This window comes from Triticum urartu, chromosome 5A (genome assembly GCF_056163025.1).
Source record: "Triticum urartu cultivar PI428250 chromosome 5A, HENAU_Tu73, whole genome shotgun sequence".
Lineage (NCBI taxonomy): Eukaryota > Viridiplantae > Streptophyta > Magnoliopsida > Poales > Poaceae > Triticum > Triticum urartu.
The window spans coordinates 460,437,944-460,510,032 of record NC_141877.1 but is presented as its reverse complement, the minus strand read 5'-3'; the positions used below and the strand labels follow the sequence as shown (position 1 = coordinate 460,510,032).

The 72,089-nt window shown below is 45.5% G+C and overlaps 1 protein-coding gene across 2 annotated transcripts; it reads right to left on the bottom strand.

Annotated features, from left to right (window-relative positions):
* Positions 1 to 43,516: 43,516 nt before the first annotated feature.
* LOC125556242 (uncharacterized) lies at positions 43,517 to 46,535 on the bottom strand. Of its 2 annotated transcripts, none has more exons than XM_087526442.1 (2): positions 45,685 to 46,535; positions 43,517 to 44,280 (listed from the first exon to the last, which is right to left on the bottom strand). In XM_087526442.1, exons 1-2 carry the CDS (start codon positions 46,457 to 46,459, stop codon positions 44,006 to 44,008), a joined length of 1,050 nt encoding a protein of 349 aa, XP_087382568.1. In that variant the 5' UTR covers positions 46,460 to 46,535; the 3' UTR covers positions 43,517 to 44,005. The 2 variants fall into 2 exon arrangements, with proteins under 2 accessions (XP_087382568.1, XP_048574971.2); XM_048719014.2 differs by having other exon boundaries at positions 44,236 to 44,616; positions 45,685 to 46,534.
* Positions 46,536 to 72,089: the final 25,554 nt, after the last annotated feature.

Here is a 72,089-nt window from a genome sequence, read left to right as displayed (position 1 = left end):
CGACCACCCCTAGCTACGCTACGGGTACGGGCAGGTGCGCCTCGACCTCCTCTTGCCATCCCTCCCTCTCATTTTGGCCAAAGAGCCCTCGTCGCCGGCGAGAGCTCCAACGAAGCCGCGGCCGTCTCTGTTTCTCTCTCCTTCTTCCCCCACCTGACTAGCGGGGCCCGCTAGTCAGTCTCTCTGTACACACGCGAAGCGGTACGAGCAGTGGCGCCCCTGAGCTTTTACGCCTTCGACGTCACCCTCAATCTTTTTCTTTTTATTCAAATTCATTTGAATTTACAGAACACTTCAAACATTTATAACTTTTTAACCCTAAGTCCAAATGAATTGATTCTTTTTGCATTGTGTTCTTTGAAAGAAAATCTAACAGCGCACCAAAGATGAGATTTTTCTGAGCTGTTTAGAATTTCTGGTGAATTTCAGAAGTGTTCTTGATATTTTCCTTGTGTGTTTAAAATTATTTTCAGAAGGTGAGGCTTGTCTTGAGGATCACCAGGAGGCTTGTGAACCTCACCTACACTAAGGCAAGCCACAGCAACATTTTTATGATGCCATTTCAATATTTGTGATTTTCTTACTTGGATGAAATAATTAATCCATGCATTTAAATAATTATTGAGTTATTTGTATTCTGTTAAATGTTGAATAGTTGTTATGCTTGATTTACAGAATAGTTGAAACTAGTTTAGTGGATAAAGCAAGTTAAGATTTATTTGAGGTGATATTAGAAATAATTTTGTTATGCATGATAGTTATCTTAACTATATTTTTTCCTTCCTAAAATTGATAAGAATTTGTTAGAAAATATTCTGTTAAATCATATTACTTGTTTTATAGAAAGTTTGAACTTAATTTAGTGATAAAGAAAGTAAGAATTGTTGATAGTGAAATCTTTTGTTATGCATATGAAAAATTTATCGGAATTGCTTTCTTGCGTAAGAAATCAATGAAACTTGTTGCAAAATATTTTGATTAAGTTGTGAGTCATCTGTAGAGTAACGTGAGTTGTTGACGGTTATGCTTGGTGCATATATGGCATCGGTTATTTTTATGATACATGTGTTATTTTGCATTTCATGGCATGCTATGACACCGGTCATTGTTAGTTTAAAGTTGAAACTGAAAATAACTCAACTTGAATACACTGTTGACTGGGTCATGGTGCCGCTGAATCGAGTCTTTCCAGTGCAACCACATTTGCCTTTATGGGGGCCTTGATTCGGTCCATTGACACGGCCTCTGGTCGGTGCCTCCATCTAGGGAAGGTTATGTCGTGTTTGCCCTGGCCCGGCAAGCAGACTTAACCTTGTGTGCTCATTGATAAGATTATGGTACCGATTTCCCCTAGTGGGAGTCTCCCCGAGTGGGAGTTTCCCCGAGTGGGAGTTTGACCACGACGGTGGTCAGGGTGTCTTTGGTAGACACGGGGCCACCCAGGACCAGCCCGTTGTGGATTTGGGTCGGAGTGGCCGGGAGAGTGCTGTGGCAATGGAGGGGTTTCGTCGGAATGCCATTGGTCCACCCGAATGGGAGTGCGAGGCCATGGGTTCCGTGGTGTGGGTCCAGTGTGCTACCTCTGCAGAGTGTATAATCTATCGATAGCCGCGTCCACGGTTAAGGACACCTCGTAGTAGGTCCCACCATGAGTCAACGAATGATAAAAATTGCACACTAAGCTGTAAACTTTGCATTGTCAAGGATGGCAGAAAGGCCATCACGGAATTTGGGACCAGATATTGGTCGTGGTTGTGATCGCCGTAAGGATCATGAGTCATTTTTTAAAGACCACATTGGTGGTGTGTTTTACCACGTTGGTGGTGTATCTTACCACATTGGTGGTGTGTTTTACCACATTGGTGGTGTTTGTGATCAAAGGATGATCACGGTTGGTAAGTTGTCCTGAGGGACGTTCGAGCATGATCACAGCATGTTGACATATAGTGTTGCATCATTAATAATTGGCTAAATATCATGATATTGTTTGTCATTATGATTATGCTTGTTGTGAGCTTGCAAGTACATTCAATGTATTGACCTGACGTGTCATGCTAGATTTCAGGAAAGTCTCATTGGAAAGGAGCGTTGTTCGAGTCTAGATCGTATCCACATCGGTGTCCCCGTGATATGGAGCTTCCGCTACGACGTTATTCTGCTACCACGTAGTTGTTCGGATCGAGGCCCCTTTATGTTCACTAAATAGTGTACATATTGTTCAGCCGCACCGAGTGTGCCGCTTGGCCTCGACCGCTGTTGTAATCTGAACTCTGTTCCGCTAGTATAAAAAAAGTGGTTGTTTTCTGTACCAATTTGTTGTGTGTTGCCAGAAGACATGGTCTCTGGGTTGACAATGCAGGGTAAACCGGTCGCTCTGAGCAGGGGTGCCATAGCCAACTCAACAAGTACCATCGGAGACACTTGTAAAGCACCTTTATAATCACCCAGTTACATTGTGATGTTTGGTATCACACAAAGTGTTCCTCCGGTATTCGGGAGTTGCATAATCTCATAGTCAGAGGAACATGTATAAGTCATGAAGAAAGCAGTAGCAACAAACTAAACGATCATCATGCTAAGCTAACGGAATGGGTCAATTCAATCACATCATTCTCTAATGATGTGATCCCATTAATCAAATGACAACTCATGTCTATGGCTAGGAAACTTAACCATCTTTGATTCAACGAGCTAGTCAAGTAGAGGCATACTAGCGACACTTTGTTTGTCTATGTATTCACACATGTACTAAGTTTCCGGTTAATACAATTCGAGCATGAATAATAAACATTTATCATGATATAAGGAAATAAATAATAACTTTATTATTGCCTCTAGGGCATATTTCCTTTAGTCTCCCACTTGCACTAGAGTCAATAATCTAGTTCACATCTTTATGTGATTAGTTCACATCTCCATGTGACTAATATCCAAAGGGTTTACTAGAGTCAATAATCTAGTTCACATTGCTATGTGATTAACATCCAAAGAGTGATCATGTTTTGCTTGTGAGAGAAGTTTGGCCTACGGGTCTGCAACATTTAGATCCATATGCATTTCGCAAATTTCTATGTCTAGAATGCTCTGCACGGAGCTACTCTAGCTAATTTCTCCAACTTTCAATATGTATCCAGATTGAGACTTAGAGTCATCTAGATCGATGTAAAAAGCTTGCATCGACGTAACTCTTCATGATGAACTCTTTTATCACCTCCATAACCGAGAAATATTTCCTTAGTCCTTTAAGGATAATTTTGACCGAAGTCCAATGATCTACTCCTAGATCACTATTGTACTTCCTTGCCAGAAAGATGCTAACGTATACATAGGACTGGTAAACAGCATAGCATACTTTATAGAACCTATGACTGAGGCATAGGGAATGACTTTTCATTCTCTTTCTATTTTCTGCTGTGGTCGGGTTTTGAGTCTTTACTCAACTTCACACCTTGCAACACAGGCAAGAACTCCTTCTTTGACTGTTCCATTTTGAAGTACTTCAAAATCTTGTCAAGGTATGTACTCATTAAAAAAACTATATCAAGCATCTTGATCTATCTCTATAGATCTTGATGCTCAATGTGTAAGCAACTTCATCGAGGTCTTTCTTTGAAAAACTCTTTTCGAACACTCCTTTATGTTTTCCAGAAAATTCTACATTATTTCCGATCAACAATATGTCATTCACATATACTTATCAGAAATGTTATAGTGCTCCCACTCACTTTCTTGTAAATGCAGGCTTCACTGCAAGTCTGTATAAAACCATATGCTTTGATCACTTTATCAAAGCATATATTCCAACTCCGAGATGCTTGCACCAGTCCATAGATGGATCGCTGGAGCTTGCTCACTTTGTTAGCACCTTTAGGATCGACAAAACCTTCTGGTTGCATCATATACAACTCTTCTTTTAAGAAATCCATGAAGGAATATAGTTTTGACATCCATTTGCCAGATTTCATAAAATGCGGCAACTGCTAACATGATTCGGACAGACTTTTAAGCATCGAGACGAGTGAGAAAATCTCATTGTACTCAACACCTTGAACTTGTCGAAAACATTTTTGCGACAATTCAAGCTTTGTAGATAGTAACACTACTATCAGCATCGCTCTTCCTCTTGAAAATCCATTTATTCTTAATGACTCACCGATCATCGGGCAAGTCAATCAAAGTCTATACTTTGTTCTCATACATGGATCCCAACTCAGATTTCAAGGCCACAAGCCATTTCCCAGAATCTGGGCTCATCATCGCTTCCTCATAGTTCATAGGTTCGTCATGGTCAAGTAACATGACCTCCAGAACAGGATTACCGTACCACTCTGGTGCGGATCTTACTCTGGTTGACCTACAAGGTTCAGTAGTAACTTGATCTAAAGTTTCATGATCATCATCATTGGCTTCCTAACTAATTGGTGTAGGTGTCACAGGAACCGGTTTCTGTGATGGACTACTTTCCAATAAGGGAGCAGGTACAGTTACATCATCAAGTTCTACTTGCCTCCCACTCACTTCTTTCGAGAGAAACTCCCTCTCTAGAAAGGATCAATTCTTAGCAACAAATGTCTTGCCTTCGGATCTATGATAGAAGTTGTACCCAACAGTCTCCTTTGGGTATCCTCTGAAGACACATTTCTCCGATTTGGGTTCGAGCTTATCAGGTTGAAGCTTTTTCACATAAGCATCACAGCCCCAAACTTTAAGAAACGGCAACTTTGCTTTCTTGCCAAACCACAGTTCATATGGCGTCGTCTCAACTGATTTAGATGGTGCCCTATTTAACGTGAATGCAGCTGTCTCTAATGCATAACCCCAAAACGATAGTGGTAAATCGGTAAGAGACATCATAGATTGCACCATATCTAATAACGTACCATTACGATGTTCGGACACACCATTACGCTGTGTGTTCCAGGTGGCGTGAGTTGTGAAACTATTCTGCATTGTTTCAAATGAAGACTCGCAACTCAAATATTCTCCTCTACGATCAGATCATAGAAATTTTATTTTCTTGTTACGATGATTTTCCACTTCACTCTGAAATTAATTGAACTTTTCAAATGTTTCAGATTTATGTTTCATCAAGAAGATATACCCATATCTTTACTCAAATCATCTGTGAAGGTCGGAAAATAATGATACCTGCCATGAGCCTCAACACTCATCGGACTGCATACATCAGTATGTATTATTTCCAACAAGTCTGTTGCTCGCTCCATTGTTCCGGAGAACGGAGTCTTAGTCATCTTGCCCATGAGGCATGGTTCGCAAGTATCAACTGATTTATAATCAAGTGATTCCAAAAGCCCATCAGCATGGATTTTCTTCATGCGCTTTACACCAATATGACCTAAACGGCAGTGCCACAAATAACTTGCACTATCATTATTAACTTTGCATCTTTGGCTTCAATATTATGATTATGTGTATCACTACGATCGAGATTCAATAAACCATTCACCTTGGGTGTATGACCATTGAAGGTTTTATTCATGTAAACAAAACAACAATTATTCTCTGACTTTAAATGAATAACTGTATTTCAATAAACATGATAAAATCATATTGATGCTTAACGCAAACACCAACTAACATTTATTTAGGTTCAACACTAATCCCGAAAGTATAGGGAGTGTGCGATGATGATCATATCAATCTTGGAACAACTTCCAACACACATTGTCACTTCACCCTTAACTAGTCTCTGTTCATTCTGCAACTCCTGTTTTCGAGTTACTAATCTCAGCAACTGAACTAGTATCAAATACTGAGGGGTTGCTATAAACACTAGTAAAGTACACATCAATAACATGTATATGAGATATGTTGGGGAACGTAGTAATTTCAAAATTTTCCTACGCACACGCAAGATCATGGTGATGCATAGAAACGAGAGGGGAGAGTGTTGTCTACATACCCTCGTAGACCGGAAGCGGAAGCGTTAGCACAACGCGGTTGATGTAGTCGTACGTCTTCACGGCCCGATCGATCAAGCACCGAAACTACGGCACCTCCGAGTTCTAGCACACGTTCAGCTCGATGACGATCCCCGGACTCTGATCCAGCAGAAAGTCGGGGAAGAGTTCCGTCAGCACGATGGCGTGGTGACGATCTTGATGTTCTACTGTCGCAGGGCTTCGCCTAAGCACCGCCATAATATTATCGAGGATTATGGTGGAAGGGGGCACCGCACACGGCTAAGAGATCAATGATCAATTGTTGTGTCTTTGGGGTGCCCCCCTGCACCTGTATATAAAGGAGCAAGGGATGAGGAGGCCAGCCCTAGGAGGGGGCGCGCCAAGTGTGGAGTCCTACTAGGACTCCCTAGTCCTAGTAGGATTCCACCTCCCATATGGAATAGGAAAAGAGGAAGGGAAAAGGAGAAGGAAGGAAGGGGGCACCCCCCTTCCCTAGTCCAATTCAGACCAGACCAAGGGGAGGGGTGCGGCCACCCTTGAGGCCCTTTTCCTTCTTTCCCGTATGGCCCAATAAGGCCCAATACGTACTCCCGCAACTCTCCGGTACTCCGAAAAATACCCGAATCACTCAGAACCTTTCTGATGTCCGAATATAGTCGTCCAATATATCGATCTTTACGTCTCGACCATTTCGAGACTCCTCGTCATGTCCCCGATCTCATCCAGGACTCTGAACTCCTTCGGTACATCAAAACTCATGAAAGCATAATATAACTATCATCGAAACCTTAAGCGTGCGGACCCTACGGGTTTGAGAACAATGTAGACATGACCGAGACACGTCTCCGGTCAATAACCAATAGCGGAACCTAGATGCTCATATTGGCTCCCACATATTCTACGAAGATCTTTATCGGTCAGACCGCATAACAACATACGTTGTTCCCTTTGTCATCGGTATGCTACTTGCCCGAGATTCGATCGTCGGTATCTCAATACCTAGTTCAATCTCGTTACCGGCAAGTCTCTTTACTCGTTTCATAATACATCATCCTGCAACTAACTCATTAGTTGCAATGCTTGCAAGGCTTAAGTGATGTCCATTACCGAGAGGGCCCAGAGATACCTCCCCGACAATCGGAATGACAAATCCTAATATCGAAATGCGCCAACCCAACAAGTACCTTCGAAGACACCTGTAGAGCACCTTTATAATCACCCAGTTACATTGTGACGTTTGGTGGCACACAAAGTGTTCCTCCGATAAACGGGAGTTGCATAATCTCATAGTCATAGGAACATGTATAAGTCATGAAGAAAGCAATAGCAACAAACTAAACGATCAAGTGCTATGCTAACGGAATGGGTCAAGTCAATCACATCATTCTCCTAATGATGTGATCCCATTAATCAAATGGTAACTCATGTCTATGGTTAGGAAACATAACCATCTTTGATCAATGAGCTAGCCAAGTAGAGGCATACTAGTGACACTCTGTTTGTCTATGTATTCACACATGTATTATGTTTCCGGTTAATACAATTCTAGCATGAATAATAAACATTTATCACGATATAAGGAAATAAATAATAGCTTTATTATTGCCTCTAGGGCATATTTCCTTCAGTCTCCCACTTGCAGTAGAGTCAATAATCTAGTTCACATCGCCATGTGATTTAACATCAATAGTTCACATCACCATGTGATTAACACCCATAGTTCACATCCACATGTGACAAACACCCAAAGGGTTTACTAGAGTCAATAATCTAGTTCACATCGCTATGTGATTAATACCCAAAGAGTACTGAGGTGTGATCATGTTTGGCTTGTGAGAGAAGTTTAGTCAACGGGTCTGCCACATTCAGATCCGTAAGTATTTTGCAAATTTCTATGTCAACAATGCTCTACATGGAGCTATTCTAGCTAATTGGTCCCACTTTCAATATGTATCCAGATTGAGACTTAGAGTCATCTGGATCAGTGTCAAAACTTGCATCGACGTAACCCTTTACGACGAACCTTTTGTCACCTCCATAATCGAGAAACATATCCTTATTCCACTAAGGATAATTTTGACCAATGTCCAGTGATCTACTCCTAGATCATTATTGTACTCCCTTGCCAAACTCAGGGCAGGGTATACAATATGTCTGGTACACAGCATGGCATACTTTATAGAACCTATGGCTAAGGCATAGGGAATGACTTTCATTCTCTCTCTATCTTCTGTCGTGGTCGGGTTTTCAGTCTTACTCAACTTCACACCTTGTAACACAGGCAAGAACTTCTTCTTTGACTGTTCCATTTTGAACTACTTCAAAATCTTGTCAAGGTATGTAGTCATTGAAAAACTTATCAAGCATCTTGATCTATCTCTATAGATCTTGATGCTCAATATGTAAGCAGCTTCACCGAGGTCTTTCTTTGAAAAACTCCTTAAAAATATTCCTTTATGCTTTGCAGAATAATTCTGCATTATCTCCGATCAACAATATGTCTTTCACATATACTTATCAGAAATGCTGTAGTGCTCCCACTCACTTTCTTGTAAATACAGGCTTCACCGCAAGTCTGTATAAAACTATATGGTTTGATCAACTTATCAAAGCGTATATTCCAACTTCGAGATGCTTGCACTAGTCCATAGATGGAACGCTGGAGCTTGCATATTTTGTTAGTACCTTTAGGATTGACAAAACCTTCCGGTTGCATCATATACAACTCTTCTTTAATAAATCCATTAAGGAATGTAGTTTTGTTTATCCATTTGCAAGATTTCATAAAATGCGGCAATTGCTAACATGATTCGGACAGACTTAAGCATAGATACGAGTGAGAAACTCTCATCGTAGCCAACAACTTGAACTTGTCGAAAACCTTTTTGCGACAATTCTAGCTTTGTAGATAGTAACACTACTATCAGCGTCCGTCTTCCTCTTGAAGATCCATTTAATCTCAATGGCTCGCCGATCATTGGGCAAGTCAATCAAAGTCCATACTTTGTTCTTATATATAGGATCCCATCTCAGATTTCATGGCCTTAAACCATTTTGCAGAATCTGGGCTCATCATCGCTTCCTCATAGTTCGTAGGTTCGTCATGGTCAATTAACATGACCTCCAGAACAGGATTACCGTACCACACTGGTGTGGATCTCACTCTGGTTGATCTACGAAGTTCTGTAGTAACTTGATCTGAAGTTTCATGATCATCATCATTAACTTCCTCTCTTGTTGGTGTAGACATCACTGGAACTGATTTCTGTGATGAACTATTTTCCAATTCGGGAGAAGGTACAGTTACCTTATCAAGTTCTGCTTTCCTCCCACTCACTTCTTTCGAGAGAAACTCCTTTTCTAGAAAGGATCCATTCAAAGCAACAAATATATTGCCTTCGGATCTGTGATAGAAGGTGTACCCAACATTTTCTTTTGGGTATCCTATGAAGACGCACTTCTCCGATTTGGGTTAGAGCTTATCAGGTTGAAACTTTTTCACATAAGCATTGCAACCTCAAACTTTAAGAAACGATAGCTTAGGTTTCTTGCCAAACCACAGTTCATACGGTGTCGTCTCAACGGATTTAGATGCTGCCCTTTTTAACGTGAATGTAGCTGTTTCTAATGCATAACCTCAAAACGACAGTGGTAGATCGGTAAGAGACATCATAGATCGCACTATATCTAATAAAGTACGGTTATGACGTTCGGACACACCATTACACTATGGTGTTCCAGGTGGCGTGAGTAGTGAAACTATTTCACATTGTTTTAACTGAAGGCCAAACTCGTAGCTCAAATATTTTACTTCTACGATCATATCGTAGAAAATTTTATTTTTGTTACGATGATTCTCCACATCACTCTGAATAGATATACTCATATCTGCTCAAATCATCTGTGAAGATCAGAAAATAATGATACCTGCCACAAGCTTCAATATTCATCGGACCACATACATCAGTATGTATGATTTCCAACAAATCTGTTGCTCGCTCCATTGTTCCGAAGAATGGAGTCTTGGTCATCTTGCCCATGAGGCATGGTTCGCAAGCATCAACTGATTCATAATCAAGTGATTCCAAAAACCCTCAGCATGGATTTTCTTCATGCGCTTTACACCAATATGACCTAAACGGCAGTGCCACAAATAAGTTGCACTATGATTATTAACTTTGCATCTTTTGGCTTCAATATTATGAATATGTGTATCACTACGATCGAGATTCAATAAACCATTCACCTTGGGTGTATGACCATTGAAGGTTTTATTCATGTAAACAAAACAACAATTATTCTCTAACTTACATGAATAACCGTATTGCAATAAACATGATCCAATCATATTTATGCTCAACGCAAACACCAAATAACACTTATTTAGGTTCAACACTAATCCCGAAAGTATAGGGAGTGTGCGATGATGATCATATCAATCTTGGAACCACTTCCAACACACATCGTCACTTCACCCTTAACTAGTCTATGTTCATTCTGCAACTCCTGTTTCGAGTTACTACTCTTAGCAACTGAACTAGTATCAAATACTGAGGGGTTGCTATAAACACTAGTAAAGTACACATCAATAACATGTATATCAAATATACCTATGTTCACTTTGCCATCCTTCTTATCCGCCAATTACTTGGGGTAGTTCCGCTTCCAGTGACCAGTCCCTTTGCAGTAGAAGCACTCAGTTTCAGGCTTAGGTCCATACTTGGGTTTTTCACTTGAGCAGCAACTTGCTTGCCGTTCTTCTTGAAGTTCCCCTTTCTTCCCTTTGTCCCTTTACTTGAAACTAGTGGTTTTGTTTACCATGAACACTTCATGCTTTTATTGATTTCTACCTTCGCTGATTTCAGCATCACGAAGAGCTTGGAATCGTTTCCGTTATCCCTTGCATATTATAGTTCATCACGAAGTTCTACTAACTTGGTGATGGTGACTAGAGAATTCTATCAATCACTATATTACCTGGAAGATTAACTCCCACTTGATTCAAGCGATTGTAGTACCCAGACAATCTGAGCACATGCTCACTGCTTGAGCTATTCTCCTCCATCTTTTAGCTATAGAACTTGTTGGAGACTTCATATCTCTCAACTCGGGCATTTGCTTGAAATATTAACTTCAACTCCTGGAACATCTTATATGGTCCATGACGTTCAAAACGTCTTTGAAGTCCTGATTCTAAGACGTTTAAGCATGGTGCACTAAACTATCAAGTAGTCATCATACTGAGCTAGCCAAATGTTCATAACATCTGCATCTTCTCCTGCAATAGGTTTGTCACCTAGCGGTGCATCAAAGACATAATTCTTCTGTGCAGCAATGAGGATAAACCTCAGATCACGAATCCAATCCGCATCATTGCTACTAACATCTTTCAACTTAGTTTTCTCTAGGAACATATCAAAAATAAACAAGGGAGCTAAACGCGAGCTATTGATCTACAACATAGATATGCTAATACTACCAGGACTAAGTTCATGATAAATTAAAGTTCAATTAATCATATTACTTAAGAACTCCCACTTATATAGACATCCCTCTAATCCTCTAAGTGATCACGTGATCCAAATCAACTAAACCATGTCCGATCATCACGTGAGATGGAGTAGTTTCAATGGTGAACATCACTATGTTGATCATATCTACTAAATGATTCACGCTCGACCTTTCGGTCTCCGTGTTCCGAGGCCATATCTGTTATGTGCTAGGCTCGTCAAGTTTAACCTGAGTATTCCGCGTGTGCAACTGTTTTGCACCCGTTGTATTTGAACGTACAGCCAATCACACCCGATCATCACGTGGTGTCTCAGCACAAAGAACTTTCGCAACGGTGCATACTCAGGGAGAACACTTATACTTTGATAATTTTAGTGAGGGATCATCTTATAATGCTACCATCAATCAAAGCAAGATAAGATGCATGTCAGTGGGAACGACACCTATGGGATCACAAGAATCCCTGCTGTGGTTAGCGGGGCGCGGGGTCGTGAGAAGAGCGGATCAAACAGATAGCACACGGTTCGTTTATCCAGGTTCGGGCCGCGTGGATGCGTAAAACCCTACTGCTTTGGTGGATTGTATATCTGTGTTCTTGAGCTAGCTATGGGGCGTGAGGAGCTCCAAAAAGCCGAATCCTTCCTCTGGTCGCCTCGGGCCTCCTTTTATAGAAAAAAGGGGTTGCCACAATGGCACACAGGAGGTGGAAAGGGTACAGTGATGCGAGGTTATCCCTCGCATTACATGACAAGGCGCATTTAATGCGTCTTGCCTAGGTGTCCTTGCTTTATCGGGGACGGGGGAGAAACATGTCTCGTCCGTGGCCGCTCCTTGTGTCGACACGCGCCCTGGCCAGCGACGCCTGTGATGCCATCTAGGTAGGCAGGCAGCTGAGGTGGCGCAGTGGTGGGTCTTCACGAAGATCTGCATGCCGCCACACAGGTGCCTACCCAGCTGGTTGGGTCGGCAGCTGCATGCGAACGGCCATGGAGGTTTAGTCGGCGTGGGCCTGGTGGTGGTCCTGTGGGTGTCCTTGGCAAGGGCCTTGCCAGGGCTCCGTCAAGGGTTTTGCCGAGGCGCCTGCTGTCATCCCCGGCAAGGCGCTTGCCGGGGGCCTTGGGGTCTTCCTCGGCTGGGATCCCGCCAAGGGTTGTCGTCTCCTTAGTGCGTATCTGGTCTTGAATGTCTTCACAAAGATCTACACGCCACCATGGGGATGTTTCCTGAATCCTTGCCCCATGGGGGCAGCGGACTCAAGGGTGATTTGCTCCATAGGTGTGGGGCGAGTTGCCGCGACAAGGGTCTTGCCGGGGTTGCTAAAACTATCTCCCGGCAAGGATTTTGCCGGGGGAGTCCGCTTCGTCCCCTTTGCCCTTCGTGGTCTTGGCCTTGGCGTTGTTCTAGTTCTCTTGAGCTTCGGTCTTACCCTGGCTCACCTCCCTTGCCTTGCTTGGTGTGGTGGTATCCGCGGCTCAGACTGCCTGTGCACAGTTATAGGGGTACAAAAAGTGTACCCCTCTTTTTGTAAACCGACAGGAGCCCCCGGGCTTGGGCCACACATAAGCGCAACGCGTTGTTGCGCTAGGCCCAAAAACGGTGCGCGGGCAGGCGGGGTGGTTTTTACCGCGGTAAGGTTCTTCGCGCGTTGCACTTCCCATGACTCTCGTGCGTGGCGCGGCGTGGGGAGGTGCGTGTGACGTGGGCAGCATGCGTGGGGTTGGTTCCAGCGGGCATGCGTCACACCACAGTTAATGTGAAAGGAGGCGGCCCGTGTTTTCCCCCATAAAAAAGGAATAACCGCGGGCGCGCTGCTCACTTTCTCCTCTTTCCTCGTGCCTTTTCCAATCTCAGAGCCGTCGTTTCCTCTCTTCCTTCCTTCCTAAGCTTTCGCCGTCGCCCGCCGTCGTTGCTTCGCCATCCCCTTTCCTCAGCCCTCTAAACTTCTTGGCCGCCATGGCGCCCAAATCCGTCAAGGGCAAGGGGGTGGCTAAGGGCGCTGGGACTGTGGAGCCGCCGGAGAGCGCGCTGTCGGGGGACCGGACGAAGTCCGCCTTTTTCTTCCCCTCGACGGTTGATGTTCATGAGCTCCGGGCCTCCTTCAGGCCCCTATGGGGAGCGAAGACAGGGGGAGAGAATTCGGTACACCCGGCGACGCGCGTCATTCCTGCTGCTTGCGCCGATCCTGCTCCAAATCGGTATCCCTTTTTCGTTGATTATCTTTCTTGCAGGTTATGCCCCCTTTCTCCGATTTCTTCTGCGACATTATGCACACCTTCGGCTTTCGCCTCTTCGATTTTACTCCGAATGCGGTGGCATGCATGACTTTCTTCGCGCATCTTTGCGAAGGCTTTGCCGGGGTGCAGCCCAACACGGCGCTCTTCCTCCATTATTTCTTCCCTCGGATCCAGCCGGGAGGTGCCGTCTCTGGTTGCGTCACCTGGATCCCAAGATCCAAGGGGGCGTACCCGGACGGTGCCGTGAAGGAGAGGTGGGAGGAATGGCGTGGCCGGTGGTGCTGGATTGAGGATGAAGACCCGCCGGAATTCTGCAAGGTCCGCCGAGTGCCGCCGGTCCGTGGCAGCGATTGGAGCGACGTCGACGCCGCCAACGGGAGGCTCACTGTTGCCACTACTAGGATTCTCCGGCTCACCCGGGCCAGACTCACCCTTGAGATGATCGGAGCGGACTTCATTCGCTGCCGGATCGCCCCGTTGCACAACAAGGGGAGGCCAGCTTGGCTCTTTACGAATCTGGCTGACATTATGCGACTCCGCCCCGGCCTCGATCACAACTTCACAGTGATGGCACATGCCCACTTCTGCCATCGGCTTTTCCAGCTTGATGTGGGTCGCGATGGCGAGGTCGAACGGACCGGCAAGGCCGCGAGGGCTGCCGCAAAGGTTGGCAAGGCCCTCAAGGGGCCGTTTTTCAAGCTTCCGACGGGGGTGGTCCCGTTGTGCAACAATTCACGTCGGTCCAAGATCATCGCCATGATGCCGGACTGTAATGCGCACGGCCCTGTCCCGAGCTGGAAGGAGCCGAAGGACGCAGATGTGCAGCAATTCTTTGACATCCTGATTAAGGTACATGTCAATGCTGACGTCGAGCGGTGGCTTGTCATGGACACCACCCAGGCAGAGCTGGACTACATCGCCACTAGGGCGAGTGAGGCGCAGCTCGCCATGGAGGCCGGCAGTGCCGGGGGCGTGGAGGACAAGGCCGCAACGGCTGCGGAGGAAGAGCAGCTCACCCGGTGGGCGGCGGCCACCGAGGAGGTCAGCAGCGTCGACACTGGAGCTCCGCTTTTCGAAGACGCGGCCGACGAGTCGTCGGAGGAGGAGGACGTGGCGGCGGGCTCAACGCCAACCAGGGGAAGAGGGAGAGTCCTACGGCGGACTGGCTCCGGCGAGCCGGTCTGACCCGGCAGGGCTACGCGGCCTCAATTGACCCTGGAGGGGTCTGGGCATCACACGAGGGCCACGGCAGCCAAGAGGCTGACGAAGGCCGCTGAGAAGAAGAAGACAACAGCCCCTTCCTCATATGGGCGTGCACAAACCCCGTCGTCTTCGCCTCCTCCGGCAGATGTCGACTCGGATGTTGACGCGGAGGTCGCTTTTGATCTCGGGCCTCTCAGCCCGAAGAGGAAAAGGAAAGTGGTGGAGGAAGAGGAGATGGGTGACGAGTAAGTACTCCGTCCCTTACTGCCATTTCCATTCCCCTGAATTAAGTCACTTATCTTGATCCGTTTTTTGCTTTTGCAGGGATGCAGAGATGTTGGCCCAGAGGGTGAAGAGGGCCAAGGCCTTGGCGGGCAGCCAGCCCCCGGCCAGTGCTTTAAAGTCACCACTGGTGGTGCTGAGCAGCCCGGATAGCGGCCCCCAGCACAGCCCCCAGCGTAAGTTCGTCACCCTCCTCTTATCGACAGGTGGTAGGCGTTCAATGCTATGGTGTTGACCTTGTCGGGTTTGCAGGAGGGGAGCGGCAGCAGGAGGAGCCGCAGAGGGCTACCCCCAACACACCACCCCCATCGACTACACCGCCTCGAGGGGCGTCCCCGGCAAGGGCATCAAGCACGGAGCCCACACCCATGGAGGAAGAGGGGAACTTGGGCGCTGGTGACTCTGCACAGCGCCGAATGCTGGCGGGGAGGGGACTTCTGCTTCACAGCCTGGCACTGGTGAGTCGCCTGTCCTCCGTCTCTGTTTTTCCCTTATTCTTTTTCTTGACTTCAATGCTCCCATTACTACCCAGGCCCTCCTTCAATAGGTATGGAGGACGTGGATACTGTTGTTGGGAAAATTGCTGAGGAGGCCGCGGCGGAGGCCGACAGGATCGCCGCCGAGGAGGCCGCCAGGGATGCTGATGAGGTCACCGCTGATGAGGCCGCCAAGGATGCTGCCGAGGACACCGCTGCGGGGGCCACCAAGGCGACCAGCGAGGCTTCTGCCGAGGGCGCTAACGGTGGGCCTGCCGGGGAAGCCGGCAAGGCCACTGCCGAGGAAGAGGTGGTTGATGATCAGCCTCCCTCCTCCTCAACCTCGGGCCCCGGCAGATATCTGAAGGTGGGTGACAATCTTTTCGTCCATCTCCCAGGGGCGTCAAGTTCCCGAGCGCCCGCCGAAGGGGAAGTCTTTGACGGCGAGGTGCTTGCCGCCATCGGGCTCGAGGTTGTCGATGAGCCGGGCGTTGGCGGTGATGGTTCTCCAGAAGAGCAGCTTTTTCGCGTTATGGGGGCCAACTTCCAAAAACTCCAGGCGCTCTACCGTGTCCGTCTGGACAAGGTTAAGTCCAGGACGGCAACGGTGGACCAGGCGGAGGTGGATTTCAAGGCGCGCATTGCTGAGACGCAGACCTGGTTCCACCAGACTCGCGAGGAGCAGAGGGCCTTTCAGGAGGAATTGGCCAAGGGCAATGTCGAGCTCACCATGAAGATGGCTGACATCGAGAAGGCCCAGGAAAAGGCGGCGAACTTGGTTGCCACGGCCGAGGCCGTCCGGAACCAGCATCAAGCCGCACTGGATTCCCAGGAAGAGGACCTCACCGTGCGTGAGGCGAAGCTTGCCGCAGCGCTCCGTGGCAAGGATGAGGAGCTCGAGGCCCTTATCGCGCGGCGGACTCGCGAGCTGGAGCAGAGACACAAGGAGGCACTCGATGCCCAGGCTCTGGCCCATGCCGGCAAAGTAAGGGAGTTGGAGGTGGAGCGGGACGAGCTGAAGGAGCAGGCCCTCAAGCTGTCCAACGAGAAGAGCATGCTCAACAGCGCCTTGGCGGAGGCGCAAGGAGCGGTCATCAGCAGGACTGGGGAGCTCTCCGAAGCGCAAAACTCCGTCAGAGATCTCAAGCTGAAGCTGGAGGATCTCGAGAAGATGTTGTCGGAGAGCAGGGCTCGGGAGGAGACCTTGACCAGGAGTCTGGAGGAGGAGAAGTAGCTGTGGGCGAACGAGGCCGCCTCCCACCAGGAATATGTGGCGGGCGAGAACAGATGGATCAGCCGTCTGGAGGACGTCGCCGGCAGGGTCACCTCACAGTTGGCCACCATGGGGATGCCAAACGTGAGGTACGCCCTTGAGCGCAGTGGGACCGTCAACACCAAGCTGACCCAGTTCTTCGAGGGCGTCCTTGGAGTCTTGGCTTATCTTCACTCCAACCGAGCGGCCACGTTGGCCGGGGAAGCCCGGCGACTTTGCCGGGGGGTCATGACCAAGGTCCTCACCAAGATGGCGTACTGGAATCCCGACCTCGACTTCGATGCCGCGATGGATAGCTTGCCGGATGGTACTGACCTCACGGTGCTCAAGGAGCGCATCAAGCCCATCATCAGCAGCATCGACAAAATCAAGAGGGTGGAAGGCCAGCGCCGTGATTAGGCATCCCGTTCTTCACCGCCGCTGCAGGTTCACGACCAATACAAATTCATCTTTAGTTAGAACCGCGGCAATGATGTGATGTAATATAACTTTGCAGTACTTTTGGGATTATGCATGCTATTTTCCTGTTTGTTGCCTCTTTGTACGTCCACCCTACGCCAGCTGGGTAAGCTTGCCAACGTGGGAACCCAAGGCGGCGTCTTGGGGACGGGTCCCCATTGGCCTGCCGGGTGAGCCACCTTACCACCTTTGACGCAGCCGCTCGAATTGTCGAGTTTTACTCAAGTCAGAGTCGAGAGCCTTGCCAATTACGGAAGGCTACCCTACCGTTTTCAACGCAGCCATTTGAACTGTTGAGAGGACTCGAAACAGAACAAAGGCATTGCCGATCGGGGAAGGCCCCATTTGCGTGCAGGTTTCTTTTTGTACAAAGAACGACAGCTCCAAGGATAATAACTTTATATAATAGAATGGAAATATCCGGGGTCCAATGTAACTTAGCTTCTGTTTGTAGTCGCTCGAGCGCTGATCTTTCGGCCTCCTTCCCTCTCCAAGACCCACGAAGACGAAAGAGTGCTGGGCTGATTGCTAGAGCCGGTTCTCACAACTGCGCCCCCATACCTGGCGCGCCAAAGATGTCGGTGGGAACGACACCTATGGGATCACAAGAATCCCTACTGTGGTTAGCGGGGCGCGGGGTCGTGAGAAGAGCGGATCAAACAGATAGCACATGGTTCGTTTATCCAGGTTCGGGCCGCGAGGATGCGTAAAACCCTACTCCTGCTTTGGTGGATTGTATATCTGTGTTCTTGAGCTAGCTATGGGGCGTGAGGAGCTCCAAAAGGCCGAATCCTTCCTCTGGTCGCCTCGGGCCTCCTTTTATAGAAAAAAGGGGTTGCCACAGTGGCACACATGAGGTGGAAAGGGTACAGTGATGTGAGGTTATCCCTCGCATTACATGACAAGGCGCATTTAATGCGTCTTGCCTAGGTGTCCTTGCTTTATCGGGGACGGGGGAGAAACCTGTCTCGTCCGTCGCCGCTCCTTCTTGTGTCGACACGCGCCCTGGCCAGCGACGCCTGTGATGCCATGTAGGTAGGCAGGCAGCTGAGGTGGGGCAGTGGTGGGTCTTCATGAAGATCTGCATGCCGCCACGCAGGTGCCTGCCCAGCTGGTTGGGTCAGCAGCTACATGCGAACGGCGGTGGAGGTTTAGTCGGCGTGGGCCTGGTGGTGGTCCTGCGGGTGTCCTTGGCAAGGGCCTTTCCGGGGCCTCGGCAAGGGTTTTGCCGAGGCGCCTGCTATCATCCCCGGCAAGGCGCTTGCCGGGGGCCTTGTGGTCTTCCTCGGCTGGGATCCCGCCAAGGGTTGTCGTCTCCTTAGTGTGTATCTGATCTTGAATGTCTTCACAAAGATCTACACGCCACCACGGGGATGTTTCCCGAATCCTTGCCCCATGGGGGCAGTGGACTCAAGGGTGATTTGATCCGTAGGTGTGGGGCGAGTTGCCGTGGCAAGGGTCTTGCCGGGGTTGCTAAAACTGTCTCCTGGCACGGATTTTGCCGGGGGAGTCCGCTTAGTCCCCTTTGCCCTTCGTGGTCTTGGCCTTGGCGTTGTTCTAGTTCTCTTGAGCTTCGGTCTTACCCTGGCTCACCTCCCTTGCCTTGCTTGGTGTGGTGGTATCCGCGGCTCAGACTGCCCGTGCACAGTTATAGGGGTACAAAAAGTGTACCCCTCTTTTTGTACACCTACAATGCATAAAAGATAAACATCACATGCAATCAATATAAGTTATATGATATGGCTATCATCATCTTGTACTTGTGATCTCCATCTCCGAAGTACCGTCATGATCACCATCGTCACCGGCGTGACACCTTGATCTCCATCGTAGCATCATTGTCGTCTCGCCAATCTTATGCTTCCACGACTATCGCTACCGCTTAGTGATAAAGTAAAGCATTACAGCGCGATTGCATTGCATACAATAAAGCGACAACCATATGGCTCCTGCCAGTTGCCGATAACTCGGTTACAAAACATGATCATCTCATACAATAAAATTTAGCATCATGTCTTGACCATATCATATCACAACATGCCCTGCAAAAACAAGTTAGACGTCCTCTACTTTGTTGTTGCAAGTTTTACGTGGCTGCTACGGGCTTAGCACCAACCGTTCTTACCTACGCATCAAAACCACAACGATAGTTTGTCAAGTTGGTGTTGTTTTAACCTTCGCAAGGACCGGGCGTAGCCACACTTGGTTCAACTAAAGTTGGAGAAACTGACACCCGCCAGCCACCTGTGTGCAAAGCACGTCGGTAGAACCAGTCTCGCGTAAGCGTACGCGTAATGTCGGTCCGGGCCGCTTCATCCAACAATATCGCCGAACCAAAGTATGACATGCTGGTAAGCAGTATGACTTATATCGCCCACAACTCACTTGTGTTCTACTCGTGCATAACATCAACGCATAAAACCTAGGCTCGGATGCCACTGTTGGGGTAACATAGTAATTTCAAAATTTTCCTACGCACACGCAAGATCATGGTGATGCATAGAACGAGAGGGAAGAGTGTTTTCTACGTACCCTCGTAGACCGGAAGCGGAAGCGTTAGCACAACGCGGTTGATGTAGTCGTACGTCTTCACGGCCCGACCGATCAAGCACCGAAACTATGGCACCTCCGAGTTCTAGCACACGTTCAGCTCGATGACGATCCCCGGACTCCGATCCAGCAGAATGTCGGGGAAGAGTTCCCTCAGCACGACGGCGTGGTGACGATCTTGATGCTCTACTGTCGCAGGGCTTCGCCTAAGCACCGCTACAATATTATCGAGGATTATGGTGGAAGGGGGCACCGCACACGGCTAAGAGATCAATGATCAATTGTTGTGTCTTTGGGGTGCCCCCTGCACCCGTATATAAAGGAGCAAGGGAGGAGGAGGCCGGCCCTAGGAGGGGGCGCGCCAAGTGTGGAGTCCTACTAGGACTCCCTAGTCCTAGTAGGATTCCACCTCCCATATGGAATAGGAAAAGAGGAAGGGAAAAGAAGAAGGAAGGAAGGGGGAGCCCCCCTTCCCTAGTCCAATTCGGACCAGACCAAGGGGAGGGGTGCGGCCACCCTTGAAGACCTTTTCCTTCTTTCCCGTATGGCCCAATAAGGCCCAATACGTATTCCCGTAACTCTCCGATACTCCGAAAAATACCCGAATCACTCGGAACCTTTCCGATGTCCGAATATAGTCGTCCAATATATCGATCTTTACGTCTCGACCATTTCGAGACTCCTCGTCATGTCCCCGATCTCATCCGGGACTCTGAACTCTTACGGTACATCAAAACTCATAAAATCATAATATAACTATCATCAAAACCTTAAGCGTGCGAACCCTACGGGTTCGAGAACAATGTAGACATGACCGAGACACGTCTCCGGCCAATAACCAATAGCGGAACCTGGATGCTCATATTGGCTCCCACATATTCTACGAAGATCTTTATCGGTCAAACTGCATAGCAACTTACGTTGTTCCCTTTGTCATCGGTATGTTACTTGCCCGAGATTCGATCGTCGGTATCTCAATACCTAGCTCAATCTCGTTACCGGCAAGTCTCTTTACTCATTCTGTAATGCATCATCCCGCAAATAACTCATTAGTTGCATTGCTTGCAAGGCTTATAGTGATGTGCATTACCGAGAGGGCCCAGAGATACCTCTCCGACAATCGGAGTGACAAATCCTAATCTCGATCTATGCCAACTCAACAAGTACCATCGGAGACACCTGTAGAGCACCTTTATAATCACCCAGTTACGTTGTGACGTTTGGTGGCACACAAAGTGTTCCTCCGGTAAATGGGAGTTGCATAATCTCATAGTCATAGGAACATGTATAAGTCATGAAGAAAGCAATAGCAACAAACTAAATGATCAAGTGCTATGCTAACGGAATGGGTCAAGTCAATCACATCATTCTCCTAATGATGTGATCCCATTAATCAAATGACAACTCATGTCTATGGTTAGGAAACATAACCATGTTTGATCAACGAGCTAGTCAAGTAGAGGCATACTAGTGACACTCTGTTTTTCTATGTATTCACACATGTATTATGTTTCTGGTTAATATAATTCTAGCATGAATAATAAACATTTATCATGATATAAGGAAATAAATAATAGCTTTATTATTGCCTCTAGGGCATATTTCCTTCAAGATATACCTTTGTTCACTTTGCCATCCTTCTTATCCGCCAAATACTTGGGGCAGTTCTGCTTCCAGTGACCAGTCCCTATGCAGTAGAAGCACTTAGTCTCAGGCTTAGGTCTAGACTTGGGCTTCTTCACTTGAGCAGCAACTTGCTTGCCGTTCTTCTTGAAGTTCCCCTTCTTCCCTTGCCCTTTTCTTGAAGCTACTGGTCTTGTCAACCATCAACACTTGATGCTTTTTTTGATTTCTACCTTCGTCGAATTCAGCATCACGAAGAGCTTGGGAATCGTTTCCGTTATCCCTTGCATATTATAGTTCATCATGAAGTTCCGGTAACTTGGTGATAGTGACTAGAGAATTCTATCAATCACTATCTTATCTGGGAGATTAACTCCCACTTGATTCAAGTGATTGTAGTACTCAGACATTCTGAGCACATGCTCACTAGCTGAGCTATTCTCCTCCATCTTGTAGGCAAAGTGCTTGTCAAAGATCTCATACCTTTCGACATGGGCATGAGTCTGAAATTCTAATTTCAACTCTTGGAACATCTCATATGCTCCGTGGCGTTCAAAACATCTTTGAAGCCCCAATTCTAAGCCATAAAGCATGGTGCATTAAACTATCAAGTAGTCATCATATCGAGCTCGCCAAACGTTCAAAACGTCTGCATCTACTCCTGCAATCGGTCTGTCACCTAGCGATGCATCAAGGACATAATTCTTCTGTGCAGCAATGAAGATAATCCTCAGATCACGGATCCAATCCGCATCATTGCGACTAACATCTTTAAACTTAGTTTGTCTCTAGGAACATATCAAAATAAACGGGGAGCTATATCGCGAGCTATTGATCTACAACATAGTTATGCAAATACTATCAGGACTAAGTTCATGATAAATCAAAGTTCAATTAATCATATTTAAGAACTCCCACTTAGATAGACATCCCTCTAATCATCTAAATGATCATGTGATCCATATCAACTAAACCATGTCCGATCATCACGTGAGATGGAGTAGTTTTCAATGGTGAACATCACTATGTTGATCATATCTACTATATGATTCAGGCTCGACCTTTCAGTCTCAGTGTTCCGAGGCCATATCTGCATATGCTAGGCTCATCAAGTTTAACCCGAGTATTTCCGCGTGTGCAAAAACTAGCTCGCACCCATTGTATATGAACGTAGAGCTTATCACACCCGATCATCACGTGGTGTCTCGGCACAACGAACTTTGGCAACGGTGCATACTCAGGGAGAACACTTATACCTTGAAATTTAGTGAGAGATCATCTTATAATGCTACCGTCAATCAAGCAGAATAAGATGCATAAAGGATAAACATCACATGCAATCAATATAAGTGATATGATATGGCCATCATCATCTTGTGCCTATGATCTCCATCTCCAAAGCACCGTCATAATCACCATCGTCACCGGCTTGACACCTTGATCTCCATAGAAGCATCGTTGTTGTCACGCCAACTATTGCCTCCACGACTATCGCTACCACTTAGTGATAAAGTAAAGCAATTACATGGTGATTGAATTTCATAAAGTAAAGCGACAACCATATGGCTCCTGCCAGTTGTCGATAACTGTGTTACAGAACATGATCATCTCATACAATAAAATTTAGCATCATGTCTTGACCATATAACATCACAACATGCCCTGCAAAAACAAGTTAGACGCCCTCTACTTTGTTGTTGCAAGTTTTACGTGGCTGCTACGGGCTGAGCAAGAACCGTTCTTACCTACGCATCAAAACCACAACGATATTTCGTCAAGTTAGTGATGTTTTAACCTTCAACAAGGACCGGGAGTAGTCACACTCGGTTCGACTAAAGTTGGAGAAACTGACACCCGCCAGCCACTTGTGTGCGAAGTATGTTGGTAGAACCAGTCTCGCGTAAGCGTACGCGTAATGTCGGTCCGGGCCGCTTCATTCAACAATACCGCCGAACCAAAGTATGACATGCTGGTAAGCAGTATAACTTGTATCACCCACAACTCACTTGTGTTCTACTCGTGCATATAACATCTACGCATAAACCTGGCTCAGATTCCACTATTAGGGAACATAGTAATTTCAAAAAAATTCCTACGCACACGCAAGATCATGGTGATGCATAGCAACGAGAGGGAAGAGTATCGTCCACGTACCCTCGTAGACAGTAAGCAGAAGCGTTATGAGAACACGGTTGATGTAGTCGAACGTCTTCACGATCCAACCGATCCAAGTACCGAACGCACGGCACCTCCGAGTTCAGCACACGTTCAGCTCGATAACGTCCCACGAACTCCGATCCAGCAGAGCTTCACGGGAGATTTCCGTCAGCACGACGGTGTGATGACGGTGATGATGTTGCTACCGACGCAGGGCTTCGCCTAAGCACCGCTATGATATTATCGAGGTGGATTATGGTGGAGGGGGGCACCGCACACGGCTTGGAACAATCAACTTGTGTATTCTAGGGTGCCCCCTGCCTGCGTATATAAAGGAGCAAGGGGGAGGCCGGCTGGCCCCTGTAGGGCGCGCCAGGAGGAGTCCTCCTCCTCCTAGTAGGAGTAGGACTCCCCTTTCCTACTCCTACTAGGAGGAGGAAAGGAAGGAGGAGGGGAGAAGGAAGGAAAGTGAGGAAAGGAGGAAAGGGGGGCCGGCCCCCTAGTCCAATTCGGTTTGGGCTAGGGGAGTCGCGCGCCCTACCTCCTCTCTTCCACCACTTGGCCCATGAAGCCCAATACTTCTTCCCCGTATTCCGGTAACTCCCCGGTACTCTGAAAAATACCCAAATCACTCGGAACATTTCCGATGTCCGAATATAGTCATCCAATATATCGATCTTTACGTCTCGACCATGTCAAGACTCCTCGTCATGTCCCAAATCTCATTCGGGACTCCGAACTACCTTCGGTACATCAAATCACATAAACTCATAATACCGATCGTCACCGAACGTTAAGCGTGCGGACCCTACAGGTTCGAGAACAATGTAGACATGACCGAGACATGTCTCCGACCAATAACCAATAGCGGAACCTGGATGCTCATATTGGATCCTACATATTCTATGAAGATCTTAATCGGTCAAACCGCATAACATACGTTGTTCCCTTTGTCATCGGTATGTTACTTGCCCGAGATTCGACCGTCGGTATCCCAATACCTAGTTCAATCTCGTTATCGGCAAGTCTCTTTACTCGTTTTGTAATGCATCATCCCACAACTAACTCATTAGTCACATTTCTTGCAAGGCTTATAGTAATGTGCATTACCGAGAGGGCCCAGAGATACCTCTCCGACAATCGGAGTGACAAATCCTAATCTCGATCTATGCCAACTCAACAAGTACCATCAGAGACACCTATAGAGCACCTTTATAATCACCCAGTTACGTTGTGACATTTGGTAGCACACAAAGTGTTCCTCCGGTATTCGGGAGTTGCATAATCTCATAGTCAGAGGAACATGTATAAGTCATGAAGAAAGCAGTAACGACAAACTAAACGATCATCGTACTAAGCTAACGGAATGGGTCAAGTCAATCACATCATTCTCTAATGATGTGATCCCGTTAATCAAATGACAACTCATGTCTATGGCGAGGAAACTTAACCATCTTTGATTCAACAAGCTAGTCAAGTAGAGGCATAATAGCGACACTCTGCTTGTCTATGTATTCACACATGTACTAAGTTTCCGGTTAATACAATTCTAGCATGAATAATAAACATTTATCATGATATAAGGAAATAAATAATAACTTTAGTATTGCCTCTAGGGCATATTTCCTTCAGTCTCTCACTTGCACTAGAGTCAATAATCTAGTTCACATCTTTATATGATTAGTTCACATCTCCATGTGACTAATACCCAAAGGGTTTACTAGAGTCAATAATCTAGTTCACAACGCTATGTGATTCACACCCAAAGAGTGATCATGTTTTTCTTGTGAGAGAAGTTTAGCCTACGGGTCTGCAACATTTAGATCCATATGTATTTCGCAATTTTTTATGTCTACAATGCTCTGCACGGAGCTACTCTAGCTAACTGCTCCCACTTTCAATATGTATCCAGATCGAGACTTAGAGTCATCTAGATCGATGTAAAAAGCTTGCATCGACGTAACTCTTCACGACGAACTCTTTTATCACCTCCATAACCGAGAAATATTTCCTTAGTCCTTTAAGGATAATTTTGACCACTGTCCAGTGGTCTACTCCTAGATCACTATTGTACTCCCTTGCCAGAAACATGCTAAGGTATACAATGGGACTGGTAAATAGCATATCATACTTTATAGAACCTATGTCTATGGCTAGGAAACTTAACCATCTTTGATTCAACGAGCTAGTCAAGTAGAGGCATACTAGTGACACTCTGTTTGTCTATTTATTCACACATGTACTAAGTTTCCGGTTAATACAATTCTAGCATGAATAATAAACATTTATCATGATATAAGGAAATAAATAATAACTTTATTATTGCCTCTAGGGCATATTTCCTTCACCTGCATCGTCGATGTAGAGCTTGCTGCGACGACTCTTGGTCATCCGGCCCACAGCGTATCCCTTGAGCCCTTCGAAGCTGCCCTTTAAGAACTCAAAACCACCATGCGTTGGCCCCACGGTGGGCGCCAACTGTCGTGGAAGTGTCACGACAGATGTTCTCATGAAAGTACTTTGTTGTGGAACCATTGCGACGAGGTTAGCTTAAAGGGGTTAAACGGGACAAAAGACATGGAGAGTTTATACTGGTTCGTCCCCTTGCGGTGAAGGTAAAAGCCTACTCCATTTTGAGGTGATATTGCTAGGGTTTCGATTGCCAGGGAGAAAACACGCTTTGCCTGGCTTTTGACTTGTTGTTTCTTGCCCTAAGCCGCTGCCGAGTCGTCCCGTTATATACAGGGGTTGACGCCCTGCGGCCTACAGAGTCCTGGCCGTCTCATACAAACGTGTCCGGCTCGGTGACTTATCTTACATGCCTGACAATACAAGTTCACATATACATGGTGGTTTACACTTACGGGCCATAAGCCGCCTCTGGATTTGGGCCTTTTAACAAGCCTATCTATGAACCGCCATCCTTAGTATACTCTTGGGCTTCATTTATATGAACCGCCATAATGGATGACCCTGACCCTCCTGGGCGGGTCATATCTGATAGTCATATCCCCAACAGAATGGGACTGCATAGAAAGATGACGGCCCTTGTGTGGTCTCGAAGAATCATGCCATCACCTCATGTACCTTCCTCCTCCAATCACGACCCAGCGGCGGTGGCATCAATCGCCCATGAGATTTTGGTTGCATCATCATTTCATGTGCTTTTCGTTTCGCACTATCCACCATAGGAGACTGTTGGGGAACGTAGTAATTTCAAAAAAAATCCTATGCACACACAGGATCATGGTGATGTATAGCAACGAGAGGGGAGAGTGTGTCTACGTACCCTCGTAGACCGAATGCGGAAGCGTTAGCACAATGCGGTTGATGTAGTCGTACGTCTTCATGATCCGACCGATCCAAGTACCGAACGCACGGCACCTCCGAGTTCTGCACACGTTCAACTCGATGACGTCCCGCGAGCTCCGATCTAGCAAAGCTTCACAGGAGAGTTTCGTCAGCATGACGGCGTGGTGACGGTGATGATGATTCTACCGACGCAGGGCTTCGCCTAAGTACCGCTACGATATGATTGAGGTGGATTATGGTGGAGGGGGGCACCGCACACGGCTAAGAGATCAATGATCAATTGTTGTGTCTCTGTGGCGCCCCCTGCCCCCGTATATAAAGGAGCAAGGGGGTGGAGGCGGACGGCCAGGGAGAGGCGCGCCAAGGGGGAGTCCTACTCCCACTAGGAGTAGGACTCCTCCTATTCCTAGTAGGAGTAGGAGACGGGGAAGGAAAGGGAGAGGAGGAGAAGGAAAGAGGGGGCCGGCCCCCCTTGCCCTAAACCAATTCGGTTTTGGCCTTGGGGGGGGGGCGTGCCCCACACTCCCCTTGTTGCCCTCTATTTCCACTAAGGCCCATGTAGGCCCATTAAGCCCCCGGGGGGGTTCCGGTAACCCCCCGGTACTCCGGTACATGTCCGAAACCTTCCGGAACCTTTCCGGTGTCCGAACATAGTCGTCCAATATATTGATCTTTACGTCTCGACTATTTCGAGACTCCTCGTCATGTCCGTGAACATATCCGGGACTCCGAACTACCTTCGGTACATCAAAACACAAAAACTCATAATACTGATCATCACCGAACTTTAAGCGTGCGGACCCTACGGGTTCGAGAACTATGTAGACATGACCGAGACACGTCTCCGGTCAATAACCAATAGCGGAACCTGGATGCTCATATTGGCTCCCACATATTCTACGAAGATCTTTATCGGTCAGACCGCATAACAACATACGTTGTTCCCTTTGTCATCGGTATGTTACTTGCCCGAGATTCGATCGTCGGTATCTCAATACTTAATTCAATCTCGTTACCGGCAAGTCTCTTTGCTCGTTTCGTGATACATCATCCCGCAACTAACTCATTAGTTACAATGCTTGCAAGGCTTATAGTGATGTGCATTACCGAGTGGGCCCAGAGATACCTCTCCGACAATTGGAGTGACAAATCCTAATCTCGAAATACGCCAACTCAACAAGTACCTTCGGAGACACCTGTAGAACACCTTTATAATCATCCAGTTACGTTGTGATGTTTGGTAGCACACAAAGTGTTCCTCCGATAAACGGGAGTTGCATAATCTCATAGTCATAGGAATATGTATAAGTCATGAAGAAAGCAATAGCAACATACTAAACGATCAAGTGCTAAGCTAACGGAATGGGTCAAGTCAATCACATCATTCTCCTAATGATGTGATTCCATTAATCAAATGACAACTCATGTCTATGGCTAGGAAACATAACCATCTTTGATCAACGAGCTAGTCAAGTAGAGGCATACTAGTGACACTCTGTTTGTCTATGTATTCACACATGTATCATGTTTCCGGTTAATACAATTCTAGCATTAGCATGAATAATAAACATTTATCATGATATAAGGAAATAAATAATAACTTTATTATTGCCTCTAGGGCATATTTTCTTCAGTCTCCCACTTGCACTAGAGTCAATAATCTAGATTGCACAGCAATGATTCTAACACCCATGAATCCTTGATGCTGATCATGTTTTACTCGTGAAAAAGGATTTTAAATTGTGACTACCGGTAGGGTTGGAAAGCAAAGACAACAGAGGATGAGAAGGGATCTTTCCAGGATCGAGAAGCCCGCAATTCCTTTTGTGACGCAGAAAAGCCGGCGTGGAATAGTCACGCACGGTAAATTGGGTTCGTACAACGTCGAGCGGAGCCGGTAATATTCATCGTATTAAAGATATTAAACGCCGTCAGTTTTTTTTTTCTCGGATACGAGATATATCCTTCCGAGCTGTGGTCAAGTCGCTGCAATCTTTGTTTTTCTTTCGATCGACGTGAAGCTTGCAAAATAATGGGAAGACCCATCTGTTCGTACGAGCCAACAACAACAATCATACTACTTCAATTAGTACCCTGCCACGTGATGGCCAAATTGATCCACAACTCTAAATATTTTATTGGCCCAAAACTGCTACATGGAGAGTCAGACAATTCATCATGGTACTAGTTGTTGCTAGTACTTTCTTCGGTCCTTTTCACTCTGTACATTGGATTTGCCGAAAGTCAAACTTTCCAAAGTTTAATCAAATTTATGTTAGAAAAATTATTAGCATATATAATATCTAATAAATATAATATGAAAATATATTCGAAGATGAATTTAATGATATTGGTGTTGTTATGTGAATGTCTATAATTTTTTATATAAACTTGGTTAAAGTTGAATGAGATTGACTTCGAATAAACCTAATATGCAGAGTAAAAAGGACCGGAGGGAGTATGAAAGTTGTCTGAAGGAAAAAAGACCCGGAGAAGGATTTGGACGTTGACCCGGATTTCTCCTCGACCACGGTGGTCTGCGCTTTGCCTGGCCAATCTGCTTTCGACTCGCGTGGCCTCAAGCCACTGTCTCTACGGCCATGGCCTCGCACAGCCGCTTCTACTGCCGGAGGGTCTACAATCCACCCTTGTGCTGATTGCGTCCTGCCTCAGCCGCTCTCACGGCCCCGAGCCGCCGCCGCTGGGTCACCTTCACCACCAGCTCGCCGAACTGCCCCGAGTGCCCCTACCTCTGCTAAAGTCGTCCATGTCAGCGGGCCGTTTTCTCCGTCGCGGTGCCAAGCCGCCTCTCCGTGTTGATGCGCCGCCAAAGAGCCGCCCCGCCTCAACCCGCCGAGCCGCCGCTGCAGACCTGCCTTCACCACAAGATGCCACCACCGCGATGCACTTCACCCCCGCAAGTTCAAGCACCAACCGGGCCCTCCTTGGGCTGGAGTCACGAGTGCACACCAGTGCGCCTGGCCCTTCGCCGCACGGTCACTGCGGCCGTGGTTCCACCTCGATCTGCGCGGGCGCTTCAAATCGCGGCGAGTTGACTTACCTCCGCCTTGGGCCATCCATGCCTAGTCGGTGCAGTCTGCGCCGCTCGTTTATCCATGAGAGTCACCTCCGCAGTAAGCCGCTCCTACCATCGAGTCGCTCTCCGCTTGCGAACCGCCCGCGTCTGCTACCGCGAGTCGCCTGCGCTGTCTCCGCGGCCTCGCTAAGTCGCCAGGTTGCGCTGCTGCCATCTCGAGCCGCCTCAGTTTGCCGCTCGCCCAAAGCCGCCTTGCCAGGTTACGACTGACGCCGCAGTCCGCTTCAGCCACAGCCGTGGACCTCGCCTTCATCTTCGGTCATGAGCCGCCCGCCGCCGTCGCCGCATCTCATTCCAGCCTTGAGCTTCCAGCGTCCGCTGCAAGTCACTGCCTCAAGACCCCCAATCCCCATGCGCTAGCAGCACCGACGGCTCGCCAAGTTAGAACCAGGTCAACCCCTCTGCTGCATCGCGCTGTTGTTGAAGCCGCGCCCGTGACCGTCCGAGTCACCGTCCCTGTAGCCAGTGCACACACTGGCACCTGTGCAGGAGCTTATGCGCAAGAACGAAGGAAGTACTACTATGTGGCCTACTACTGCCGAAGTTGAAAGTAAATCAGTCCAAAAGCTCATCAAAAATGTCAAGGATAAAGAGGGCGGTGGTCGTTGTATCAGAAGTTTAAAGTTACTACTAAGCACTATTGCATGGAAAAGCCAGAGGAGATGTATTTATTCATTATGAGCGTCCGGTTCATCTGACAAAATATATCAGGTGCTATTGTCTGTATCTACTTTTAGTACATATTTTTTAATTGAAAAACAATTACTTTGGTATGTACATTTCTATGTGCAGGACAATATTCATTATGAAGGTGGTGTCATACTGTGCCTATGAAATATGCGTTAGCATCACCATGCATGGGCCTCCGCGCCCGCTTGCTGTTGAACGCGTGCGCGCAAGACATCACCCGTGCAGCTCGATCTACATCAACTCACCGAGACCGCGTCCGCGATTGATTCACCGTCCGTGCGGCTTACCGCACTGGCTTACAACCGGCCGTGGCCGGCTCAAGCGTGATTGATTTCAGCTACACCACGGTGATCATCAAACTCCGCGGTGGATAAATATCAGGTGAAATCCATCCGACATATTTTTATATTACATATTGCTTTCTTTAAAAAAGAGCAATTACTCTGGCTTGCAAGTTATCTAATGCAGGGCAAGTGGTCTACTGCAAAAGGGACTATTATATTACTGAGCTCACATCGGTTTATATCACGATCAAATATGAAGAATCTCAAAACAACTCCTTCAGTCGCCATGAGACTCGGGGGCTATGATCACATGACTCAGTAAATGATTGCCAGTTTAAAGACAGATTCAAGAACTCTGGATCAGTGGAGGGAAGATAACCTGGTCCCAGAGGCTACTTCCTTATTGGCGAATATTTAAAGGCCGTCAGAAAATTTCTGGCTTAAAAGAAGGATTTCGGTTCAAAATCCGGTTCAAGGGAAATCTGTCTCCCACAAAGCGCTGAAGGTAAACCGATCTACCACAAAGCTTTGAAACTCTCAATATCCGGTTCAAAATTCCGATTCAAGAAGAATTTATCTCTCGCAAAGCTCGAGTTCTCAGGAAAAATTAAAGGGACCAAAGAGAATCTGTTGCAAGGCACAACTCAAACATAGGTACCCTGCTTCAAAAGAACATTGGGGGCTGATTGTATTTGAATCTAGCTTAACCCCTTTTGGGTCCGACTTTGATCGTATTCGAATTAGAGTCGTTAAAAAAGTATCAAGGTCATTTGGGGGCTTCCTGTTCAAACATAGGTCGTATTCGAATCAAAGAGAACATAGTTGTCGGTACCCTCTTGATCGGCGCAATGCCAAACCCACTAGGGGGCTTCTTGATCGTATTCGAATCATAGCTTAACCCCTTTCGGGTCCGACTTTGATTGTATTTGAATCAGAGTCATTAAAAAACTCTCAAGGTCATTTGGGGGCTTCCTTTTCAAACATATGTCGTATTCGAACCAAAGAGAACATAGCTGTCGGTACCCTCTTGATCGGCGCAACGCAAAAACCACTAGGGGGCTTCTTGATCGTATTTGAATCCTAGCTTAACCCCTTTTGGTCTGGTTTACTGATCGTATTCGAATCAGAAGCCTCATTTTTTCTATGTTTGGCTTAAGTTTTTTGAAAACAATCTTTGGTTTTGTCTTGAGACCTTTTTTGTTCATATCTGAAGCATATATGTGGTTTCGATTAATCCGGCTTGGCTTTGGATGATAAGTCGCCATCATATGACAATCATAAACATTTGGAAGTTTTGGCTTCTAAAGATTGGGTTATCACCCTTACTGTGCGGGTCACATAAACCGGCGGTGCAAATTCAATATCACAGGGTTCTTGTGATCTACTTGTGTTAAGGATAAGACTACATTTGGGTGGTTATCCGCCCTGGCTTTTGACGTTAAGTTGCCAGGGCAGATGTTGTTTAAACTCTGTGCAGGATTTGCAGAACTATGATTTATATAAATGCTTAAGTCCAAGCTCATCATTAAAATTGATGCTTCAAAATGATTATCCGTTCTAGATTTTCTCAAAGGCTATAAAAAGCCGGGTTATAAAAAATTCCGGTTTACAATGTAGGTGTATTCAATCGCCGTCGGCCAAGAGTCGTCGGGTATTTAAACTCCGGATTTACTTATCAACAGATAAGGTATTCAAAATCGCTTTGGCGCAATGGATATTATTTTATCAATGGATATGATTTATTCCACAATGGAAGGAATAGTCCCGAGCCGCTGCAGGCTTACGACCCGACACTTGGGGGCTACATTATTCAAATTGAAATTATATCAAATATGCAAGTCCCATGTCACTGCCAGCATGCACAATGGCACTTGGGGGCTAATGCAAAGTCATTCTTTGGCTCACTTTATTGAAGATCCGACTCATCACATTATAATGAGTCGGCCCTTGGGGGCTACCAATTGCTCCTGTCAACAATTTAAGGTACACAAGTATTATTCCATTATATTGAAGGGTCCACTACTCAGTTGGTAAAGCACAAAGCTCTTAACCTTGTGGACGTGGGTTCAAGCCCCATGATGGGGGTTACATCATATGACGTTCTTTTCAAAAGAAGTATATATAAAGTCCCAGCTCAATATTATCTTACTGAGCCGGCCCTTGGGGGCTGCACGTTGCTGTTCAAGTCTATATGATCATATTTATAAAGTCCCTGCTCATTATTGCATAATGACCCGGCCCTTGGGGGCTACACTGGTTGAAGTTTTTATGAGCATAAGGCAATTACAAGTCCCAGGTTGCTGCAAGCATGACAACCCGGCACTTGGGGGCTACATATGAGGAATACTCAGTTCTGACTAGTGATTGAGATGAACAACATGGATTTCTTCAAAGTGGTAATATTTATATTGAAGCAAGTCTTAACTCATCACTTTACTCTGCTCAAGACTTGGAGGCTACAGGTAACACGGATATAAGGAGAAATATTTTCAAAATCTCAGTTTTTGAGCAAACCAGATTGACCAAGCGTCACTAATCATTATGACCCGGTGTCTGCAACAATCATAACCCGGCGTCGACAACAACTATGATTTGGTGCTATCAATATTTACAAACCGGCAATTTTGGTAATATTAAACCGACAAGTTCTACATCTTCAAACCGGCTGAATATCAGATGAGTATTTCAAGACCAATATTTTTTAAGCCGGCGCTTTGGAAGCAGGCTCAAGTGGATTATTCTTCACAATATTTCTCTGTGAGAAACCAACGTCAGCGATTTGAGTATGAAGCTGGCTTATTGACCCGGATCTTCTAGAAGGAGGAAATGACAAGGACTTAAGGATGACCAGGTGCCGGTTTATAAAAATTCTTAACCCGGAGCACAGCCTGTCAATTTTGTTCTTGTGTTTATTTTGCAGCATAAGTTTACCATGGATAAATCCAAGCTAAACTGGGGGCTAATGTCGGGGATATACCCCGCGGTATGACCCGGCCGGACTTGGCGACTCACCAGAGACCTGGCTGGAGCTTGGCAACCCGCCCGGACCTGGCGATTTACAGGCATCCCGCTTGAGCATTGTGACTCACTGGAGACCCGGCGGGCGGATCAGACGGATGACAAGGCCCAAGGACCAGCAGGCCGGCTTATACTTTGGTGGGCTGGCTTAAGAGAAAGTATAAGGAATATTCCCTTATAAAGGAAGCAAGACTACGACTCCACTTGTAATAGAGTAATCCTAATCCTACTAGAACTAGTCATGTAACCCGCCCTTTCAACTTATATAAGGAGGGGCAGGGCTCCCCCAAAGAGGGATAAGCAAGAAGAAACAATCTCTAGGGTTAGACATAAAGAGCCGGCTTACCGGCGACTCCCTCGTGATCATAATGAGACCTAGCCACAAACAGCATGTAGGGCTATTACCGGATGATGTTTCCCGGGGCCCGAAGCTGTCTAAAATCCTCGTCTTGTGTTGCGTCTCTTGATTCCGCTCAACTCCTCTCAAGCTACTACAAAGATGTGTTGGCCTCACGACTAAGTCCTCACACTAGGACATCTGTCGTGACAATTCCACGACAGGTCTGCAACATTCAGGTATGTATGTATCTTGCAAATATCTATGTCTCCCACCTGGACTCAATCCCGGATGGAGTTGAAGCGTCTCTTGATGTGCTTGGTTCTCTTGTGAAATCTGGATTCCTTTGCCAAGGCCATTGCACCAGTATTGTCACAAAAGATTTTCATTGGACCCGATGCACTAGGTATGACACCTAGATCGGATATGAACTCCTTCATCCAGACTCCTTCATTTGCTGCTTCCGAAGCAGCAATGTACTCCGCTTCACATGTAGATCCCGCCACGACGCTCTGTTTAGAACTGCTCCAACTGATAGCTCCACCGTTTAATATAAACACGTATCCGGTTTGCGATTTAGAATCGTCCGGATCAGTGTCAAAGCTTGCATCAACGTAACCATTTACGATGAGCTCTTTGTCACCTACATAAACGAGAAACATATCCTTAGTCCTTTTCAGGTACTTCAGGATGTTCTTGACCCCTGTCCAGTGATCCACTCCTAGATTACTTTGGTACCACCCTGCTAAACTAATAGTAAGGCACACATTAGGTCTGGTACACAACATTGCATACATGATAGAGCCTATGGCTGAAGCATAGGGAACATCTTTCATTTTCTCTCTATCTTCTGCAGTGGTCGGGCATTGAGTCTTACTCAACTTCACACCTTGTAACACAAGAAAGAACCCTTTCTTTACCTGATCCATTTTGAACTTCTTCAAAACTTTGTCAAGGTATGTCCTTTGTGAAAGTCCAATTAAGCATCTTGATCTATCTCTACAGATCTTGATGCCCAATATGTAAGCAGCCTCACCGAGGTCCTTCATTGAAAAACTCTTATTCAAGTATCCTTTTATGCTATCCAGAAATTCTATATCATTTCCAATCAACAATATGTCATCCACATATAATATTAGAAATGCTACAGAGCTCCCACTCACTTTCTTGTAAATACAGGCTTCTCCAAAAGTCTGTATAAAACCATATGCTTTGATCACACTATCAAAGCGTTTATTCCAACTCCGAGAATCTTGCACCAGTCCATAAATGGATCGCTGGAGCTTGCATACTTTGTTAGTACCTTTTGGATCGATAAAACCTTCAGGTTGCATCATATACAACTCTTCTTCCAGAAATCCATTCAGGAATGCAGTCTTTACATCCATTTGCCAAATTTCATAATCATAAAATGCGGCAACAGCTAACATGATTCGGACGGACTTAAGCATCGCTACCGGTGAGAAGGTCTCATTGTAGTCAACTCCTTGAACTTGTCGAAAACCTTTCGCAACAAGTCAAGCTTTGTAGACAGTAACATTACCATCAGCGTATGTCTTCTTCTTGAAGATCCATTTATTCTCGATGGCTTGCCGATCATCGGGCAAGTCAACCAAAGTCCATACTTTGTTCTCATATATGCATCCTATCTCAGATTTCATGGCCTCAAGCCATTTTGCGGAATCTGGGCTCATCATCGCTTCCTCATAGTTCGTAGGTTCCTCATGGTCTAGTAACATGACCTCCAGAACAGGATTACTGTACCAGTCTGGTGCGGATCTTGCTGTGGTTGACCTATGAGGTTCGGTAGTAACTTGATCTGAAGTTTCATGATCATCATCATTGGCTTCCTCACTAATTGGTGTAGGTGTCACAGGAACCGGTTTCTCTGATGAACTACTTTCCAATAAGGGAGTAGGTACAGTTACTCCTCCCACTCACTTCTTTCGAGAGAAACTCCTTCTCTAAAAAGGATCCATTCTTAGCAACGAATGTTTTCCCTTCGGATCTGTGATAGAAGGTGTACCCAACAGTTTCCTTTGGGTATCCTATGAAGACACATTTCTCCGATTTGGGTTCGAGCTTATCAGGTTGAAGCTTTTTCACATAAGCATCGCAGCCCCAAACTTTAAAAAACGACAACTTTGGTTTATTGCCAAACCACAATTCATAAGGCATCGTCTCAACGGATTTTGATGGTGCCCTATTTAACGTGAATGCAGCCGTCTCTAAAGCATAACCCCAAAACGATAGCGGTAAATCAGTAAGAGACATCATAGATCACACCATATCTAGTAAAGTACGATTACGACGTTCGGACACACCATTACGCTGTGGTGTTCCAGGTGGCATGAGTTGCGAAACTATTCTGCATTGTTTCAAATGTAGACCAAACTCGTAACTCAAATATTATCCTCCACGATCAGATCGTAGAAACTTTATTTTCTTGTTATGATGACTTTCCACTTCACTCTGAAATTCTTTGAACTTTTCAAATGTTTCAAACTTATGTTTCATTAAGTAGATATACCCTTATCTGCTCAAATCATCTGTGAAGGTGAGAAAATAACGATACCCGCCGCGAGCCTCAATATTCATTGGACCACATACATCAGTATGTATGATCTCCAACAAATCTGTTGCTCGCTCCATTGTTCCGGAGAACGGCGTTTTAGTCATCTTGCCCGTGAGGCATGGTTCGCAAGTACCAAGTGATTCATAATCAAGTGGTTCCAAAAGTCCATCAGTATGGAGTTTCTTCATGCGCTTTACACCAATATGACCCAAACGGCAGTGCCACAAATAAGTTGCACTATCGTTATCAACTATGCGTCTTTTGGCTTCAACATTATGAATATGTGTGTCACCACTATTGAGATTTAACACAAATAGACCACTCTTCAAGGGTGCATGACCATAAAAGATATTACTCATATAAATAGAACAACCATTATTCTCAGATTTAAATGAATAACCGTCTCGCATCAAACAAGATCCAGATATAATGTTCATGCTCAACGCTGGCACCAAATAACAATTATTCGTGTCTAAAACTAATCCCGAAGGTAGATGTAGAGGTAGCGTGCCGACGCAGATCACATCGACTTTGGAACCATTTCCCACACGCATCGTCACCTCGTCCTTAGCCAGTCTCCGCTTAATCCATAGTCCCTGTTTCAAGTTGCAAATATTAGCAACAGAACCAGTATCAAATACCAAGGTGCTACTGCGAGCTCTGGTAAGGTACACATCAATAACATGTATATCACATATACCTTTGTTCACCTTGCCATCCTTCTTATCCGCCAAATACTTGGGGCAGTTCCGCTTCTAGTGACCAGTCTGTTTGCAGTAGAAGCACTCAGTCTTACGCTTAGGTACAGACTTCGGTTTCTTCTCTTGAGCAGCAACTTGTTTGTTGTTCTTCTTGAAGTTCCCCTTCTTCTTCCCTTTAACCTTTTTCTTGAAACTGGTGGTCTTGTTGACCATCAACACTTGATGCTCCTTCTTGATTTCTACCTCCGCTGCCTTTAGCATTGTGAAGAGCTCTGGAATTGTCTTATTCATCCCTTGCATATTATAGTTCATCACGAAGTTCTTGTAGCTTGGTGGCAGTGATTGAAGAACTCTATCAATGTCACTGTCAACAGGAAGATTAACTCCCAGTTGAGTCAAGTGATTATGATACCCAGACATTTTGAGTATATGTTCACTAACAGAACTATTCTCCTCCATCTTGCAGCTATAGAACTTATTGGAGACTTCATATCTCTCAATCCGGGCATTTGCTTGAAATATTAACTTCAACTCCTGGAACATCTCATATGCTCCATGACGTTCAAAACGTCGTTGAAGTCCCGATTCTAAGCCGTAAAGCATGGCACACTGAACTATCGAGTAGTCATCAGCTTTGCTCTGCCAGACGTTCATAACATCTGGTGTTGCTCCAGCAGCAGGCCTGGCACCCAGCGGTGCTTCCAGGACATAATTCTTCTGTGCAGCAATGAGGATAATCCTCAAGTTACGGACCCAGTCCGTGTAATTGCTACCATCATCTTTCAACTTTGCTTTCTCAAGGAACGCATTAAAATTCAACGGAACAACAGCACGGGCCATCTATCTACAATCAAACATAAACAAGCAAGATACTATTAGGTACTAAGTTCATGATAAATTTAAGTTCAATTAATCATATTACTTAAGAACTTCCACTTAGATAGACATCCCTCTAATCATCTAAGTGATCACGTGACCCAAATCAACTAAACCATAACCGATCATCACGTGAAATGGAGTAGTTTTCAATGGTGAACATCACTATGTTGATCATATCTACTATATGATTCACGCTCAACCTTTTGGTCTCAGTGTTCCGAGGCCATATCTGCATATGCTAGGCTCGTCAAGTCTAACCCGAGTATTCTGTGTGTGTAAAATTTTCTTACACCCGTTGTAGATGAACGTTGAGCTTATCACACCCGATCATCACGTTGTGTCTCGGCACGACGAACTTTGGCAACGGTGCATACTCAAGGAGAACACTTTTACCTTGAAATTTAGTGAGAGATCATCTTATAATGCTACCGTCAAACAAAGCAGAATAAGATGTATAAAGGATAAACATCACATGCAATCAATATAAGTGATATGATATGTCCATCATCATCTTGTGCCTTTGATCTCCATATCCAAAGCACTGTCATGATCACCATTGTCACCGGCGCGACACCTTGATCTCCATCGTAGCATCGTTGACGTCTCGCCAACTATTGCTTCTACAACTATCGCTATCGCTTAGTGATAAAGTAAAGCAATTACAGGGCGATTGCATTGCATACAATAAAGCGACAACCATATGGCTCCTGCCAGTTGCCGATAACTCCGTTACAAAACATGATCATCTCATACAATAAATATAGCATCATGTCTGGACCATATCACATCACAACATGCCCTGCAAAAACAAGTTAGACGTCCTCTACTTTGTTGTTGCAAGTTTTACGTGGCTGCTACGGGCTGAGCAAGAACCGTTCTTACCTATGCATCAAAACCACAACGATAGTTTGTCAAGTTAGTGTTGTTTTAACCTTCGCAAGGACCGGGCATACCCACACTCGGTTCAACTAAAGTTGGAGAAACTAACACCCGCCAGCCACCTATGTGCAAAGCACGTCGGTAGAACCAGTCTCGCGTAAGCGTACGCGTAATGTCGGTCCGGGCCGCTTCATCCAACAATACCACCGAACCAAAGTATGACATGCTGGTAAGCAGTATGACTTGTATCGCCCACAACTCACTTGTGTTCTACTCGTGCATATAACATCGACGCATAAACCTGGCTCGGATTCCACTGTTGGGGAACGTAGTAATTTCAAAAAAATCCTACGCACAAACAGGGTCATGGTGATGTATAGCAACGAGAGGGGAGAGTGTGTCTACGTACCCTCGTAGACCGAATGCGGAAGCGTTAGCACAACGTGGTTGATGTAGTCGTACGTCTTCACGATCCGACCTATCCAAGTACCGAATGCACGGCACCTCCGAATTCTGCACACGTTCAACTCGATGACGTCCCGCGAGCTCCGATCCAGCAAAGCTTCACAGGAGAGTTTCGTCAGCACAACGGCGTGGTGACGGTGATGATGATGCTACCGACGCAGGGCTTCGCCTAAGCACCGCTACGATATGATCAAGGTGGATTATGGTGGAGGGGGCACCGCACACGGCTAAGAGATCAATGATCAATTGTTGTGTCTCTGGGGTGCCCCTGCCCCCGTATATAAAGGAGCAAGGGGGAGGAGGCGGCCGGCCAGGGAGAGGCGCACCAAGGGGGAGTCCTACTCCCACTAGGAGTAGGACTCCTCCTATTCCTAGTAGGAGTAGGAGAGGGGGAAGGAAAGGGAGAGGAGGAGAAGGAAAGAGGGGGGGCGGCCCCCTTGCCCTAAACCAATTCGGTTTGGGCCTTGGGGAGGCGCGCCCCACACTCCCCTTCCTGCCCTATATTTCCACTAAGGCCCATGTAGGCCCATTAATCCCCCGGGGGGGTTCCGGTAACCCCCCGGTACTCCGGTATATGTCTGAAACCTTCCGGAACCTTTCTGGTGTCTGAACATAGTCGTCCAATATATCGATCTATACGTCTCAACCATTTCGAGACTCCTGGTCATGTCTGTGATCATATCTGGGACTCCGAACTACCTTTGGTACATCAAAACACAAAAACTCATAATACCGATCGTCACCGAACTTTAAGCGTGTGGACCCTACGGGTTCGAGAACTATGTAGACATGACCGAGACACATCTCCGATCAATAACCAATAGCGGAACCTGGATGCTCATATTGGCTCCCACATATTCTACGAAGATCTTTATCGTCAAACCGCATAACAACATACGTTGTTCCCTTTGTCATCGGTATGTTACTTGCCCGAGATTCGATCGTCGGTATCTCAATACCTAGTTCAATCTCGTTACCGGCAAGTCTCTTTACTCGTTCCGTAATACCTCATCCCGCAAATAACTCATTAGTTACAATGCTTGCAAGGCTTATAGTGATGTGCATTACCGAGTGGGCCCAGAGATACCTCTCTGACAATCGGAGTGACAAATCCTAATCTCGAAATATGCCAACTCAACAAGTACCTTCGGAGACACCTATAGAGCACCTTTATAATCACCCAGTTACCTTGTGACGTTTGGTAGCACACAAAGTGTTCCTCTGGTAAACAGGAGTTGCATAATCTCATAGTCATAGGAACATGTATATGTCATGAAGAAAGCAATAGCAACATACTAAACGATCAACTGCTAAGCTAACGGAATGGGTCAAGTCAATCACATCATTCTCCTAATGATGTGATCCCGTTAATCAAATGGCAACTCATGTCTATGGCTAGGAAACATAACCATGTTTGATCAACGAGCTAGTCAAGTAGAGGCATACTAGTGACACTCTGTTTGTCTATGTATTCACACATGTATCAGGTTTTCGGTTAATACAATTCTAGCATGAATAATAAACATTTATCATGATATAAGGAAATAAATAATAACTTTATTATCGCCTCTAGGGCATATTTCCTTCAGAGACCACCCTCTTCCCCTTCTCGACCAACCTTTGGATGTTGTTGTATGTTCAATAATGTATCGATGTAACCACAAAGGTACCGGCATTATGCTTCCACTGACAGTGCTACTTTGCCATGATATACCCCGTTCCGCACGTGCTAGTTCCGCTAGAGTCATGATGACAGGGAGCCAAACATGAAAATACATTCATCATGCAAATGTATGATCCATTCTGTACCAGTGTTGGTGATAGTTTCCACCTTGGGAATGCTCCATATACCCGCCATAGCCGTCCATAGTCATTGTGCCAAGGGCAGCTGCATAGGGCGTAGAACAAGTCCTCGCATTCCAAACCACAAAGAACACCGCATCATTTAATTAGGATCTAACTAATCATCATAGAGCACATGCATTTTTCTTGATTTTGAAAAGTGTGCATTGTTCTTCTTTGATTACGCACCTCATGGATCAAGTTTAGTTAGCCCACAAGTTCGTTTAATTAGGATCTAACTAAATATCGTAGACCACGTGCATTGTTCTTGATTTAAAAAAGTGCATTGTTCTTCTTTGATTACGCACCTCATGGATCCAATTTAGTTAGCCCACCAGTTCGTTTAATTAGGATCTAACTAACCATCATAGGAATGCATCATGTTCAATTAGCCCACCAGCATAGCATGTATAGAGACTTAGGGTGACTGAGTGTGCACAGCACAGGAGCCGACATGCATGTGATGTTGTGACCGACTTAGTAGTCACGTCTCTCCTTTTTTTCTCGTGTATCATCGTGTCCCAAAACCCCGCCTTTGATTATGGTGACTAATGCCTTTGATGGTGCAACGTCATCCTTTGATATTCACGGCACCCCCCCCCCCCCACACACACACAATCTTTGGGAGTTAATTCCTTTCGGGTCTTTAGATCATTAATAATTCCTTCCGGGCCATGATCTAATTTGCTTGAGCCATACATGTTCCCTACTTTATCGAATGTTTCTCTTCATTCCCTCCTTTATCAAGTCTTTCTCTTTGTTCTTTCTGTTTCTTGGATTCTGTGGATGCTTGTTGATTTTTCAAGAAATTTAACAACATATATAAATTGGTGGGATTAGGTGTAAAAGATCAAGGTGGTACTATTTAATTGGCTAATGAACCCTCCAATCGACTGGAAAAAAGATGCGGAGCTTGCCCCTCACCCACGTAGGGGACGGATGGAATTTTTAGAGAAACTCAACATCCTTTATTAGTAGGTATAGATTTATATAAAACTTGCATCTCTGAAATATGTAGAGGAGGCCGTTTGTTTTTTTTGGGGGGGGGGGGGGGGGGGGATTGATGGACCCCGTTACAATGTTTGAGGATGGTTCATGCACGGTTTCTGAGTTCAAGGACTGATTCACAACTTCAATGGCCATGTGTGCATTCTATTCTTAGTCAACAAACGTAGTAAATGTACCATATACTATCAACAAATCCCGTGTAACATACTAGAATTACAAACATTGTGGCATTACTTCGGCGTATCTGCAAGACTCTGGCAACTAACAACCATATAAACTTGTAAAACCTTCTACATCACCGTTGCAACAGTACACACATGACTAGTCCTTCCCATGAAAATATCATAAATGAAGCAGCATGCAAAACTATATGATATTTTCGAGAGGCAACGGGACCTCCTAAATTCCCATTAGAGAAAGTAGGTAATTGTCTGTGCGTTGCAATGGGGCATATATATTGGTTCAATATCAATCATGTCCGACATATACCTTACACCCAACATATTCTAATGTAGGAAGTGATTTGATTTGATTGAGTTAATGCAAAAAATGATTTGATTTCCCATGTCAGACATATATCTAAATTATTTGATTTGATTGAGTTAATGCAACTATCTTACACCCATAAAATGAGGCGCGGTAAAAGATTTGATTTGATTGAGTTAATGTAGGACGTGGGGGAAGGAAGGCTTCACCAACACACCTACGACCGCCAACTCTCCTTTAATAATAAGATTGTGAAGTAAATTCATATTGTCTTCGGCAGGCACAAAGTAAAAAACAATAATAACATTACGATTCATTCTACACTTATTACAATGCCAAAACATAAGCATACAAGCTCCGCTTCAGAGCGCCGTCAATAGAACAGAAAAGTACGCTCTTTTCTTCACGTTGGAAGGGAGTGAACTTCATCCATCAACTTGTCTCATCATCGGCGCCAATTGTAACTTCTTATCCAAGCTGCCACTTTGGGCATCCGCGCTCCTTCCACAAATTTTCTTTGAGTGTATTCCTTATGTAGAAGAGCACAAGAGGTTAGAAGACCACGTAGCTAAGGGTCGCTGTCAAATTGTTGCTTGAAATACACTGCATTTATGGTTTTCTAGACTTTTCCCAACAAACATCCTCCTAACATGTAAACTCAAGGGAAATGCACAAAGAACCACCTTCCATGCCAGTTTAGCTAGAGCACAACCAAATACCAAATGGTCCACATATTCCTTCTAACCACAATTGTGATACCGGTCATTCCTAGACCAACATTCTTTGGTTAGTATGTTTATTTTACTATGCATGGTGGTAGTAGCAGTTAAGCCTTTGGCCTCCTTGTTTCCTTCATATTCTTCAGGTGTGTATCCTGGAACTATTAGAGACCGAAAGAAGATGCCCCACGGATTGATGAACCATTGTATGGGACAATGTCTGTGCCCCAGATGATTACTCCGATACTCAGTTTGTGGTTGATGACTATATTGCATTGGACATATTTCATGACCCGCTATGGAAAAATTAGCCATCAAAGCCAAAAAAAAAAGTTTGATCAATAAATAATATAACAAGTAAAAATTGACAAAACTATATCATAATCCACTGCAGTGACGAACACGGTCTATGTCCCTGTTTGTATTGAGTGTAATTTTTCCGAAGCTCCCTGATATCTACTCCCTCAGTAGTTGCAGAGGGAGCAGCACACAATGCAAGAATTACACTCGATCCAGGATGATTTGGGCTCCAAAAGGATTAGTCTGATGTAACCCCACATCCTTAATTATCTTGAAGGCATATATGCTTAGCCTTCTCACTAGTGCACAAACAATTGAGGCTTGCATTTTCCCTGTAGAAACATAATGCATCAGTAGAACTGTAGAAGACTCAGGATTGGAGGAAAACATGACATTTTCGGAATGGACATAGGCCTAGAAGTTCATAAGATACAACCTATGGTCACTAGGCACTATCTATTATGTGAATACTCTGAGCATAAAACATGGAGCAATTAGACTATCTAGGACGTGCGGCCAAGCATGTTTGTGACCAAAAAGAGCTGATGGATGTCACTCGTGGTGAATACATATATGCTTTGAGAGGACCATTAAAAGACCTGTCTTATCAATATCCATTGACTTCAGAAAACACATACGTTTGATACTGTTTCTATCTCCATCTGGCGGTACATGCAAATTAAGTAAACTGAAACCAAATTAACAGCTACCGTGTACTGAACAAATTAAGGCACAGATATGTATAAGCATATGATCAAGGCTAGCTAGCTATGAGCAAACTGCAGATACTTTGTAGATATAGATAGACGACAGTCCAACCATTTGACCACAATCAAATAGAAATATTGCGGTGTGGTGATTTTGGCTGTCTAACTGAATTCCAGATTCAGTCATCGAAACCGGAACCAAAGATGACGATCAAACAGGCAGCCCAGCCATGACAATTGACAACACTCAGGGCTGGGTACAGTCGAATCAATCGACTTGTGTCCTCTCACCAGAGTACCAGGCAAGCAATGCATATCGATACCATCTAAGCGCGTGTAGACTAGCCTTTGCGATCACTGATGTACAAGCCAGGCAACCATGTCACAGTAGTCTCTGCCCATCTCACCAAAACTGTTCTGTACGTAGATGGGATCGACAGTGGCGAAAATTAACCCGATCGAACCCGATGGTGGCTTCAGAATCAGAGGGCTACGCAATTCTAGTCATGGCATGAATTGGAAACAAAACTTGAGACGAAGCATGGGTTCAATCTCCGGCTGCTGCTCCGGCTGTACGTGGAAGCAAACAATCATGTGAGCAAGACCTCAAACGTAGATTCTCCAAGCTTGTTGACGGTACGTCGGCGACCAGGAAGGAAAGGAAGCTAGGCGAGAAAGAGTAAACAAATTAACCTGCGTCGGCGTCGGCGTCGGCGTCGGCGATCGGCGGGCCGAAGAACTGCATCACGCGTCTGGGAGGCGGCTCATCCAGAATGTCCTCGCGGATGCCTCGCAGGGTGACCAGGACGCGGCGCAGATTCTCCGAGGCCTCACGGGCGTGCTGAGCCGCCGTGCCGCACCTCTCGGCGGTCGCGACACATGCCTCGACGGCGGTGGCCGCTCCCTCGGGCTCCGATGACATCGGCACGGCGAGAAAACGAGCCAGATCCGGGTGAACACGCTCCGCCTCCGAGCGCGCGTGGTTCAGCCTGTGGAGCGCGTGCGTGACCTCCCTCTTCACGCGGTGGAGCCAGCCCGGGTACCAGGCGTCGCGGTCCTCCCAGCGCAGCGAGAAGGAGTGCATGACATGCTCGGGAGGCTCGGTGCGCAGGAGGAGGTCGATCCCGCAGCCGACGTTGACCAGAAGGCCACAGTTGGGGCGCAGGGCGGCGCCCGGGCCCGGCTCAGCGGCGGCGGCGGCGAGGGGCTCCTCGCGGCGGAGATCGGCGACCCGGTCGCGGTCGAGGTCGAGGGCGACGTAGATGTCGCGGCGGAGGAGACACAGGACCGTCGCGTAGGAGGCCCAATGGGCTATGGCGGCGAGGCGGTTCGCCTCCGCGGCGGCAAGGTCGAGCTGCTGCGCCGCCTGCTCCAGCGTCTGGCGAGCCACCGCGGCGTCGGCGATGATCCAGGAGAGGATGGGGAGGAACTCGTACCAGGTGTGGTCGTCGCCGATCGCCGCCTCCATGACCGCCTCCTTCGCCTCTCTCTCTCGCGCGCGCGGGGCCGGATCAGCGTAAGAACAAAGCAGATGACGTGGAGCAACCGAAGCCTTTCGTTTTGAACCAAGGCGCGGTTGGGGGAGGGCAGCGCGGGCGCCCAAAAGTATCTTTTACAGCAGTAGAAATCCTCTTTTGCTCGCGATGGGTGGTGGGTCCCGGTCTGTCAGCAAAGCAGTAATTATTTCTTTTTTAATTTTTCTTAACGTACACGCGCACTCATACGTACATATATTCATCCCTATAAATGCGTGCCCACACATCTTATCCCTATGAGCAGGGTTGGATCCACCCCAGCGGGTCGCCCCGGGCCCCCTCTGTATACTGTAGTAATTGCTACAATATTGTGCTACGGTGTACAAAGGAGTTGGGCCGCACGCACACAACCCCCCTCCCCACCCCCCCCCCCCCCCACCCCTGGGTCTGGGGCCTAGATCCGCCACTACCTATGAGCACCTCCAAGAAAACCGAGACGGCATATTCGTAGTCGACGAAAACATCTCTTCTTACTAAACACACATAGTTTGTAGGCCTGAAATAAATTTAGAAAAATACGAGTATCAGTGTCAAGTCTAAAATTTAAATTCTCGTATGCTAAAGAAACCGATGTCCTTTTAACCATCAAACTACAAGTTGGTTCGCTATTTCCCTTTTTAGTTGAAGAGAGAAGTTTGGACTTTGGACATGTTAATGTTATAGCATCTACAACAAATCCCATATATTACTCACATACATCAGGGCGGAAGACCCGGTAAGTGACCGGTCAAGAAATCATGATCCAGCCGCACCATCCAAATCGTCCATATACGTTCAGGCTGACCGACACCTCTCATACTTAGCCCGTATTTAGGGCGGATATGGGGAGGCCCAAACCCGCCTAGCCACATCTGTCACGCCGGTCCATGCTCCCCTAGCCCGACACCACAAGTATCTCCATCATATCTACATTCAGACGAAACCCTAGCCACTTGCCACTCCAATCCACTTACAGTCTCTGCCGCTCCGTCCTCCCCCAGCTCCTCGCCAGCGATCTCCAGCCTCCTCTGACATGTCGGGCAGCATATTCGACTCCGACAAGTCTAAATTTGCCGACTGGGAGATCGTCCCAGCAGAGACGAGCTGGAGCTGTCATGTGCCTGGCTATCTGACACTCCTAGGAGGAATCGTCCCAAATACACAATGACATATGCTTTCATCTGGGCAGTCAAGGCCACTCCGACGAGGAGCCACTAGTGGGCCTTGTCCTTCGGCTGCGTTTAGTAAGTTCTCTTCTTTGCGCCCACAGTTTTGGTTATAGGAATAGGGTTTCAAAGTATATATTGGGGGAAATAAAGGGAAATTTATGGATTAAGTTTAGGGTTTGGATTACAGTTGGGTTTTAAAAATTAATTGTCCACAAAGCACTTCCATGCTCTGCCTAATTGGATATGTAGGTTATGTAAAAAATATATTGTTTTAAACTACCACTACTGCAGGATGCTGCTAACGCGACACTATGATCAGAGACCCTTCGAGAAACTGTGTGCGATGCTATAATCGCAAACGATGTTGTATGAAAACCGTTAGAAATGTATAAAACGTTTGCGATGACGGATGCATCAAACACGGTTCAGGTTTTAATTGCATGTGCGACGAAGGGCATACGGTTCAGTTCAATTAACTGTTTGCGATGAGGAGGAACAAAAGAAACAGGCAGCCAGATGAAGGCGTGCGCGATACACAGCATATGGTTCACTCGGATGAACTGTTTGTAATTAGGCAACACAAAAGAAACGGCCAGCCAGATCAAGGTGTGTGTGATTGAGGGCATACCCTTCAGAAGGATTAACTGTTTGCGATTAGGCAACAGAACAGAAATGGGTCAGCCAAATCAAAGTGTCTGCGGTTGATGGCATACACTTCACATGGATGAGAGTTTTGCGATTAGCCACAATAAACTAAAAAAGTTAGATAGATCAACCAGTGTGCGCTAGACGGGCACACACATTTTAACTAAAAAAACCATGCGCGATGGTGCTGACATTGCCTATTGTGGTGCACCCTATAGTGCAAACGCCATGTACGTGGCCGAGAAGGCGTATGGCCCACGTTACACCTTCCGGGAATAGTGCCGCACTTATAACCTTCAGTAAATTTTGAGCATGCGTCCCGTCACAATTTTTTTAGAAGAACAGGGAGGTCGCGTCCCGTCACATTCCAAATTGCAAACCTGTTCACACCGACCAAAACCTAAACGGTTTCCCACTTAGGAGCGTATTACTACGCGGTTATAAATACCACTACTTCAAGATGACTACACATTCCTCCTCAAATCTTCATCCACAAAAATTCAAAAACAAACAAGTCATTCATCATCGTTCCCTTGCGTCCGCCATGGCCAGCGTGAGTTCTGGGTCGAGAGATTGCCATCAGGGAGAGGCGAGCCTGGAAGCGGGAGCATGAGAGATGTCTTGCCTCGCCGCGAAAGCAGCCAACATGTCCCGCCGCACGGCCGTAGCAGCAGAGAGGTCCCGCCGCGCCGCCGAAGCAGCACGGAGGACCCGCCGCGCCGTCGAAACAACAGACTGGTCCGGCCGCGCCACAGAAGCAGAAGAGACGTCCCACCGCGCCGCGAATGCGGCAGAGATGTCCTCCCGCTCCGCGGCGGCCTGGGAAAATGCCTCGCGGGCAGGCGGGGACTCTTACAGGCGCATGTGTGCCCTCGTCCTTAGGCAGATGGATCAGATCTCCAAGTGAGCGAGGTTGCAGGATGACCTGCAAGCCTCGTTTGAACAGTCTACCGACATCATCCGGCAACTAAATGAGAGCAATGCGAAGCTCCGGGCTGAGTGCGACCTGCTGAGGGTGAAGATCGTCGGAAGTGCAGAGCAGCAGGAGCAGACCACTGCCTTGTTGAAGAGGACCGGCCTCATCGTCGAAAAACTTATGGACGAGAATGCCATGCTGCGCATCGAGCGTAGAAGGCTGGTGGAGGAATCCGTAGATGCTCTCGACCAGCATCTTGAGGACAAGAAAGAGGTCGTCGCCGCCCGCCGCGGAGACTAGTTGTCTTCCTTTTTCTTTTGCCCTTGTGTATATCGGGCGTTGCCGCATGTGGCTTTTTAATTATGTTTATAAATATGTAATACAATTATTATCCAATGTCATCGTCCTTATATTCATCATGCTTGCTATAAGTCACAGTCGATGCTATATAGGTCCGTCGGATCTTACATCAAGATCCGTGCAAAACTTTCTTTTCAGATTTTCATTTTTCTCTCTTACACCTCAGTCCAGTGAGACATATAGCCACGCCGTAGAACAAGTGCTCGGGCGCCATTAATGGAGACGCTGGGAGGGAGGTGCGCGGCGGGTAGCGGTCAAAATGGTTCTTCTCCCGATGAGCATGTGCAGGGATCTGATCGGACGCCTCCCATACTCAAATAGCTACCCCGCACGGCACCTCCTAGCCAATAAAATAAGGGACGCGTGGCCGCACGTAATTTGTAAGTCGAACGCCCACGGTTTTAATAATACTTGTGTTTCTGATTTGTAACGTGACAACACTTGTTCCAAAATGACTTTGTTGATTGTTAATGTGTGCGCCTTCGCAAATCGGACAGAAAAATTACCACATCATGTTGGTGCCATGTCATGAGACCATGCCAAGTTTCATGATTTTCAGGCGTGTTTTGGAATTACAGGAATTAAAAAACCAAGTTTCTCAATCTTTCCGGCCGAGTCAGGATGCCCAGATATTTGAATTTCACTCTCATCTCTTGCATGGGACCTAGAAATTCATCCCAGGACACACATGTGATTTTTCAAACAACTTTGGTGCACTGGAGCATGTGCTTGTAGTTCAAATTTGAATTATGCATATTAAATGCCCAGAAACTCAATTAATGTATAAAAAAGGCCAAATGAACCCGAAATAATTCCAAAATTTAGCATGGTACTACTATTTGGTCTAATTTGGTTGTGTAAAAAAATTAACGCAGGAGAAGGCAGTGTACGTATGTCGTTTCACACACTGAGGTGACACGTTCGCTCTCGGAACCATGAGCCTTCTTGAGGAAGCTCCGGTTTGCAAGAAGCTTACACCAAAGCTTGTCTCAATTCGACCAAAAAATTTACCGCAACATATTGGTGCCATGTCATGACACCATGCCAAGTTTCATGATTTTCAGACGTGTTTTGGAATTACAGGAATTAAAAAACCAAGTTTCTCAATCTTTCCGGCCAAGCCATGACCCCCAGATGTTTAAATTTCACTCTCATCTCTTGCATGGGACCTAGAAATTCATCCAAGGACACACATGTGATTTTTCAAACAACTTTGGTGCATTGGAGCATGTGTTTGCAGTTTAAATTTGAATTATGCACATTAAATGCCCAGAAACTCAATTAATGTACAAAAAAGGCGCAACGAGCCCGCAATAATTCCAAAATTTAGCACGGTACTTCTATTTGGTCTAATCTAGCTGTGTAAAAAAATTAAGGAGGGAGAAGGCAGTGTATGTATGTCGTTTCGCACACGGATGTGACACGTTACCTCTAGGAACCACGAGCCTTCTTGAGGGAAGCTCCGGTTTGCAAGAAGATTACACCAAAGCTTGTCTCGATTCGGCGAAAAAATTACCACAGCATGTTGGTGCCATGTCATGACACCAAGCCAAGTTTCATGATTTGCACGCATGCTTTGGAATTACAGGAATTAAAAAACCAAGTTTCTCAATCTTTCCGCCCGAGCCACGACGCCCAGATGTTTGAATTTTACTCTCATCTCTTGCATGGGACCTAGAAATTCACCCAAGGACACACATGTGATTTTTCAAACAACTTTGTTGCACTGGAGCCTGTGCTTATAGTCCAAATTTGAATTATGCACATTAAATGCCTAAAAACTCAATTAATGTATAAAAAAGGCAACACGAGCCCGGAATAATTTCAAAATTTAGCACGGTACTTCTATTTGGTCTAATCTGGCTGTGTAAAAAAATAAGACGGGAGAAGACAGTGTACGTATGTCGTTTCGCACACGGAGGTGACACATTCCCTCTCGGAACCACGAGCCTTCTTGAGGGAAGCTCCGGTTTGCAAGAAGCTTACACCAAAGCTTGTCCCAATTCGACCAAAAAAATTACCGCAGCATGTTGGTGCCATGTCATGAGACCATGCCAAGTTTCATGATTTTCAGACATGTTTTGGAATTACAAGTTTAAAAAATCAAGTTTCTCAATCTTTCTGGCCGAGCCACGACGCCCAGATGTTTGAATTTCACTCCCATCTCTTTCATGGGACCTAGAAATTCATCCAAGGACACACATGTGATTTTTTAAACAATTTTGGTGCACTGGAGCCTGTGCTTGTAGTTCAAATTCGAATTATGCACATTAAATGCCAAAAACTCGATTAATGTATAAAAAAGGCGAAACGAGCCCGGAATAATTCCAAAATTTAGGACGGTACTTCTATTTGATCTAATCTGGCTGTGTAAAAAAATAAGGCGGGAGAAGACACTGTATGTATGTCGTTTCGCACACGGAGGTGACACGTTCCCTCTCAGAACCACGAGCCTTCTTGAGGGAAACTCCGGTTTGCAAGAAGCCTACACCAAAGTTTGTCCCAATTTGGCAAAAAAATTACCGCAACATGTTGGTGCCATGTCATGACACCATGCCATGTTTCATGATTTTCAGGCGTGTTTTGGAATTACAGAAATTAAAAAAACCAAGTTTTTCAATCTTTCTGATCGAGCCACGGCGCATGGATGTTTGAATTTCACTCTCATCTCTTGCATGTGACCTAGAAATTCAACCAAGCACACACATGTGATTTTTCACACAACTTTGGTGCACTGGAGCCTATGCTTGTAGTTCAGATTTGAATTATGCACATTAAATGCCCAGAAACTCAATTAATACAGAAAAAACGAAACGAACACAGAATAATTCCAAAATTTAGCACGATACTTCTATTTGGTCTAATCTGCCTGTGTAAAAAAATTAAGACATGAGAATGCAGTGTAAGTATATCGTTTCGCACACGGAGATGACACGTTCCCTCCCGGAACAAGGAGCCTTCTTGAGTGAAGCTCCAGTTTGCAAGAAGCTTAACCAAAGCTTGTACCAATTCGGCCGAAAAAATTACTGCAGCATGTTGGTGCCATGTCATGACACCATGCCAAGTTTCATGATTTTCAGCCGTGTTTTGGATTTACAGGAATTAAAAACCAAGTTTCTCAATCATTTCGGCCGAGCCACGACACCCAGATGTTTGAATTTTATTGCCATTTCTTGCATGGGACCTATAAATTCACCCAAAGACACACATGTGATTTTTCAGCAAACTTTAGTGCATTGAAGCATGTGCTTGTAGTTCAAATTTGAATTATGCACATTAAATGCCCAGAAACTCAATTAATGCATAAAAATGCCAAACGAACCCGGAATAATTCCAAATTTAAACACGACACTCATGTACTAGTTGCATGTTCACTGTACATAAAATGTTCTAGCAATTCAAACACCATCCTTTCCCTCCGTAACACCATTTTGTCTTTGAAAACATAATGAAAAAAATCAGTTATATGATACGTCTCCAATGTATCTATAATTTTTGATTGTTCTATGCTATTATATTATCAACCTTGGGTATTTTATATGCATTTATATGCTATTTTATATGATTTTTGGGACTAATCTATTAACCTAGAGCCCAGTGCCAGTTTCTGTTTTTTCCTTGTTTTTGAGTTTTACAGAAAAGGAAAATCAAACAGAGTCCAATTGACCTGAAACTTCACGGAACTTATTTTTGGACCAGAAGAAGGCCATGGAGTAAAAGAGTTGGGCCAGAAGAGTGCCAGGCTGCCCATGAGGGTGGGGGGCGCGCCCACCCCCCTGGGCGCGCCTCCCTATCTCGTGGACAGCCCGGAGACCCCCCCCTGACTTGTTCTCGACGCCAAAACCTCTTATATATACTGAAACCTCCAGAACATAACCTAGATCAGGAGTTCCGCCGCCGCAAGCCTCTGTAGCCACCGAAAATCAATCTAGACCCGTTCCGGCACCCTACCGGAGGGGGGAATCCCTCTTCGGTGGCCATCTTCATCATCACGGCGCTCTCCATGACGAGGAGGGAGTAGTTCACCCTCGGGGCTGAGGGTATGTGCCAATAGCCATGTGTTTGATCTCTCTCTCTCGTGTTCTTGATTCAAAACGATCTTGATGTATCGTGAGCTTTCCTATTATAGTTGGATCTTATGATGTTTCTCCCCCTCTACTCTCTTGTAATGGATTGAGTTTTCCCTTTGAAGTTATCTTATCGGATTGAGTCTTTAAGGATTTGAGAACACTTGATGTATGTCTTGCATGTGCTTATCTGTGGTGACAATGGGATATCACGTGATTCACTTGATGTATGTTTTGGTGATCAACTTACGAGTTTTGTGACCTTGTGAACTTATGCATAGGGGTTGGCACACGTTTTCGTCTTGACTCTCCGATAGAAACTTTGGGGCACTCTTTGATGTTCTTTGTGTTGGTTGAATAGATTAATATGAGATTGTGTGATGCATATCGTATAATCATACCCACGGATACTTGAGGTGACATTGGAGTATCCAGGTGACATTAGGTTTTGGTTGATTGTGTCTTAAGGTGTTATTCTAGTACGAACTCTAGGATAGATTGAACGGAAAGAATAACTTCTTGTTATTTTACTAGGGACTCTTGAATAGATCGATCAGAAATGATAACTTTGAGGTGGTTTCGTACCCTACAATAATCTCTTCGTTTGTTCTCCGCTATTAGTGACTTTGGAATGACTCTTTGTTGCATGTTGAGGGATAGTTATATGATCCAGTTATGTTATTATTGTTGGGAGAACTTGCACTAGTGAAAGTATGAACCCTAGGCCTTGTTTCCTAGCATTGCAATACCATTTTCACTCACTGTTATCATTAGTTACCTTGCTGTTTTATATTTTCAGATTACAAAAACCTATATCTACCATCCATATTGCACTTGTATCACCATCTCTTCGCCGAACTAGTGCACCTATATAATTTACCATTATATTGGGTGTGTTGGGGACACAAGAGACTCTTTGTTATTTGGTTGCAGGGTTGTTTGAGAGAGACCATCTTCATCCTACGCCTCCCAAGGATTGATAAACCTTAGGCCATCCACTTGAGGGAAATTTTCTACTGTCCTACAAACCTCTGCGCTTGGAGGCCCAACAACGTCTATAAGAAGAAGGTTGTGTAGTAGACATCAGTATACCACAAACAGTTTACTAGAAAGAATCGTGTGGGATACGATATAAAATATCTTAGCGCATTGTCTTGTCTGGCTTACGGAGGAAGCTCCGTGTCTATAGTCCACCGCCCCCGCTTGAACCACACTTGCTCGCCAGTTTCTTGCGGCACCGAGCGAAATTTTTTTGCCACCACGGAAATATCTATCTCCCCGCCCCCTTCCTCCTACCAAAAGCCACATTTCCACTGTTCCTCCTTGCTTTCCAAGTTCAAACCTTCACTGGTGCTTACTGGCAGCTCAGCCTCCTCGTCGGTGACCCTTCTTCTTGCAATGCCGCCTCCTCGCTGGCCACCCTTCTTCTTGCAGCGCCGCCTCTTCGCAGGTGACCCTTCTTCTTGCAGCGCCGCCTCCTCGCCGGCGACGCTTCTTCTTGCTGCGCGACCTCCTCGCCGCCGACCCTTCTTCTTGCTGCGTGGCCTCGTCGATATGGTCAGGTAATCCACACCCCACCCACACCATACTTCTCCTTTCCCATCCCACATGCCCCGACTAACAGAGCGACACCTTCCACCGAAATCACTGCCCCCTTCTTCAATTAAGAGCCTCCCACACCCATTTTACACGCAGTATAACGTGGAGCTAAGTAGCATGCGGCCGCACGTGCGAACGAGGTCGCTATGGCTGACATGCGTGTCAACCGCCAGATCTTGCAGGAGCACCTCATCTTCGAGGCCACCGTCGACACCGTCGGGCGGTTGTCTAATTTAAAATACAATTCGTGATGTTTTCTCGAGGCCACCGCGAGTGCCTTCTAGTGATCTGTCCTCTGTAATGTTAATATGCAATCTGATGTTCAGTTAACACTTTGGTCCTCTGAAATGTAATGTTCAGTTAATACTTTGGTCCAACAATTGCTACATTTCGTAGTACTGTTCTCAAGCATTCTTTGTTTTGTTAACTGTCTTATCTTCTCATACATGTTTCTACTCTGCAATGTTGTGCTCAGTTAACTATTTTGGTTCATTTGGTCTGGTGTCCATTTAACTGTTTGGTTCAGTTCTGCAGTTTGTCTGTACTCAATACATATTCTACTGATAGTATGGCAACTCTCAGTTAACCAGATCAAGATCTTCCTTATGTGTGTTGTAAGGAAACAATGGGAGACACTGCGGTTTACCATCGAGGTTTTTTCAAGCATGGTCCTTTGGCTAATAGCACATTATTGTGCAGTTGCAGGAATCATTCTAATATTTAGGTTTCTTACAATTTGGTGTTGCACATGTAGGTCCTGCTGTCACACTAGTAGAAAAAGGGTCAAATGTCCGACACATTAGTCCCGGTTTGTAACAGAACCGGCACTAATGTGTCCATTAGTGCTGCTTCCAACGGCTAGGCGGGAGGAGCTCTTTAGTACCGGTTCGTGGTGAACCTTTAGCACCGGTTCGTGCGACAAACCGGTACTAATGAGAGTGGTGGCAGGATGTTGTCAGAGTGGGGCCCCTCCAGCACCTTTAGTACCGGTTCGTGCCACGAACCGGTACTAAAGGTCATCCTATATAAACCCTTCGTCCACTAGCACTCTGTTCTTCCCCCTTTCCCCTCTCCCTCTCCTCTGTTCTTCCCTTCTTCCTCTCGAGTTCATCACAAAATAAGCCCCAAATTTGTCAAGATTTGCAAGCCCCCATCCATTCAAATGATCACAAAGGTTAGCAACTTTGTCCTTTCATCTCTCATTGCTAGATTAGCTCTTGCATTGGTTTATATAGTGATTAATTGTGGGTTTTAGTAATTTGGGAGGAATTATATGTGGTAGTATTTGATTTATATGCAAATTGAGGTCAAAATAACACTTAGTTTGCATATGTAGGTGTGGTTTACTTAGTGCCTTCTAAATCTCCGTCGTAACCACCAAAGATCGCCCGCACCGTCCCGTTGCCGGCATCACCTTGTGGTGAGCCTCTTGTTCATGAAATTTTATATAAAAATTGATGTTTGTGTGATTTGGATATATAGTTACTCGTATAATTATCTTACCCGTACGTTGTTTGTTATACATAGTGCCATGGTTTTGATATCCGTCCCCGTCGGCCCTCGCCCTTGTTATGATTCGGATGTGGTATATTCTCTTTTAAAACTATTTGTTGCATTTCGTGTTTATGACAAATTATGCCCATCAAGCTGACATAGATATTTGTATGTAGGAGGTAGTTGAACCGGAAATTCCAACCGACCCTATTGTCGAGAGGTTAAATTTAGTTGAAAGAGAAAACGAGGATTTGAAAGAAAAATTGAAAAGAATTGAGGGGGAGAAGATGGAATTGGAGTTGCATGTTGCCGATGTCGTCGATGATCACAAGATTAAGATGGAGAAAATGCGCTTGAAGATTAGAAAGATTAGAAAATATGCCATTCATAGTGAGGCTTGGTATCATTATGTTGTTGGATCAATTGTTACCTTAGTTGCGATCTTGATCGCATTTGTTGTTGCATTTAAATTCTTTAGTTAGAGAGTTATTTGTTTGTTGCATTTAAGTGTTGTATGAACTTTATGTATTGTATTAATTTGGTGTTCTCGGTACTGTGTATTGAAGATGAGCCGGCAATGGATGTACGATGACCGATGCTCTCCCGAGTTCATTAATGGTGTGCATACTTTTCTGCTTGCGGCTAAGGCAAACAAGCGGGCGGATGGTTTTATGTCTTGTCCATGTGTTGGCTGTAAGAATGGTCACAATTACTCTACGTCAAGAACCATTCACGTCCACCTGTTTGAGTCCGGTTTCATGCCCCACTATAATGTTTGGACCAAGCATGGAGAAAGAGGGCTTATGTTGGAGACAATGAAGAAGAAGAGGACGATGACAGCTATCTTGGCCATGGGTTCCCTGAATACGATGATACAACAATGAGGGAAGAAGCTGAGCCGGTAATGCGGGAAGAAGCTGAGCCGACAATGCAGGAAGAAGCTGAAGAAGAGGCATCAGATGAGCCCGTTGATGATCTAGGTCGGGCCATTGCCGATGCAAAGAGAAACTGCGCAAGTGATTTGGAGAAGAAAAAGTTGCAGCGCATGTTAGAGGATCACAAAAAATTGTTGTACCCGAATTGCGTAGGTGACAAGAAAAAGCTGGGCACCACACTGGAATTGCTACAATGGAAGGCAGAGAATGGTGTATCTGACAAGGGATTTGGAAAGTTGCTGGTAATGATAAAGAATATGCTTCCAAAGGACAGCGAATTGCCCGAGAGTACGTACGAAGCAAAGAAGGCTGTCTGCCCTCTAGGGTTAGAGGTGCAGGAGATACATGCATGCCCTAATGATTGCATCCTCTACCGCGGTGAGTACGAGGATTTAAACGCTTGCCCGGTATGCGGTGCATTGCGCTATAAGATCAGCCGCGATGACCCTGGTGATGTCGAGGGCGAGCGCCCCAGGAAGAAGATTCCTGCCAAGGTGATGTGGTATGCTCCTATAATACCACGGTTGAAACGTTTGTTCCAAAACAAAGAGCATGCCAAGGCGATGCGATGGCACAGAGAAGACCGTAAGAAAGACGGAAAGTTGACAGTACCCGCTGACGGGTCGCAGTGGAGAAAAATCGAAAGAAAGTACGGGAAGGAGTTTGCAGATGACGCAAGGAACGTATGGTTTGGTCTAAGCGCAGATGGCATTAATCCTTTTGGGGAGCAGAGCAGCGACCATAGCACCTGGCCTGTGACTCTATGTTTGTATAACCTTCCTCCTTGGTTGTGCATGAAGCGGAAGTTCATTATGATGCCAGTGCTCATCCAAGGCCCTAAGCAACCCGGCAATGACATTGATGTGTACCTAAGGCCATTAGTTAAAGAACTCTTACAACTCTGGAATGGAACAGGTGTACGTGCGTGGGATGAGCACATGGGGGAAGAATTTGACCTAAAGGCGTTGCTGTTCGTGACCATCAATGATTGGCCTGCTCTTAGTAACCTTTCAGGACAGACAAACAAGGGATACCGCGCATGCACGCACTGTTTGGACGATACCGACAATATATATTTGGCTAATTGTAAGAAGAATGTGTACCTGGGACATCGTCGATTTCTTCCGAGCAGGCATCCCGTAAGAAAGAAAGGCAAGCATTTCAAAGGTGAGGCGGATCACCGGACGAAGCCTCGCCACCGTACTGGTGCTGATGTACATGATATGGTCAACGATTTGAAGGTGGTCTTTGGAAAGGGTCCTGGTGGACAACCTGTTCCGAATGACGCTGACGGACGCGCACCCATGTGGAAGAAGAAATCTATATTTTGGGACCTACCCTATTGGAAAGACCTAGAGGTCCGCTCCGCAATCGACGTGATGCACGTGATGAAGAATCTTTGTGTCACCCTGCTTGGCTTCTTGGGCGTGTATGGGAAGACAAAAGATACACCTGAGGCACGGGAGGACCAGCAACGTATGCACGGAAAAGACGGCATACATCAGGGTCATGCAAGCTACGCTCTTACCAAAGAAGAGAAGAAAATCTTCTTTGAATGCCTGCTTAGTATTAAGGTACCGTCTAGCTTCTCGTCGGATATAAAGGGAATAATAAACATGGCAGAGAAAAAGTTCCAGAACCTAAAGTCTCATGACTGCCACGTGATTATGACGCAACTGCTTCCTGTTGCATTGAGGGGGCTTCTATCGGAAAACGTTCGATTAGCCATTGTGAAGCTATGTGCATTCCTCAATGCAATCTCTCAGAAGGTAATCGATCCAGAAACCATACCAAGGTTAGAGAACGATTTGGTGCAATGTCTTGTCAGTTTCGAGTTGGTGTTCCCACCATCCTTCTTCAACATCATGACGCACGTCCTAGTTCACCTATGCGAAGAGATTAACGTTTTGGGTCCTGTATTTCTACACAATATGTTCCCCTTTGAGAGGTTCATGGGAGTCTTAAAGAAATATGTTCATAACCGTGCTAGGCCAGAAGGAAGCATCTCCAAGGACCATGAAAATGAGGAGGTCATTGAGTTTTGTATTGACTTTATTCCTGACCTTAAGCCGATTGGTGTTCCTGAATCGTGGCATAAGGGCAGACTGGATGGAAAAGGCACGCTAGGAGGGGAACAAATAACATGTATGGACGAACATTCTCTCACTGAAGCACACTACACAGTTCTACAGAATTCCGCCTTGGTGGCTCCGTATATGGATGAACACAAGAATTTGCTACGCTCCAAACACCCGGAGCGGTCTGATGATTGGATTACACATGAACAAACCAGGAGTTTCGCCAGCTGGTTGCAGACACGTACCATGCATGACGCCTCTATTGAAGATGACCTGTACTTGCTGTCCCGGTTACCATCTTCGAATATAATGACTTTCAAAGGGTACGAGATAAATGGTAATACATTTTACACGATCGCCCAAGATAAGAAGAGCACCAACCAAAACAGTGGTGTCCGCTTTGATGCAGAAACCAAGACGGGAAAGGAAACATATTATGGTTATATACAGGACATATGGGAACTTGACTATCGACGTGGTTTGAAGGTCCCTCTGTTTTTTAATGGATGTATAGAAGTTGTTTTTTCTGTTTTTAGTGTTAGATGCTTAATTAGTATGAAATAGCATATAGAATTTTGACATATGCAATGATAGCATAATTAGTGTTACATTTGCATATAGTATTTGTTGTCGACGATGCTCGGCCCGCATCCTCGCCGTCGACCCATTCGCGACGACGTCCTGCTTCAGAGGACCCATGTCCGAGACTGGGCTCCGCCGGGCTGGCACTGGGAGGTGCTACCTTCAGGGGCGCGACGCTTGGTGAGGAACCCGGCCCCGGGTCCCGTCGTCGACCCTCATCTCCTTTGGCGGCGTTCGCGTGGGCCACTTTCGGTGCGGAGGGAGCCGGCCCCGCTGGAGGTGGTACGTCGCCGTGTCAGGGAGGAGGACGAGCACGTCCATCGCTACATGGCTGCTATGGACGCCAGGTTCTCCAATACCTGGCAGGTTCTTTGGGGAGATCACCCGAGCTAGGATCCAGTGATGGTTCCTTCACTTTGGTTTTCCACTGCCTAGATTACTCTCTAGTATTCGATCTTTATTAGCTAGCTAGCTAGCTAGCTAGTGATGTATTCGATATATAATATTCGAGATGATTTATTCGAGATTATATATATTATTCGAGACGATGTATTCGAGATTATATCTATTATTCGAGACGACATATTCGAGATTATATTCGATGATGCTTATTATTTACTATGATTATTGATTCAGTTTTTCCTTATTAATTGATTGCATCCATGCATTGTAATTTGAATATATTTCTTTTGGATTGGTTAAATAAAACCTATGGCGGACAATACCGGCAGAGAGGGAGAAGAGGCCCTGTTCAATATCATACGCAATCCTCGCGGACCAGATGATCATCAGAATGAAGAAGATTATGACGGCTCCGGATATCTAAACAACACCGGGGAGGGTGATATGATATTCGATCGCGACGACCGAATTGATGAAGTCATGAACTATGAACATGACGAAGAAAATGTTGATCTTGAAACAATAAAGACCGACGAGGTATATTTATATAAGCAGGCATATGGTGATCATCACATGTTTTAAATGACTTGAAGATATATATTAACGAATCGATCTTTCTTCTTTCAGCCATCCGGATCGGGCAAAATCTTCAGGCAGCAGGACAGTACGAGGCCCGAACAAAAAGTTGAAGGAGGGCGTAAAGTACAATATCGAGGCCATCAAACCTAATGGCGAACCATTAGCACCTAAGAAGATTGCGGACAAGTTCATTCGTCAGTGCGGAGTTCTTGTGAAGGACCAACTCCCGATCTCCCTTCAAGAATGGAGAGAGCCAGAAAAGCCATGTCCAGGACTTACTTTTGTCGATGATAGACAAAAACTTCTGCTTTGGGAAACGCTCATGGAACATTTCACCCTACCAGATCATTTCACAGATGCAGATGTGGAGAAAGTCAAGGACGCTGCTCTTAGGAAGATGGCGGTTGCATTCAACAACCACAAGAATCGTGTATGGGACAATTACGTCAAGGGAGGAAGGAAGACTCCAGTATTCGAGGGAACACTAGAGAAGCAAAGTGCTCATTGGGACGATTTCGTGAAATTCAAGAATTCGGAATTATCTAAGGAACGGTCGAGAATAAACAAGGCCAATGCCGCAAAAAAGTATAAGTTCCATAAGCTGGGGCCAGGTGGCTATGCGGTGGGAATGCCTAAGTGGGATAAGTCTGAGAAAGAGATGGAGGATGCAGGTGTCACTCCAGAAACATTGAGCTGGCCCCCCAGGTGCAGGACTTGGTTCTATGCGCATTGGGGGGAGTTGGACCCGAAAACAGGCAAAGTTTCGAAGAAGGCATGTCTAGACGGAGCCGAAGATAAGCTACTTGTTGCAATAGAAGAGGCTCGATCGGGGGTGTTCGAGCCCAACAGAGAGAACGACGAGCTTACGCGTGCCCTGGGAAATCCTGAACACCCGGGAAGAACACAAGGCAAGGGTGCTATTCCGTGGTATGAGGGGTTTTCGGACTGGAACGTCGACTACAGAACCCGTGCGAGAAAGAAGATTGCGAAGGAGAAGAAGAGGAAGATGGAGGAGGAGCAGAGGAAGCTGGACTATGAACGCCTTCAAGGCCTAGAATCAGCGCACACGGACTTGGCAGTCAAATTACAGCAGTAGCAGGAGCAGATCGACTCACTTAGCCAGCAAAGGGGGTCTCAGCAGCTGCAGCTGCTAGCGGATGATCCAGCATTGGATAGCACCGTCCCATCCATGCCGAGAAGCAGCGTGGGTTCCGCCCCGGGCGACGCATTGCTGGATAGCTACCCAATGGATGACATCATGGAGAACACTAACTGCGAGCTACACTTCAAAATGAAGAACATATCCATGAAGGTGGCGGACGTCGTTGCTTTTACAAATCCCCCCGAGGCAACCTTCCATTGCAACCCGATTCCAGCGGGCTATGCTCGTGTCTTGGTTGATGAGGTGGTGGATCAATATTCGGGGCTAGAGCTTGACATTCCTGAAGGTGACGAGGAGCACACACTTGGAGAGGCCAACCATCGTATCATCCTATGGAGAAAGGATTGCATCATCTTTCGAAGGCCACCGACACCACGTCATCCGATTCCTTGTCGAAGTCCGCCACCGAGTCAGCAGACTCCCGCTCCTCAAAGTCCACCAACGCGTCAGGCCACTCCTCCTGCAAGTCCGGCACAGCTTCAGGCCACTCCTCCTCCTCCAAGTCCGGCAAAGCGTCAGGCCACTCCTCCTCCAAGTCCGGCACAGCTTCAGGCCACTCCTCCTCCAACTCAGCCACGTCAGCCGTCTTCGCCGCCTCAGCAATCACGGAAGAGAGCCGCCTCAGCTATGGTGCGTAGCGGTACAAGTCGAGGTAGTACTGGAGGTACAGGTGGAGGCAAGCGATTTCAATATGGTCCAAGCAGCCTCACGCCTCTTCCGCAGAGGCCTTACGACAAGTCCGAGGAGGAAAACACAGCCATATCGAAGGCCGAGGTGGAAGCCCATTTTGCACCGAAACCGCCACCGCCGCCAAGGGAGAAAGTGCCTGAGGAAAAGATTGACCACTTCATTCGTATGGCTAGAGCACCAGCTCCCAAGCCTGTTGACACAGACTATGAGCGCCACCTCAGGAAGTTAAATCAAGCACGTCTACAGAAAGAGGCGAGCTCGAGCTCGAGCAAATCAGCTGGCAAAAGGAGTGGTAAAACCGTTCCCCAGCTGGGAGAACAGGCGGCGCAATCAACCCCCCCCCCTTCTTGTGCCAACAACACATGAGAGTAGGCGCGCCCAATATTATTGTGGGCAAACCGTTTACATTCCCGAGCTGGGCGATGTGGTAATAACCGAGGAGCATATAAGGCAGGCTGAAATCCTCAAGATCACTGTTGGACAACTCCTCGACATCGAGCCCATGCCTCCGCTTAGAGAGGAGGAAATAAAACGGAAATATGTCCGGGGCCAACCTTTGGTCGAGCCAGACGAGGTCAAGAAGCTCCCAACGAGAATGTATGAATTGCATCAATGGTACATGGACATTACCAAGATTTCCAATCGAGAGTCCCTCATGGTGAATGTCAAGAAGGATCAATACCACCATGAGAAATCTGTGTCCGTTGAGTATTCAGAACTATTTCAGTTATACAATCAAGACGCACTCGACAAATCTATCGTCAGTTGCTATTGTCTATAAGTGATTTCTTTCTGTAATTTAAGTCTCAATCTAGCTGTAGTGATCATTTTGATCAATCATTACCTGTAATTATCCTCACTATATTCTTTTCTGTGGTATTATGCAGGATGAAGATTTATGAAATGAAAAAAGGTGGACGCTATGGCATTGGGTTCATTGACCCAAATACCATTAATGAACACACATGGAAATTAGATCCATATTATGAAAAAAGTGTAGAGGAAAGCATGCTAGAGTTCTTCAAGCGCCTCAATACCAATGAAGATATACTACTTCCTTACAACTTCGAGTGAGTCACACTGTCTTGTACTACAAATTCTGTTTTTGCCTACTAGCTAGCTACATGTTTTTGCTTACATATGCCCACTTAATTAAGACATGCAAACGTGTGTGCATGCAGATTTCACTGGATCTTGTTAATCATTAAAGTTGATGAAGGAACAGTTGAAGTACTAGACTCACTACTTAAGAAAGCAAGTGACTACACCATCTTGTCTGCGATAGTCAACAGGTAATTTCAATCATTATTAACTATATCTCAGCCTATTTAGTTCGTCATTTCCTGATATGAACTATTTAATAACCCCTTTATTCATTTTCTTTGTCGGTGGGTAGGGCTTGGGCAAAGTTCATCAGCGTCACTCCAGGCCAATGGAAAACAAAGCTGAAATGGTATCGACCCAAGGTAAGTAATTAAGTAGTACTAGCTAGCTAGCTGCTATCTCTTTAATTATCATGCTTGATTAATTATTATCTGATCAAATTACATTCTCATAAAGACCCTGAAGCAGGCGCCGGGGAATAATCTGTGTGCATACTACGTTTGCGAGAACATTTGCATGATGGCGTCCGAAAGGAGCAGATCTCAAAGACAGGAGTGGGTACGTTTGTCAGAAAACTATTCACAATTTTTACACCATTATCGATATCTAGTCACACAACTAATACACATGCATATTGATCTCCTTCTTAACAGTTCAAAGAGGTGCGGGAGCAGCTCCTACCAGAGGACCGCATAGAAGCAATTCAAGAGGAAATAGCGGGATTTTTGCTCGACCAGGTCATAGATCCCAAAGGAGAATACTATTACCTGCTACCGCCCCCATGAACCACTTCCAATTGTCATCGTGCTCCAAAGGCACCAATTAGGCTAATGCCACTGGCTCCGAAGGCACCAATTAGGAGAAATTGTATATAGCTACCTAATTGTATACATATATGAAGGAAATATGCCTTAGAGGCAATAATAAAGTTATTATTTATTTCCTTATTTCATGATAAATGTTTATTATTCATGCTAGAATTGTATTAACCAGAAACATAATACATGTGTGAATACATAGACAAACAGAGTGTCACTAGTATGCCTCTACTTGACTAGCTCGTTGATCAAAGATGGTTAAGTTTCCTAACCATATACATGAGTTGTCATTTGATTAACGGGATCACATCATTAGGAGAATGATGTGATTGACTTGACCCATTCCGTTAGCTTAGCACTTGATCGTTTAGTTTGTTGCTATTGCTTTCTTCATGACTTATACATGTTCCTATGACTATGAGATTATGCAACTCCCGTTTACCGGGGGAACACTTTGTGTGCCACCAAACATCACAACGTAACTGGGTGATTATAAAGGTGCTCTACAGGTGTCTCCAAAGGTACTTGTTGGGTTGTCGTATTTCGAGATTAGGATTTGTCACTCTGATTGTCGGAGAGGTATCTCTGGGCCCACTCGGTAATGCACATCACTATAAGCCTTGCAAGCATTGCAACTAATGAGTTAGTTGCGGGATGATGTATTACGGAACGAGTAAAGAGACTTGCCGGTAACGAGATTGAACTAGGTATTGAGATACCAATGATCGAATCTCGGGCAAGTAACATACCGATGACAAAAGGGAACAATGTATGTTGTTATGTGGTCTGACCGATAAAGATCTTCATAGAGTATGTAGGAGCCAATATGGGCATCCAGGTCCCGCTATTGGTTATTGACAAGAGAGGTGTCTCGGTCATGTCTACATAGTTCTCGAACCCGTAGGGTCCGCACGCTTAACGTTCGTTGACGATATAGTACTATGAGTTATGTATGTTGGTGACCGAATGTTGTTCGGAGTTTTGGATGAGATCACAGATATGACGAGGAACTCCAGAATGGTCCGAAAGTAAAGATTGATATGTGGATAGTGGTGTTTGATCTCCGGAAGGGTTCCGGAATTCACCGGAAGGGGTTCTGGATGTTTCCCGAAATGTTTGGGCACGAGAACACTTTATCTGGGCCAAAGGGGAAAGCCCACGAGGCTTTTGGAAAGTGCAAAAGGAAGTTTTGAGGAGACCAGAGGCTAGACGCCAGGAACCCTGGCGTCTAGGGGGTAGACACCGGGAACCCTGGCGTCTAGCCCTGGAGTCCGAGAAGGACTCTTGCCTTTCGGATGAAACCGACTTTGAGGAGGCTTTTACTCCAAGTTTCGACCCCAGGGCTCAACATATAAATAGAGAGGTAGGGCTAGCACCAAAGACACATCAAGAAACACCAAGCCATGTGCCGGCAACCACGTCCCCTCTAGTTTATCCTCCATCATAGTTTTCGTAGTGCTTAGGCGAAGCCCTGCGGAGATTGTTCTTCACCAACACCGCCACCACGCCATCGTGCTGCCGGAACTCATCTACTACTTCGCCCCTCTTGCTGGATCGAGAAGGCGAGGACGTCACCGAGCCGAACGTGTGAAGAATTCGGAGGTGCCATGCTTTCGGTACTTGGATCGGTCGGACATGAAGACGTATGAGTACATCAACCGCGTTGATATAACGCTTCCGCGAATGGTCTACGAGGGTACGTAGACAACACTCTCCCCTCTCGTTGCTATGCATCACCATGATCTTGCGTGTGCGTAGGAATTTTTTTGAAATTACTACGTTCCACAACAATGGCATCCGAGACTAGGTTTTATGCGTTGATGTTGTGCACGAGTAGAACACAAGTGAGTTGTGGGAGATATAAGTCATACTGCTTACCAGCATGCCATACTTTGGTTCGGCGATATTGTTGGATGAAGCGGCCCGGACCGACATTACGCGTACGCTTACGCGAGACTGGTTCTACCGACGTGCTTTGCACACAGGTGGTTGGTGGGTGTCAGTTTCCCCAACTTTAGTTGAACCAAGTGTGGCCACACCCGGTCCTTGCGAAGGTTAAAACATCACCAACTTGACAAACTATCGTTGTGGTTTTGATGCGTAGGTAAGAACTGTTCTTGCTAAGCCCAGTAGCAGCCATGTAAAACTTGCAACAACAAAGTAGAGGACGTCTAACTTGTTTTTGCAGGGCATGTTGTGATGTGATATGGTCAAGACATGATGCTAAATTTTATTGTATGAGATGATCATGTTTTGTAACCGAGTTATCGGCAACTGGCAGGAGCCATATGGTTGTCGCTTTATTGTATGCAATGCAATTGCGCTGTAATGCTTTACTTTATCACTAAGCGGTAGCGATAGTCGTGGAAGCATAAGATTGGCGAGACGACAATGATGCTACGATGGTGATCAAGGTGTCGCGCCGGTGACGATGGTGATCATGACGGTGCTTCGGAGATGGAGATCATAAGCACAAGAAGATGATGGCCATATCATATCACTTATATTGATTGCATGTGATGTTTATCTTTTATGCATCTTATCTTGCTTTGATTGACGGTAGCATTATAAGATGATCTCTCACTAAATTTCAAGATAAAAGTGTTCTCCCTGAGTATGCACCGTTGCCAAAGTTCATCGTGCCCAGACACCACGTGATGATCGGGTGTGATAAGCTCTACGTCCATCTACAACGGGTGCAAGCCAGTTTTTGCACACGCAGAATACTCAGGCTAAACTTGATGAGCCTAGCATATGCAGATATGGCCTCGGAACACTGAGACCGAAAGGTCGAGCGTGAATCATATAGTAGATATGATCAACATATTGATGTTCACCATTGAAAGCTACTCCATTTCACGTGATCATCAGTTATGGTTTAGTTGATTTGGATCACGTGATCACTTAGAAGATTAGAGGGATGTCTTTCTCAGTGGGAGTTCTTAAGTAATATGATTAATTGAACTTAAATTTATCATGAACTTAGTCCTGGTAGTATTAGCATATCTATGTTGTAGATCAATAGCTTGCGTTTAGCTCCCCTGTTTTTGATATGTTCCTAGAGAAAACCAAGTTGAAAGATGTTAGTAGCAATGATGCGGATTGGATCCGTGATCTGAGGTTTATCCTCATTGTTGCACAGAAGAATTATGTCCTTGATGCACCGCTAGGTGGCAGGCCTATTGCAGGAGCAGATGCAGACGTTATGAACGTTTGGCTAGCTCAATATGATGACTACTTGATAGTTTAGTGCACCATGCTTAACGGCTTAGAATCGGGACTTCAAAGAGGTTTTGAACGTCATGGACCATATGAGATGTTCCAAGAGTTGAAGTTAATATTTCAAGCAAATACCCGAGTTGAGAGATATGAAGTCTCCAACACGTTCTATGGCTAAAAGATGGAGGAGAATAGCTCAAGCAGTGAGCATGTGCTCAGATTGTCTGGGTACTACAATCGCTTGAATCAAGTGGGAGTTAATCTTCCAGATAAAATAGTGATTGACAGAATTCTCTAGTCACCATCACCAAGTTAGTAGAACTTCGTGATGAACTATAATATGCAAGGGATAACGGAAACGATTCCCATGCTCTTCGCGATGCTGAAATCGAGGAAGGTAGAAATCAAAAAAAAAGCATCAAGTGTTGATGGTAAACAAAACCACTAGTTTCAAGTAAAGGGACAAAGGGAAGAAAGGGGAACTTCAAGAAGAATGGCAAGCAAGTTGCTGCTCAAGTGAAAAACCCAAGTCTGGACCTAAGCCTGAAACTGAGTGCTTCTACTACAAAGGGAATGGTCACTGGAAGCGGGACTACCCCAAGTATTTGGCGGTTAAGAAGGATGGCAAAGTGAACAAAGGTATATTTGATATACAGATTATTGATGTGTATTTTACTAGTGTTCATAGCAACCCCCCGGTATTTGATACTGGTTCAGTTACTAAGAGTAGTAACTCGAAACGGGAGTTGTAGAATGAACAGAGACTAGTTAAGGGTGAAGTGACGATGTGTGTTGGAAGTGGTTCCAAGATTGATTTGATCATCATCGCACACTCCCTATACTTTCGGGATTAGTGTTGAACCTAAATAAGTGTTATTTGGTGTTTGCGTTGAGCATGAATATGATTTGATCATGTTTATTGCAATACGGTTATTCATTTAAGTAAGAGAATAAATTGTTGTTCTGTTTACATGAATAAAACCTTATATGGTTACACACCCAATGAAAATGGTTCATTGGATCTCGATCGTAGTGATACACATATTCATAATATTGAAACCAAAAGATGCAAAATTAATAATGATAGTGCAACTTATCTGTGGCACTGCCGTTTAGGTCATATTGGTGTAAAGCGCATGAAGAAAATCCATGCTGATGGGCTTTTGGAATCACTTGATTATGAATCAGTTGATGCTTGCGAACCATGCCTCATGGGCAAGACGACTAAGACTTCGTTCTCCGGAACAATGGAGCGAGCAACTGACTTATTGGAAATAATACATACTGATGTATGCGGTCCGATGAGTGTTAAGGCTCATGACAAGTATCGTTATTTTCTGACCTTCACAGATGATTTGAGCAGATATGGGTATATCTACTTAATGAAACACAAGTCTGAAACAGTTGAAAAGTTCAAAGAATTTCAGAGTGAAGTGGAGAATCATCGTAACAAAAATAAAAGTTTCTACGATATGATCACAGAAGTAAAATATTTGAGTTACGAGTTTGGCCTTCAGTTAAAACAATGTGAAATAGTTTCACTACTCACGCCACCTGGAACACCACAGTGTAATGGTGTGTCCGAACATCGTAACCGTACTTTATTAGATATGGTGCGATCTATGATGTCTCTTACCAATTTACCACTATCGCTTTGGGGTTATGCATTAGAGACAGCTACATTCACGTTAAATAGGGCACCATCTAAATCCGTTGAGACGACACCGTATGAACTATGGTTTGGCAAGAAACCTAAGTTGTCGTTTCTTAAAGTTTGAGGTTGCAATGCTTATGTGAAAAAGTTTCAACCTGATAAGCTCAAACCCAAATCGGAGAAGTGCGTCTTCATAGGATACCCAAAAGAATATGTTGGGTACACCTTCTATCACAGATCCAAAGGCAAGATATTCGTTGCTGAGAATGGATCCTTTCTAGAGAAGGAGTTTCTCTCGAAAGAAGTGAGTAGGAGGAAAGTACAAATTGATGAGGTAACTGCACCTGCTCCCTTATTGGAAAGTAGTTCATCACAGAAATTTGTTCCTGTGACTACTACACCAATTAGTGAGGAAGCTAATGATGATGATCATGTAACTTCAGATCAAGTTACTACCGAACCTCGTAGGTAAACCAGAGTGAGATCCGCACCAGAGTGGTACGGTAATCCTGTTCTGGAGGTCATGTTACTTGACCATGATGAGCCTACGAACTATGAGGAAGCGATGATGAGCCCAGATTCCACGAAATGGCTTGAGGCCATGAAATCTGAGATGAGATCCATGTATGAGAACAAAGTATGGACTTTGATTGACTTGCCCAATGATCGGCGAGCCATTGAGATTAAATGGATCTTCAAGAGGAAGACGGACGCTGATAGTAGTGTTACTATCTACAAAGCTAGAATTGTCGCAAAAAGGTTTTCGACAAGTTCAAGGTGTTTACTACGATGAGAGTTTCTCACTCGTATCTATGCTTAAGTCTGTCCGAATCATGTTAGCAATTGCCGCATTTCATAAAATCTGGCAAATGGATAAACAAAACTGCATTCCTTAATGGATTTATTAAAGAAGAGTTGTATATGATGCAAATAGAAGGTTTTGTCAATCCTAAAGGTACTAACAACATATGCAAGCTCCAGCGATCCATCTATGGACTGGTGCAAGCATCTCGGAGTTGGAATATACGCTTTGATAAGTTGATCAAAGCATATAGTTTTATACAGACTTGCGGTGAAGCCTGTATTTACAAGAAAGTGAGTGGGAGCACTACAGCATTTCTAATAAGTATATGTGAATGACATATTTTTGATCAGAGATAATGTAGAATTATTCTACAAAGCATAAAGAAATGTTTGAAAGGAGTTTTTCAAAGAAAGACCTCGGTGAAGCTGCTTACATATTAAGCATCAAGATCTATAGAGATAGATCAAGACGCTTGATAAGTTTCTCAATGAGCACATACCTTGACAAGATTTTGAAGTAGTTCAAAATGGAACAGTCAAAGAAGGAGTTCTTGCCTGTGTTACAAGGTGTGAAGTTGAGTAAGACTCAAAACCTGACCACGGCAGAAGATAGAGAGAGAATGAAAGTCATTCCCTATGCCTCAGCCATAGGTTCTATAAAGTATGCCATGCTGTGTACCAGACCTATTGTATACCCTGCCTTGAGTTTGGCAAGGGAGTACAATAGTGATCTAGGAGTAGATCACTAGACAGCGGTCAAAATTATCCTTAGTAGAATAAGGATATGTTTCTCGATTATGGAGGTGACAAAAATGTTCGTCGTAAAGGGTTACGTCGATGCAAATTTTGACACTGATCCAGATGACTCTAAATCTCAATCTGGATACATATTGAAAGTGGGAGCAATTAGCTAGAGTAGCTCCGTGCAGAGCATTGTTGACATAAAATTTGCAAAATACTTACGGATCTGAATGTGGCAGACCCGTTGACTAAACTTCTCTGACAAGCAAAACATGATCACACCTTAGTACTCTTTGGGTGTTAATCACATAGCGATGTGAACTAGATTATTGACTCTAGTAAACCCTTTGGGTGTTGGTCACATGTTGATGTGAACTATGGGTGTTAATCACATGGTGATGTGAACTATTGCTATCAAATCACATGGCGATGTGAACTAGATTATTGACTCTAGTGCAAGTGGGAGACTGAAGGAAATATGCCCTAGAGGCAATAATAAAGTTATTATTTATTTCCTTATTTCATGATAAATGTTTATTATTCATGCTAGAATTGTATTAACCGAA

What these genes read in the sequence shown, in the direction of transcription:
- LOC125556242 (XM_087526442.1), bottom strand. Translation starts at nt 46,459, where the DNA reads ATGGAGGCGGCGATCGGCGACGACCACACCTGGTACGAGTTCCTCCCC. An exon ending in CGACGCCGACGCCGACGCAG is followed by an intron (nt 44,281 to 45,684) that starts GTTAATTTGTTT and finishes ATTTTTCCATAG; the next exon opens with CGGGTCATGAAATATGTCCA.